Source organism: Phalacrocorax carbo, chromosome Z, assembly GCF_963921805.1.
Source record: "Phalacrocorax carbo chromosome Z, bPhaCar2.1, whole genome shotgun sequence".
NCBI lineage: Eukaryota > Metazoa > Chordata > Aves > Suliformes > Phalacrocoracidae > Phalacrocorax > Phalacrocorax carbo.
The window spans coordinates 904,951-974,051 of record NC_087548.1 but is presented as its reverse complement, the minus strand read 5'-3'; the positions used below and the strand labels follow the sequence as shown (position 1 = coordinate 974,051).

General features: G+C 57.4%; 1 protein-coding gene across 1 annotated transcript; it reads left to right on the top strand.

Moving 5' to 3' along the window:
• The first annotated feature begins 51,953 nt into the window (after positions 1–51,953).
• On the top strand, positions 51,954–64,983 carry ST8SIA3 (ST8 alpha-N-acetyl-neuraminide alpha-2,8-sialyltransferase 3). The gene is made up of 4 exons (XM_064438452.1): positions 51,954–52,257; positions 54,631–54,753; positions 57,024–57,581; positions 58,320–64,983. Exons 1-4 carry the CDS (start codon positions 52,079–52,081, stop codon positions 58,600–58,602), a joined length of 1,143 nt encoding a protein of 380 aa, XP_064294522.1. The 5' UTR covers positions 51,954–52,078; the 3' UTR covers positions 58,603–64,983.
• Positions 64,984–69,101: the final 4,118 nt, after the last annotated feature.

The window sequence follows — 69,101 nt, the reverse complement described above, 5'->3', positions numbered from 1 at the left end:
AGAACCCCCTCCCAAAGGTTGCTCAGCAGCCCCACGGGAGCAAGGAACTGCCCGAAGGGTCTTACACCCCAAAACCATCATCCTTAACTCCTCCCGGCATGTGCTGACGTTCATTAGTGCACGTGCCCGAGGCCCCCCCCGGCTCTCCCCGGGCGAAGGCAGAGGTGGGACGCTCACCCCGAGCAGCAGCGCGCTCTGCCCCTCCGGCCTCGTGGCAGCAGGTGCCCCGAGAAATGCCGGTTAAACACACGCCAGGGTCCCGGCCAAGCCCAGCCAGCCGGGCTGGGATGGGAAAACCTGCTCCTGGGATGCAGATGATCCGGAAGGAGGTAGGAGCTGGGGGGCAGAGCTGAAGGAGCATCACCAGAGGAGCAGCATCGTCTGCCTTGCCAGAGTGCAGTGCAAACGCCCGCTTGTTTAATTTCAGGGACCCGGAAAACAAGGCTGGACGTGGGGCAGCAACTGGAGAGGGTGCACAAGCGCGTGAGAGTCCTCTGGGCTGGTGCTGGAATGGGGCCTGGGGGCGGAGGGTGAGGGGTGCACAGTGGAGGGGACGGGGGCAGAGGGGGCAACGTCGGGGTCAGCAGGGTGGGAAGGCGGCGAGGCTGTGCCCGGGGTGGGGTTACACCTCCCCGCATGTTGCAGAGCAGTAGCTATCAGCGTCTCTGCTACCTTTTCCAGCCAAACAGCCATCCTTCCTCCGTGGCCGTTTTCTCCCCATCCTTCCTCGGGAGGCGCGGCGGCCGCGGCGTGGCCGCAACGTGCATCACGACGTGTCAGCAGCGGGCAGGGAGGGTCGGGGCAGGAGCCATCTGCCCGCGCACGGTCACACGCGTGCCCGTGAGCGTGCGCGACGCTGGAACAGCATCCTTTAATCACAGTTATTTTAAAGAATGAAGCAGACCAGAGCAGAGATTAAAAGCTAACCTGACACGAAACCAATCAAAGTTATCAGCAAACCATTAAATTGCTTCCAGAAATAAAACTCCACTCATCTCAGCAGGAAGAGAGGCGAGATGGAGGTGCCTCCCCGCTCCCACCCTTCCCACCCCCATCCCTGCCGCCGTGGTGGGGGATGCTTCCCACCTCCTGCCACTGCCTGCTGGACCACCCTTGGCCGGGCACCGGGCGCTGCCAGCCGCTGCGGGCCCCCTCCCGCATTTCCACCAGTGCAGGAGCCCCAGCTCCAGGCTGAGGTGGAGGCTGTGCTTTGAGCTGGGTCCCCGCGTGGGTCTCCTCCTCGCGGGCAGCATCCCCGGCTCCCTGGGCGACCGGAGGAACCGCTGGGCAGCCACTTGGAAAGCGATTTTCCCCAGGTGGTGCTTGAGCCTCTGGCCCCGGTGCTACGTGGCAGCGCCTGATGCTCAGCCTCCGCACGCACCACACGGCTCTTTAGGGTTTTTAATGCCGCAAGCTCTGCCGAGCCCAGGGCGCGGCTCGGGCCCAGCGTCCCAGGCCAGGCTTTGCTCCCAGGCTTTGTGCGCCGAGCTCACCTGTGTGCCGCTGCTCCTGGGAGAACGCTCGAGCGGAGCTGACGGAGGGGCACGTCTGCAGAGCTGCTGCCTCCGCTTGTCCTCTCTGGCGCGGCCGGGCCGGCCTCTCTCTCACACCGGTGCCTGATGGAGCAAAGACCGGACTGGGGAGAGGAGGCAGCCGCAGCGCCAGGACCTCGGTCTGCCGTGGCCGCTGCAGCACACGGCTTTCCTGAGGGACCCTCCGTGAGCCCCATTGATCATTCACGGGATGTCAGGTGGCGTGCAGATGGGAACACAGGCCTATTGATTTTTACTAGCTTACTAAAAACTGAAAAGGGGGAGCAAAACCCCCTAAAAAGCTGGCGTTAAAGCATAGTCTCCTGAGTGGTGGTACCCCAACACGGGTTTGTCGTAAAGGAAACACAATATATGTATCCGTGTCTTCCACGAGAGCAAGGGTAGCACCAAATGGCATTTGCTTCACAGGCAAGGCGGTCGGCAAGGGACGGAGACAAACTAATAAAGCCCTGAGCCCAAACCCAAACCTAATCTTCAAAAAGCTGCGTAAGTGAAATGGATTCAGCCACGTCTAAATTGGCAGCCGTCCCACCCCTGGAGATCCACGGGGTATGTAATCAGGGGGAGAGCAGCAAGATGAGTTCCCATCAAGTGCATTGGCTTGGAAAATGGGGAAAGTTTAGGGTCAGGCGCACGCGTTCTCGGGGGAACGCTTACCATGGGAAATGGGAAGCAGAGTGGGCTTCGGCCGACGCCACTGTGATTACTTTTTTCAGTGTCAATTTTCTGTATTTTTCAGTTTCCTGAAGACATCCACCTGCTCACGAGGTGTTGCAGAGCTCTGGCTGCGGGAGGGAGATTCTTCCCTTCCATGAGCCCGACGTTAATTAGCAAAGCCTGCACGGCGCTCGCCATGGTTAGCGTCCGTGTCCCACCCCGCGGTTACTGGGAGCGCATCGCGCCGTCTGCAGATAAATTGAATGAAAACACCTCTCGGCGTTCTCATTTTCCTCCCTTGTATCCCAGTGTTGTTTTTCCCAGAGAAGAGATGCTTTGACTATGTACAGCAATTCATCTTCGCGTATAAGCCTGCAGGTGAGGCTAATATCAACTCCCTAATGGTCTGCTGTCTTACAGATGATATAGGTTATTTGGAAGGAGCGTAAATGGGACTCATGAACTTGGAACCATGGGCTGCCTATCAGGGACAGCTTATTTATTCCATCTGCGATGACTGGTAATTATTGTGTTTGGGAGGGAGCGATCGCCCCAGCTCTGCACCTGTCCGTCACACGTCTTGCAGACCTTCGGTACCCCAACCCGGACCATCCCCACGTGGGTCAGGCTCAGGCGAGGCTTTCCAGAGGCTTTGGAAGAAATCCCCTTTCCCGTGACTTCAGGTGGATGCTCTGGTATCAAGAGGATGCAGGAAAAAATGTATGGGAGAAAAAACAAATCACACCGTTCTTTGCTATTTTAAAAGAGATTAGCCTAATATTTGAGTGGTTTTTCCAGATTTTTTTTTGGGGGGGGGGGCGAGATTCCAGAGCCTTCAGTCATTCATCAAAGCCTGGTTTTGCACAACAAATAATAAGGCCCTGCCCGAGCTCTTCAGCTACACGAGCAGAAGGCAAAGGGCTGTGCTAGGAGTTGCACGGCAGCCCCCGCTCAGGCGTATCAGGTTTATTTTGCACAAGGTAACGTCAGCTTTGAATTACGTAGGTGAGGGACGATACAAGCCATTAGAATTAACGTCAATCATTCAGCTGCTAATACGCCACAAGCGAGGCGTTCGCAGCACCGAACGATCAGCGTCCGGGTTCTGCCGTCGCTCGGTCGGGGTTGGGTGGCCAACAAGAACAGCAGCGAACCCCCAGCCTGGAGCTCCGGGACGTGGCAGGACCCACGGCGCTGCAAGTCACTTGCTGCCATGTCGTATTTTTAAGACGCCCACGTTGTGAGGCAGCTGACAGCAGCGCTTTCCTGGGCAGCGCTTCCTGGGCTTCAGGGAAGGACTGTCTGCAAAACAACGGCCCTACGCTGGGTTCTGTCCCAAGGGAGGCAGCGTGGGATGCCGGAGGTCACGGTTTTCAGGTCAGAGGTCCGAGGCACAAGGGATTAAAAGAGATTAAATATCTTCTTCTCCAAAACTGGAGGTTTGGGTAATTAATTGCTCCCTAAACATGAAAGCTTTAAATGATTGCCCTCCATATATGCCAGATTCATTCCCCTGCCCTCATTATTTGTCTCTGCAGGGGAAAACACGTGCGGGTGTTAAAAATATTTCTTTTTTTGTTACACATGGTCAGCACTATTCAGACCAGGGGCTGACTCTAAAACGGTAAAATTTTGCTACTTATGCCGACTTGATTTTCCAGGTAAAGCTATACTGTGCTTAAAATTAAGAATTCCTATAAATTCTGTCCCAACTGCTTAGAATGGCCGCTGCAGAACGGAGCCCTGTGGAGGGCAAAGGCCAGCAGCCCGCTGCCCAGGAGGGGCCGGCAGCCCTTTTCTGCCTTAAATACCCGAACCCGCCACCTTCCCAGCACCTCCACCTAACAGACCCCCTCCCACTGGGGAAAAAGAAAAAAATCCCTGCAAAGGAGCGTTGGTGCTGCGGGCTGAGCTCTCGGCGACGACGGCATCCTCAGGGGTTAGCCACGGCGGCCACGCGCCGGGCGCGAGCTCTCGGCGACGCCGTAGCCGCTGGCGGGCTGTGCCGTGGCCGCGCCGCGGCGCTGAGCGCTCCGTCCCGCGGGGGATGCGGCCCCGCCGGGACCGTGAGCTGCAAAACAAAAGGCGTCTACCAAAAAAAAATCCAAAGAGAAACGCCGTGCAGCATGGCTCAAATTCACTGGGCCTCCTCCCTAGACCTCTCAAAGAAAGCCAATATTTTGACAAGAGAGGGTTTTTACCTCCCCACCCCATTTATGGGCTTCCCCCTTCAGGTTTCCCTCCGGAGCCGGCAGGGCGGCCGCCGGTTCAGCCCCTGGGAGCACCCCCAGCTTCGCCTCCGAGCATCTTGTCCAACTCCGCTAAGGATTTAAACACACATTGAAATTAATCTACTGGATAAAACCTTTTCTTCGTAGTCTTTCATTAATCACTCGTCCTTCCCATATTTCCTTGTAGGAAAATAGATTTTTAAACCTGTCAGATGTGGTTTTGTGGGATTCATTTTGTGCCTTTTCTGTCTGTTCTTCTAAGCTGCCAGGGAGGAGGGAGACAATTAACTGATGTTTTAAAAATGCAGAGCACTCATTACTGTACTTAGCTAATAGATGTGAATTATGTAACTATTGGATGCGCTTAGAGTATTAAATATAGATTTTTATTTTGGGATATTAGGTTTCCCAGCAAAGCAGGGGACAGACACAGCTGAAAATTCAGTTCCCAGTCGTATATAAAATAGGTAGCTGTAAAATCTGGGTCCAAATTCGGGGGGGGGGGGGGGGGGGGCGGGGGGGGGGGGGGAAAGAACAACCAGGAGTAAAACTGGTGTTAGAAAGCCTTATTTGCTCATTTTCAGACACAGCCGCCTGTGCTGGGCAGATGTTCTGGGCTTTTGCAGCGTGAGGCAGGGGCGATGCTGCTGCAGGGAGCGGGGGTGATGCTCCACGCCCAGCCCGGGGACCCTGCCTGGGTTCTCCCCCTGGCTGCCCACGCTGCGGGGACCCCCCGGGCCCCCGCCTGGGGCTCCTGCTGGGGGCTGGGGCAGGCGCTTTGCTGGGAGAGCTTCGCGAAGGAACACGGCTCTGAAAAGGCCAGGCCGTGGCTCCCACCAGCGGTGCCCGGCTCCCGCGCGCGTCCTCCCGGCGTGCGGCAACCCCGGCGGGGGGTCGCTGCCTCTGGAAGCCCGAGTCCCCTCCGAGGGCGGCCGGGCCGCGGCCGCCTGCGTTTCCGAGGCGGCGCCGATCGAAGCCCAGCGCTCCAACAGCCACGGCTCCTCGTGCGTGTCCCCCCACCCCGGGCTGCCGTGGGGCGCCAACTGAGAGGGGCTGGTCCGCCAAATGCGGAGGCTTTTGCCTTCAGACAAGTGCCACGGTTAGTTTTCAGACCAAAGTTTGTAATTTGCAGCTAAATGGCCCGATTTAGTGCTCTCAGTTTGACCACCCCTCTTTCCGGGTTAATCTAAATCCTGGTGGGCTTAAACTCCCCTGACCAAATGCCGTCTGCTCCGCTCGGTGGGGCCCGGGGCTCCGGCAGGCACGGCAGCGCTGGCAGCGTGCGGTGGGTGGGGACCTGTCCCCAGGCCACCTCCCAGGGTGACAGTGGGGGTGATGCCAGCCGCAGCCCCGTGCCCGAACACGCGTCTGAGAGGGGGCAAGGACCGAGCGAGGAGGGGCTGCGGGGACGGGGCTCCCCGGCAGGGACGACGGGCAGCCACCCCAGCGCGGGGCTGGAGGGACAGAGTGTCGTGGCGAGCAGCCCCAGCCGGCCGCGCGTCCCGGCCCTTTTCAAGCCTGTTTTAAGCTGTAGCAGCATCTCCTGGAAGCAAGACCCAAGGTTTCATTAGGCACAGGGTGAAAAACATGTTTCTTTTGGTTTGCTTACAGCCTGCTATCGGCTAATCTCCCCGAGCCCTCCCAGAGCGAGGAACGGCCGCTGGCGCTCCCCGTGCCGATGCTTGGGCCAGCAGCAGTGTCCCCTCTGCCTGTGCCTTCCCCAGGGCCGGCTGGGCCAGCGCCGGCGCTGCGCTGGGACACCGTGCCCTGTGCCATAGCCCTTCTCCCCCCCGCGCCGGCTCTGCATCCCGGGGTTGGGCTTGGACTCGCCACGGGTTGTCTGCCCAGAGCACGTGGACCACGGATGCAGCCAGCATCCCTCGGGCCGTTGGAGGCTCTGCTGACCTCTGCCACCCCGTGCCCGCGGCTCCCTGGCTGGCGGCTCCACTTGCACGTCTCACGGTGGAGCAGTGCCAGTCCCAAACCTCACCGCGTGTATCGGGCTGCGGACAGCGAGCACGCCGGAGGAAGGCTGCCATACAAACACCCGCAGGTACGTGTTACCCAAGTATGTGAAACAAACTCGGCGGGAAGTTTATGTGGGTGGTTTCTGGCACCAGGCAGGACGCGGTCCGGCACCCGGGCTCACCAAAACACATGCACACCAACGCCCAGCTCAGCTTCCACTCCGGCGGGGCACCCCCGGGCCACAAATCGCACGCTGGTATCAATTACGGGTTGACGTGAAAACACAGGGGTTGGGGAGGAAAAACTTCCAGGAAAGGCATCACTGGAGCCCCTGGGGAGGGGTGCGACGTGAGGGGAGGAAGGCTGTCGCTCCCTAACGAACCGGGAGCAATTAGCAGCTGTTGCTGACGGGAAGGGCGTCTGCTCTGCCAAGCCGGCACCGTATCACGCAGCTTTAACTCGTCAGGAGTGTGAAGCCATCCCCTGAGTAAGCGGCTCAGGGACCTGCTGCAGGGGATTGAGTGGACCCAGAGGGTGCGGAGGGACCGAGTGGATCCCAGAGGGTGCGGAGGGACCGAGTGGATCCCAGAGAACAGGGAGAGGGATCAAACAGCAGCTCGCAGAGGCAGCGCTGGGGGCTGCCCACTTTGCTGCCAGCCCCCTGGACTGGGTCTCACCACCTTGCTCCAGGCCAGGTTCTGCTTTAGATACCAGGCATTTTAACTTAGTTGTACTCCTGCCAAGTAGAGCTGAATTTGCATTTTAGAGAGAAAAAAAGCCCAACTTTTTTGGACAAAAGAAGCTTTGGGGCTATTGATAAGCTTCGCTGCTTTTCTGCATCCCTTGCAGCGGACCGTCGCCAGATGCGCGCCCCCGGGGAGCAGAGGCAGCTGCGCTGTCGGCTTGGGAGATGTCTCACGCCTGCGACAGAGATGGGCCTGAGCTAAAACACGCGATCCCAGCCATGTGAAAACATCCCCCTTCTAAAATACGCAAGTTGGTTGAAGAGGCCAAGGCGGAAAATAATGCCGGTGAGCCCAGGCGAGGCTACGTACCCTTAGGCACTCGCCCTCCGGCTGGTGGGTGCTTGCGGGGGGCGACGGGGCTCAAGCAGGGGCCGGGTCCGCTGCCGTGCTGTGGTTCCCGGCACGGCCTCCCGGCCGGCGGAGGCACGGCCTCCAGCCCTCCTCCTCTGCGCCGCTCTGCTTTCTGTTATGGCTCCCCTCGTTAACGTTTTTGAACCTGTCCATGGAAAAATCTGTAATTTGTGGTGGGCTGGCCGCAGATCTGAGCTGCGCGTTGTTTAAATGCATTGCTCTGCGTACGGGAGGCCAGGAGAACTGGTTGTCCCTCAGCGTCTCTGCTTAGGGCCGCGGCACGCCGGCGGGCAGCAGGATGGGAACCGCAGTCCGGAGACACCCCGCGTGTCGTTAACCGCCGAGGGGATGCCAGAGCAGCGTGAGAGGGAGTGTCTGGGCCGCATGGGAGGCACAGCTGTGCTGCCGAGGGCGAGAGGCAAAAGAAGTAGAGAGCTAAGGACAACTGGAAGTACAACTGGAGGGACGGAGCGGGCAGGGGGTAGCAGAGCCTTCTACGGGCCCCGGGTCCGCAGTGATTAGTGGGACCAGGAGTTAAAACAAAACCAAACCTGGCTGGGAGAAAGATGCAACTAAAGAGCCAACAGAGCTGAAAAGCATACAAGGCTTGGGATCAGAGCTGAGAAAGAAAAACGCAGACATTGGCACACACCATGACAACCTGGGTGAGTCAGGAGAGCGTGCCACAGGAGGAGAGGCGCAGGGAGCACTTTGTAAAGCTCCATGAGCATCTTACGATAGGAAAAATGATGTTACAGCAGCTACAGCACTGTCAGCCAGGAGGATTTGCTGCTGTACCCAGCTGCAGCGGCAAGCTGGAGCGTCCCTCTGGAAGGGAAGGGATCGTGCATTCATTTTAACTGGGATGCAGGCACGCAGGCCGTGCGTCGGTAGGAGCAGCAGCATTGTCAGGAGAGGAAAAGCTGTAGGTACTCGAGACGTCTCTCACCTCATGGTGGTGAGTCCAGATAAAGGAGAATTCAAACTAGATCAGAGAGGAAAATAAGAAACTTCCTGGTTTGGAATAAAAATCAGCATGAGAACCAAGGGAAAAGCACCTGTTGCAAAGAAAGCCAAACCCTCAGCCAGAGGCACTCTCTTTGGGGGAGAACAGCCACGGAGGAGCACGGGACGGTGGGGAAGCCCTCGGCAAGGCACGGAGCTGCGCCGAGGTCCTGACGGCCCCACGCTGCTGCCTGTGGGAAACTCCTGCCCTGAGCCAAAGGCTGCAGGAGGGCTGGTACCCGGAGCGTCAGGACGAACACAGCGGGGCGTGCTGGGGCGTGCTGGGGCGTGCTGGGGCGTGCTGGTCTGCCGGTACACACCACCACTGCCCAGAGAACGGGCAGACCCTTCCCTCAGCTGCATCCCAAGGACAGTGCAGTGTCAGGAGATGTTCCCCAAGGCTTACAGGCAGAGTCAAATATTGGCTATGCTGGTGCTTCAGAGTCATATCATAAACTGCTGGTGCCACCACTGTGACCCAGGACGGCTGTAAGATCGTCATCCACGCCTCTGTTGTCCTCAGGGGGAGATGGGATCCACCCCCAGGCTGGGCAGCTTTCATTCGTTTTAAAATCCAGAGCATGAGGTAGAACCAAGATTCATTTATTTTTACCCCCCTGGAAGAAGGGTAGGTGGTGTGGAGCGTCCCCCAGGCTTGGCTATCACATAGTGAAGGCATTTAAAAAAAAAATACTTCTAACATAATTACCATACTTCTGGCACAGCTCTGTTAACTACCATGTGTTACTGCCAGCTTACTGTTTTAGGTGGGAAAGGGAGGCCGAACCCTGGGCAGGAGCAGACAAAATTTGCCAGATAATCAGTGATTAGGAATGATTCGGCTTTGCTAAGCTCGCTGGTGCAGCCTAGGATGACGCTCCACGCCGAGGTTCAGGGACGAGAACCAGAAGGGCAAAGCAGACAGGAACCCTTTTCGGATCTGACCTTGCCTAACTAAGGAAAATTCAGGAGTTTCTAAAACAATCTGAGATTTAAAAATAAATAAAGCAAATTAAAAAATATTGATCTTGAATTGTAAATTAGCAAAATGGAGCATGCATGGATTTCGATGCATCTGCCCTGCAGCTGTATTCAGGGTGCTGGATGTAGGGCAGCTAACTGTGCACGTCGCTTGTCCATGCGTTCCCTAGCAGGAGGAACCCCCGGCTTTGCAGGCACTGGGGACGCGCACGTGCACAGCGCGTGGGGGTCTGGCCCCGTGGGAGCGTCGGGAGAGGGCAGCTGGGAGAAGGCTGGAGCCCACGTGCTGGTCCTGCCCAGGGACCACCTCCGCCATCGCCCAGGGCAAGGGGGGCGAGCGTCAGGGCGAGGGGGCTGACAGCTTTCGGCCAGCAGGCAGCAAGGTCACCCCTGGGTGGCCAGGGGCATTGCCAGATCTAAGCCGGCCCTGCTCTGAGCCAGCAGTTGGGCCGGAGACCTCCAGAAATCCCTGCCAACCTTAATTATTTATGAATCTACGATTCCAGCCTTGCAGCAAGACTGTGCCGCTCAGCAGTTTTGTCTTGGCCATGGCACAGGGCTGGGGGCCAGCTCCTCTGCTCAGCAGTTTCTCCAGGCGGGCACCTCCTGCTCCCTGGGGTAGGGGACCGTCCCGGCATGGATGCACGGATGCAGGTGGAGCTGCAGCCTGCACCCAGAGCGTAGGGTGCAGCTACAGCAGGGTTTAGTGTGCCACGTGGGTGTAAGCGTGAGCTCTCGGGTGCAAAACGTCCTTGCACCCACAGCCGGCGTCCCCTGCCATGCAATCCTTGTGCGTGGGGTGTTTTCCTCCCGGTGTTTGCACGCCAGGGTGGCACCCGAGACATGCACAGTGCCCCGAGAGAACGGCTGGAGGCACGGACCCCGCTCCAGACAGGCCGCTTGTGCCAAACGTTTATAAAAGAGAGTTTAGCTGCTCACAGGGGTGTTAGATTAAATTTTACATCTTCTGAGGCGCTCCTGTAGGCTGTAGAAAGAGGCCTGCCGGCGCGGGCCGTGGCTAGCAGAAGGCACCAGCAATACGCCTGCGCCGGAGAGCAAATGGAGTGCCTGCAACGGTGCGATGCTGCTCTGCGAGCGGGGAGAGAGGGGGTATAAAACAATCCCACTGGCACTGCTGGTGCTGAAGGATAAACTGCTCTGCGTGGTGACACCCGTGTTGCAATGTCAATTGGCGGAGGGGTTTGGCGGTGAATTGTATGATGAAGAAAGTGTCATGATTCAAAAGCTGTCACCAAGAGGAACCTCTGCTCTGTATAAATAGCGCACAAGTCATCCGCTTTAATAGGATGCAAACAACGTTGTCATGTACCAGATGAGACAGGTCGCAAGTCAACCTGTCATATTCTAGGACAATTGAATTGATTTGTGTTTGCTATCTTGTTTTGTTTCTAAATGGTTTGCATGGAAAAATATGAGGACACCGAAGCTCCCGCACGTTGCCTCTCACAGCCAGCAGCCGCAGCGGGGCTCGTTGCTCCCGCTGAAACTGGGGCAGGGGCGTTGGGCCTCTTCATTGCATTTAAATTCAGCATTTGGGCAATGTTAAAACATGATGGGGGGGGCAGAAATGGTGCACAAAATTAATCCAGAGAAACCCTGCTCTTCATCCTCTGATGACTACATCTAACTCACGGCTTTGTTTCACAGCTTGGAACATCTGGGAAGAGGAGAAGACGTGCTGCAGGTGAAGGCGGGCGCTCAGCGAGCACCGAAGAGACCCTCAGTGCGAGTAAAAGCATGGGTTAGGGGCTCCTGGGGACGGTTCACTGGCACGTTTCATTTGTTTCCCACATTTTTGAGATGAACCCCTGAAGTCCTCAGCCTGAGCGCCCCGCGTGTGAATACGGGGGGGATGGCTGAGCGCCAGAAGTGGTTTCCAAAGGCAGCTGTGGCGTTTCACGCAGCAGCAACCACCACCACGGCCCACAGCGATCGGCTGCGGTTTGTGCAGTTCCTTGGTCACTGGGCAGCGTGGGGCAGGATGGGAGATGGTGGGAGCCGACGAAGGCTCCTGGGGCAGGCGTGCAGGGAGGGGGCGGGTGAAGGACGCAGGGAGGAGTTGGGGGTGAATAAGGAGCCCAAGGGGGTGCGGTATTTTGACCTGAGCTGGTTTTATGTCTGCTTTTCCCACCTTTGCGTGGTGCTTCTGAGCGGGGGCAACCCGCAGCGCCGCGCTTCTCGGCACTGGCTGTAGGGAGCGGGGAGGCAGCCTCGGGCGCGTGCCCGCGCCTGGTGCTCGAGGAGGTGCAGCCTCGCCGGGGCGCCGGTGCCGCTGGGGCGCAGCGGGTCTTCGCCCTGCGCCTGCCCTGGGGAGCAGCGCTGCCAGCTGCACGCCCCTCAGCTGCCCACCTTTCAACACATCTGTTGGACTATATCAGGACTCTCAGCCCCAGAGCACAGCCCGTGCCCTGGCAGAGCGCTGCCGCACGGCTGAGCTGAGCCGAGCCCCGCGCAAGGACATAGGCGCTGCAGCCTGGCCCCCAGGTCCCTTCTGTAAGCTTGTACTGCCAAGTCCAGGATTTCACCTCACCTCTGAATTTCCTGGCTTTGAAATGTTAGAGAAACTACTTTCTGTCTGATAAATGTGTAAGTGTCCGTGGGCGATGCTACGGCTTTGCAATTTAGCCTTGTTTTAACTACGCTATAACTATGCACCAAACCATGCAGATATCTGCAGCCTTACCTCACACTGTGTTTTCTATTTTTAATCTATTTTCTGCCCTAGGTAAATATGTTCTGCATAAATGTGACAGCAGGTAAGCCCAGGCGAGCCCCCTCTCCTTCTGTGGGACACATGGCGGCCGGGTCGGCATCGCGGTGTCTGTCCGTGTCCGTCTCCGGGGCTCTGGAGGCTCCCGGCCAGGGGCTGCGGGGTCCTGGCTCCTCTCGCGCCTCGCTCGGGAGGACAAGCCTGGGAAGGGCTTCGGGGCTGCTCCGGGAGAGAAGGAGCTGATCGCTGTGCTCATTTTCAATAGAGAGAAATCTATACATGCGCGGTGACATTTTTAGGGCACGCTATTTTTGCCTTATGAGTGGGTTGGAAAAATCAGAGTGGCTTTCAAGAAATGAAAGTACCTTATTTATTCTGAGAAAATAGCTCTTACTGATTAACCTCAAGCTTTTCCACAATGTCTCTCATGACATAAGAGTTAATCCCGCGAGACCCAAGGTTAAAAGGATGGGTTTAGGGGAGAAGGTGGAAGATGGTGTGGTGGAGGGCCAGAATGGGTTTTACAACAGGAAAACCTCTGCTGAATGTGGCAATGTACTGTAATGCTATAAAATGGTTACCCTGAGGAATAACCACCCCAAAGCTGGAGATCAGTGGCTGTTCATCAGCAAAGAGCAACGTGACAAAATAGCACGAGAAGTTATAAAAATATATTCTCCAATGGAAACTAATTGGGGATTTAGCTGGACAACTGAAAATGGACAAAGGGGCAAAAGACAGAAAATAAATTACCCCAAACTTCTTCTTATACTTCATTTGCTCCGGAGTTTGCAAAATTTCTCATGTGCATTGATTTTTTTTTTTATGCATGAAATTCCATGAAATTTATGACAATTCTGGGAAGTGAAAAATGGCACGGATCGCCCATCTCTGGGGGCATATATACGGCAAGGGGAATTTAGCTCTTCCAGCCTTCTTGCAATGCAGACTTATAAACTGCGGCGTGGAGAGGCTCCCAGACTTTCTTTTCCTTTTTTCTTTTCTTTTTTTTTTTTTTTTTTTCAGTGGGGATAATAATAACAGTGTCAAGGACACCATTCAAGTTGATGCCTGGAGAGCTATTCAGTATAGACCTATTTACGGCCATTATAAAATGCCTGTGGATAGTTCAACGACCGATTTTCAAGAGTCTTTTTCTACCTTTTGAAGGATCAGGAAAATCTATCAAACCGGAGAAATTAAGCTGTTTTTCTTCAGGGGAAGAGAAACAGAGTAGGGAGCTTCTCACATTAAAATGCTGCCGTAGATTCCCAATGAATGAAAAATTGGTCTGCATAATAATGAGCCAGGAGATGGATTTTTAAACGGCTTAAACACACTCTTCACAGCTGCTGTGGCTGCATGGGGGATTTGGGGCGACCTGCCTGGGTTTTGCTTCATGAAGTTGAAAGATGGCCATCCTTTGGGCGGCTGGGCTGGCAGCGGCTTCCGCGGCTCCCGCCGTCGGTCCGAGCAGGCAGGGAGCAGGCAGCGCTCGGGGGAGGCAGGCAGGCGCGCTGGGCTGCAGACAAGCCTCAAGCCTCGAGTGCAGTGCGACCGGGGCCGTCCTCCGCCTCGTGCCCGTGACGGGCAGCTTCTGCCGGGAGGAGTCCTCTGGGCGTTGGCGATGGATGAGCCTTTGCGGCCAGCTACCGGCGGGCTCCGTGGGCGTGCACCCCCGCTCCCGGGGAGGAGGAGATCGCCCCTCGCATGCCTGGGCATGCACGGACCTGTGTCTTAAGAGGGGCAAGTGCCCTAAAGCACCCTAAAGCCACCAGCAAGGCGTCCCGGTGGAGCACCACCTTGGCGTGTCCTTGCCGCCGCCCTGCCTGCCTTGCAGCTCTTCTCCTCACCGCTACTATTTCCCTCCTGCTCGTTGCTTGTGCTGCCGGCCCCTAACAAGCATCGCTTGAAAATATCATACGAAGTAGTTTGCTTTAGAAAAATGCGGAGTTTGAGTAATGCGTGTTAATTACTTGCACGATAAAAGTCGATCGATATGCTAAACAAACAACTCTCTCTCTGCTCAAATGGGCTCCCGGCACGATTTTGTTATCAAATGCTTGCCCTCCTGCCATCCCAAAGCCATAAATGGAAGCCCATTTTCTTTTCCAATGCCTTAAGTTACATTTAATTGAGTGGGAAAGACATTTATTTTTTCCCCTTAAAAGACTCCAACTCCCTCCTGCACGTAACCACAAAGAGCATCATCTCCCCGTCCTCGAGGCAGGGCGGGAGCCTCCGCTCGCCCCGGCCGGTGCAGTGCTGGCCGAGCCACGGAGCCCGCTGCCTCCCTCCGGGGCTGGGGCGTCCGCCCGGGAGGAGAGAGCGGCATGGGGCGGCACTTATGCGATGCAAGGACATGTCCTGGGCCGCGAGTACAGCACGTGCTCCCGCTGCTCTGTGTGTGGTGCTTTCAGCCGGGAGGCAAGGGTGGTCACAGTGCCCGAAGCATTAGTTTCTTGCATCTTTATTAGATGCAGCCACCTTGTTCGTGCTCAGTGATTCTCCATCACTGATTTTGCTGCTTGTGCCCTCCTGAGCCGAGCGATGCTGGAGGGGACAGTGGGGCATCCCAGAATGATGGCATGTCCCTGCGTCTGAGGGCTCCTGGGGAGGCTGCATGGGGGGTGCTTTCACCCCGCTGCCGTGGCACCTACTGCTGCTGTATCACTGCGGTCCCCCAGCCCTGGTGATGCTACAGTGCGCTGTGTCCTCCTGCCCCGAGCGGCTGGGTGTGCTGCTCCGTGCTCCCCCAGCCTGGGTGATGCTACAGTGCGCTGTGTCCTCCTGCCCCGAGCGGCTGGGTGTGCTGCTCCGTGCTCCCCCAGCCCTGGTGATGCTACGGTGTGCGCTGTTCCTCCTGCCCCACACAGCTGGGGGGGGCTGCGTTGTGGGGCTGCCCCTGCAGCCCCGGGCAGGGCCCATCCCTGCTCCCCGCTCCAGGGCACTGACTGCGCTGCACTAAGGGGATAAGCTCACAGGGAAGGTGCTATTGCAAGACAGATTTGACTGCTGGCTTAGAACAATACCCATTCTTATTCTTTTTAATTTTTACAACACAATAGTCATTGTTTACGTCTCTCCTTTTGCAGAAAATCTGAAATTCCACTTCCAGTTCGCAGGACCTGGTCTGCAAGGGCCCACTGCCATTTCTCCTTCACTTCCCAGCCTAACCCTGCATAGCAGGTTTCCTTTTTTTGTGCTTTATGAGCGGGAGCAATCGATTGTGTCTCTCACAAATCAACAGTATGTACAATGTGAATATTAATAAATAATGACATTTGGATGAAGGGGATTTGGATCTGCCACATGCTCTTTGGGTAAAATTCTTTACTTTAAACATTAGCCTTTGCATGTGCCACTTCTGCATTTTATTTTCTGCTGCGGAGGATATTGCTTCCCGTTAGACTGTGTCTAGGAAACATTTTCAAGGCATTCCTGTGGGACGATAACTTGGATGGTGAATTTCCACAACTGACATTATGCTGTAAGTGCTCCAGGACCTGCAGCCTGATCCTCCTTTGCTTGCTGTGCTGCAGCGACGGCTCCAGCGGGCCGCGGGCGAACGCCGAGCCCAGGGCCCGAGGCCGGCAAGGAGCTCGGCAAGTCGTCCCCAGCGTGAAGGCAGAGCGGAGCAGCTGCGCCTGGGGCTGCGCTGTGGGGTGATGCTTCACCACGGGCGCTTGGTTTTGCATCGCGGCAAGCACGCACTGCAGCAGCGTGGGTAGCGGGACGGCAGAGTCGCTCTGCCAGGCGTATCTGGTGGGGGTAACCGTCACCCGCTGGGGTGGGTGCCCAGGGCAGTGCCGCCTGTACAGCCCGCGAGAAGAGGTGCCTGCGGGATGGTCCTGCCCCTGTCCTGCCCAGGCCGGGTGCCGGAGGGACCAGGAGCATCTCATAGGGGGGCAGGACCGCGGGCTTCGCCAGGCTTGTCCAGGGCTGTGCCTATGAAAGGTGGATGGGGAAGGGTTGAACTGGGCTGGGTGTCCCAGTGTGCCACAGAACCAGGGTGGGGACAGGCGTGCTCCTGGGCCCACCAGACCGCTTTGCTGCATCCCTCACAACAGGGTCCTCCTGCAGCACAGGGCTCCCAGGGACCGCTCTCCCAGCCTGAGCGCTCTCGCCAAGGTCACAGAGAGGCTTTTAGCTCCTGGCAAGGCGAGGTTATCTTTTCGTTACTGTAATTCCTGTCACTGCCTGCATAGCCTCCGGATGCGTTTACTCCAGGAGAAACTTGATGTGAAGTGACCCGGAAAGTTGGACTGGGCTCCCTCGGGAAGGACGAGGCATTGCAGGTGAGCAGCTGGCGGCACTGGCTGGCGCCAGGCTGGTACCGAGGCAAAGCCAAGGTCCCAGGCCGGGTCAGGAGCCACGCTTGTGGCTGGAAACAGTTCCCCAGGAGGCACAGGACCGCGGGAGGTGAGGCAGAAGGGTGAGACAGCGTCTGCTGGGGAAGGTCTCGGGTGGGACTGGGCATCTGGGCTCCGCTTGCCCTTGCAGGGCTTTGCAGTGCAGGGCACAGGCAGGGCTCAGTAAAGCTGGCCCTGTCCCACCAGGGCTGGGGGCAGCGAGAGCTGCCTCCTGCCCCACGGGTGCAGCAGTCCCTGTGTCTCAGACCGCCCAGCCCCTCGGGACGGGGGCGTACCTGGGGCACTAGGGCGTACCACGCTGCTCTGCGGTTTCCTCCAGTTTTTCACCCTCCCCCAGCTTGTGAGGAGCCTGCCCAGGATCTCCAGCAGCAACACAGACACTTCTATCTCTTCCTGACCTCTAAAGAAAGGGAAAACCCTTTGCTCCTTGGAGTCAGGCAACAAAATGTCATCGTTACCACACGTCTGCTGCTTGCAGTGCAGCAGCCAGGAAAGATCTCCCTCCTCACATGCAGCCACAGATACACCCGGCTCCCAACCAGCCCATCTCAGCAGCAGGTTTCGAAGCCCTTGATGGAGTTATCTCTGTCCAACAGCTGGAGAAACCGAGGCTCGGGGCAGGGCCCTGGCTTTCCTGGGGGCAAGGGGGGAAAAAATCCCCTGTGCCCTGCACCCAGCCCCTCTGCAGCGAGCGCTGCCCTGCAGAGCCACGGCTGCCCCGTGGTTCCCAGCTCTGGGGGGCGACGGCTGCTGCAGGGCAGGGGCTGCACCGGGGGGGACGGTTTGGGGGCCCCCCCAAGGCAGCACCGCTCCAAGGAGCCTTCGCCGCCCCCAGCCCGGGGAGGGTCCCCGCGGGGCAGCAGCTGGCTGCTCCCGTGGGAAAGGCGTGCTGGCGTGCGGCCGCCCTCGGCTGCTGTCCCCTTTTCTGCCTCCCTCCCGTTGCATGACTTTGTTCTTTGTTAAAAGACACACAGTTGAGGAGATGCAGCCGCTCTTTGTGCCAGCAATTTGAATTTGACCCTTTCCAACACCAAAAATCAATACTCCCGTGGAGAACCAGTGGGTGCTATTTTTCTAAACCCTGTTTACAGCAGTACAGTCCTTTAAGGCAGATGTTATCTGCTCCAGAGTCCGCTGCATACTTTACCAAATTTTACAAAGCATTTTCTGAGCACATAATGACAGTATTATCTTTGTCCACCTGCTGAGAATAGCAGTGGGCTTACAATAAATATCTGCTTCCAAGACGTACAAGTAAGAGTCCATCTTATCTGTCCAGATGGGGGAAAAAAGCCCCTAATTTACATCCCAGAAAGCACTGGGGTGTGACAAAGGTCATCGGCTGACACTGTACCCTCAACTGGGATGAAAAATATATGAGCCAGGACTGCATTGTTTAAAGGGGAGATAACCAAGGCCAGCTGCTGCTGCCATCTCTCCCACCTGGCGATGCCACCCCTGTGCCCTTATGCTGCCCGGCCCAGCCTCCCCGGCATCCCCTGGCCAGCGAGGGGTAGGGACACATCCCCACGGGAGCATCGGCCTCGCTCAGGACGTGTCCCCAGGGCTGCCCTGGCCGGGGGTGACCTTGTGGCTGGGACCAAGAGCAGTCCCGTGTGGTGCTGCCCGCGTCCCTCCTGCACCACAGGTGTTGCACAGCCAGGAGCATCCCTAGCCTTCGTTTTGAAAGCCGCTTGGTGCTCTAGCAGCATTGTTTCACTGAAATCCCAGGTGGCTTGGGTTTCCGGGTGGCAATGCCAACAGGAGGGAGGGAGCTCTGACCAGGAGGAGTGCCACCCCTTGCACTTGATTTAGCAGAAAATCACAAGTGCCAAGGGCTCGCATGTAACCAAGCCAGTGTTCCTCCAGTGCACAGCTTTCTTTCCACTTGCTTTCTTACCACATGCCATGTTGGCACAGGTCCTTTCCCATGAGGCTCCCGGGATACCTCTCCATCACCACCAGCGGAGCAGAGAGCAGGCCCGCGGTTCTGCCCGCGCCGGGCGAACCCCGCTTAGCTGGCTGAAGGGTGGACCACCCCACGGACCCAGCCCTCCCCACGGCCGCGCTGCCAAGGTACATTTCGGCCTGTGCATTTCCCTTTTGCAGGGGATAAGACCTCTTCAGGTCTCCCCAGCACACGTGCCACCTCCCGCGGGGCACGCGGCACTTTGCCTCTCCTAGCTGGGCTGCCCCCTCCATTTCCAGGAAATTTTCTGGGCTTTACCAAATACCCTGCGATTAGCCAGTTAATGAGCTAATGAGGCAACTCTGGCCAGCTTCCCCCGCGGCTGAAAGCCCGGCAGCATCCTCCCTCCTCTGGAGGCAGACCCCACCGCTCTGCCTCTCAGCGCCAGACCGAGCAAAGCCGGCGAGTCCCCGGAGGCAGCAGCCCATTACGGCGCAGCCAGGTTCCTGGAATTAGTCGTTAGATTAAGAAGTGCAGCCCCGGAATTAGCAAAGGCACGTGCGATGCTGAGGTGGGGGCACACGGCAGCGCGACAGCTCCCGCGGGGCCCCGAGGAGCTGAGCGAGCCGCCACGGGCCGTCCGGCAGAGCCGGGGCCACCGAGGTGGGTGCTCTGCCCCGAGGGGTGTCGCTGCGGGAACGCGGCCGGCCACCCCATTAAAAACACAAAAAGGACAAAGAAAAATGAGTAGGGAGTCAGGGGGGAATATAAAATCATTAACAAAACTCCTAATACAGTGGGAGAAATGTCAATATGAACGCTGAACTAATGGGCCGGTCTCCTCAAAAATTTTATTATCTCTGAAGTTTTAAATAATGCATTGCATTCAGATCGCTGATGTCCCTCCTGACATTAATCTTTGATCTTCCAATTCAGCACAAGGAAAGTGGTAAATCAGAGACACTGACCCTTGTCTACACATCTTGCAGGTAGTAATTGATCAAAGATTTATTTATTAGCCAAGCCATGATTGATTTATAGGAGTTTTGCTTGATCGAGTTAATTACAAACAATAAGTTACTGTCCTGGCTGCCTGGGAAGACCAGCAGCCAGGTCCTGCTGCCGCCGCTCGGGGAGCGATAACGCTGGCAAAGCGATAAGATACAGGCTTGTGTCCGGTTCACCGTGTGGTTTGGGAGCAGTTACCTGCAGCAGATAAAATAGTTATCACCATCAATAATCAACTCGAGGTGGAGCCTGAGGATTTAGCAAAGTCAGAGTTAAAGCATTACTTCCTCGGGACAGGTGAGGCCAGGACATTCCTTTTCAGGCAACAGAAGGAGGTGGTTAAATGGTGACTTATTCTGGATGTTACAAAAGGAAAAAAAAAAAAAAAGACCTCAGTGAGGTTATTCTACTCTACAACAAAAATCAGTCCACGGAAGCCCTTGACGTTTGTTTTCGACACGGGAAGCTGGTTGAGAGGCTTTGCTGAGCGGCAGCTGCGGGGCGGCTCCTTGCAGTGCCGGCGCGAAGGGCAGCCCAGGACGGGACGGCTGCTCACGTCCAGCCCTGGGGGAGGGAGAGGCAGCTCTGTTCACCCCGCGGAACACGGCCAGAAAGGGTCGGTAAAAGGCAAAGCGGGACTGGCAGGGATCCCTGGGCTGCTGGAGCCAATTCTGCTGCAGCAGCGGCTTAGCCCGTCCCATAATCGCCCTCCACGACCCTCCAAGGCTGTTGCCAGCAAGGGCAGGGTCCTGCCCCTGAGCAGCCTTAGGTCTCCTCTCCCATCTCAGGCCCATCCAGGCTTCCCAGAGGACGTTTCGGGTCTCCCCGCGCCGAGGCCAGGCACGCACAGCCCCTGTCCCCCCCCCAGGCACAGCCGCAGCACATCACATCGCCAAACCACGGGTGCAAGTGCTGGCTCACGAGCCGTGGTGCAGCGGCCAGGAGGGCACACCCGGGCAGGCGGGTGTGCCCCCAACACACTGGGGACATGGGGAAGCACCCCCATATCCATCCGTCTCCCAGGGTTTCTTCCCAGTTCGTGTCTCTTTCCAAAAACAAGGCAAATAATAGCTTTTACATCACCTTCTTGCTCTTGCCCAAGCTTGCCAGCACAATAACTTTCCAGCCAAGTCACCGCTTCAGCGAAGCGCCCAGCCCTGCCTCTAGCATTTCATCCCGTAGCACGGCTGACATCCCTTACAGCAGAGGCTACAAGTCCACTAAATCAGGAAAAATCCGTGTTTGGCTTTCTGCAGCGCCTCGCCGCAGGGCCAGTGGCCCCTCGGGGACCCCGGCTGGCGGGGGGGGACGGGGGAGCCCCGCCGGGACCGGGGTGCTACGCCGAGACCCACCAGCAGCAGCAAGGAGGATGCGCCCATGGCAGAAGCCCCGGGCAGGCTCCCTTCCCCGGGAAAGGGTGGCAGAAGGAGAAAGCAAAGGAACCACCTTGTTTCTGAGCCAATGCACATCTGAAAAATTAATTTGGGGCTGGGATTTTCATGATCTTGCAGGAGCTAGGCACTTAACCCAAGTGAAACGCTGGCGGCTTTGACATCTAAAAGCTCTTTTAAAGATCCTAGTCTTAATTGTTCGGATTTATTTTTTCCTACCTCCCAGCTGTAGTTCAGGCTTCCAGCCTTTCCCAAACAAGTTTATCCACCCTTAATTACCGCTAAGAAAGTGACCCCGCGTGAGCCCCGCCGCCACGCTCCTCTTGGCTGACAGACAACTGCCAGCCAGGCGAGTGCAACTAATTAGTAATTGATAAATATAAGTGTGCTGTCTTCCCCGAGCAGAGTCCTGCTTGATGACAGTAATTAATTGTTCATTGATCCCCCCAGGTTGACGGCAGGTCCGCCGAGGTGCTTCTCGGCCGCTGCGGCTCGAGGCGAGGGGAGCCCGGGAGGAGGTGGGGGGGAGACCCCCGGCCCAGGGGCCAGCACTGCATACCCCTGCACAACAGTGATGCGGCTCCCGCAGCTCAGCTACGCAAAAGCCGGGTGTCATGTTAAAGCTTAAACCAAGCACTTATTTTAATTCTTCACCTGCCTTCTAGTCCTTCATCGTTGCAGGTATTAAAACAAGGAAAAATGTACACCACGCAAAAAATGAATAGAGATATTAGAAAGGATGAAAAAGGCCGTGGGCTTGCAGGCGTTTATGCACAGACTTTGCTTTCTCTGTGTGAGCAGTCCCAGCATATCCTTTCGCATTCACAGGCTCGAGACCTGCAGTGGGTTAGGTGAGCGGGGGGAGGGAAGCGCGTTTTCGAAGAGGAGCTATTCTTGTGCTTGCTGCAGTCAAGGAGCATCTGCTTTCAGCAAGAACAAGAATGAGGCCTAAAATGCTGGCCTGAAAATAGATGTGCGTTTTGTCATGACCCAAACACCATTTTTCCAAGAGGAAAAACAATCAAACCACTTTAAAAAAAAAAAAAAATCAAACCACTAGCTTAACTAGGTCTTTAAATTACATCTCCCAAGGCAAATACTTGAAAGTCAAGTGTCAATCCCAAGGTTTTTCTGATGTTCATTATCACCCTATAAACTCCCTGCAAGAGGGGTTATTTGCTGCCCCGGCGGCCGGGTTTGCTGTGGAAAAGCTGACCCAGCCGAGCGGGAGCAGGGCGGGCAGGCCGTGCAAACTCCCGTTGGGAAACCACCCCAGCTTCTTCTGGGGACGTTGCCGTGCTTGGTGACAGCTCAGCTGCCTGACAGCACCGGCGGGGGCACAGGCCTTTCCAGGAGGGCTTTCGCCTTCCACCCCAGCTCCAGACCCCCCTCACCCCAGCTGCAGCACCAAGGTGCCTCGTCTCAGCTTGGGACCACCCGAAACGCACCCCGGGCCGCCCTCGAGAGCGGCACGTGCGCGGCCACCGTGCCTGGGTCCGTCCCCTCCTGCGGCTCTCGGGGGATGTCACTCTCTCAGTTTTTAATTAATTGTCTTTCTATTTTTTTTGCCGTTTAGGTCAGGCTCCCAAGCGCCGATCTGTTTGATGGCACCCCGGGGAGCCTTTTGTTCTGAATAGGTGAAAAATTGTACCCACAAAAAGAGTTCCCCCTCCGATCAATTCCCTCTAACAACTTTATTGATTAGTTGCAGTAACATTTTTCATTTATTAATTATGAAGAAGATGTTCCAGCGATTTCTTAAAGTTAACTGTTGTGATTTTCCCCCTCCCCTCAGCCCTCCCAGCCCAGCCGGGGCGGCTGCGGAGCTGCAGGAAGGCTCTGCCCGCGCGGACCCCAGCACTGCAGGGACGGACACCTCTCCCGCACGCAAACCTGCTTGGTAGGACCCCAGCTTGCTCATCCCCTAAGAGCAACAGCGGCTTCGGGTGCTTTCCTCAGCCTGGCGTGAGTTATCCAGCTCCTCCTCTTTCCAAAAGCAGCCGGCAGTAGCCGTGAGCCCTGAGCGGGGCACTTCCCTCCGCGGGGCTGCTGCTTGCCCCGGGATGGCGCCGGGCAGCCTGTGCTGTGGCCGCCCAGGCACATATGCCCCTTGCCTGACCGCAGATGGAGTCAGGAGGTGATGGAGAGAGAAAAGCAGGGGGAAAAAAAACCCAACCGCAATAGTCCAGATATGCAAAATCAGCCGGGGCGTGGGGGTGAGGGGCGAGAGGCACGCGGGCTCGGGCAGCTCTGGCCATCTCTGCGATGGTGGAAGCGCAGCAGAGCGAGTCGCCCTGCCCTGCGCCTCACAGCATCAGCAGCAAACCCCTCGGGCTCTTGTGCAGCTCAGCCCGTGCCGCTCCGGCAGAGCTGGCCAGCCCAGCTCCCGGCCCCTCCAGCACCAGCCCCCCAGCTCCCCACGCCGCTGAGCAGCAGCGTCGCTGCTACCCCCTCCTTGGGTTTTTACTGGTTTGGAAATCCTAGGCTAGGTCAGAGCGTGACAAAAACTAGCATCGGAAGAGGAGCTCCACCCTGGAGCAGGTACCGCTGCTTGGACGCAGCAGAGAGAAAGGCTGGCACCATTTTACAGATAAATTAGGACTACAGAAAGACGACACGCTTTGGCCAGTGTCACGCAGGAGGTCTGAGGCAGAGCTACAGATTAAAGCTGCTGCCCCACGTCTGCCAGCCTAATGATTTAATTACTGCACTATCGCTGGTCAACCCTGGAAAACCAATTTTGCCTCCATGCTTTGAGGGTTTCCACTGGATGAACACAGAGGGAAAGAAACTCATCTTGATAAAAGCCAAGCAACCCAGTGGGCACCGGTGGGAGAGGCGACACCTGAGCCACCTGCAGCCGGCACGGACCTCCCCACGCTCGCTGCAACCGCCGAGGCCGAAGCAGCTCACCCTGAAGCAGGCGGGACGAGCCTGCGGGCTGTTGCGCACCCCTGATTTTCAAAACCTGCCTGCTCTTTCCCAAACAATCCCTATTTCCCCCCAGGACGCACATCACCGTCACAGCAGGACACTCAAACCGCTCAGCGCAGCCCGTCAGAAAAGGGCCATAATGTTGCTTCCCCTCCCTGTTATCGCCGTCCTTGATCCAGGACCCCAGAGCCGACGTGCAGAGCCCGGCCGTGGGCTCGGCAGCATCCCTGCAGCGCTGAGACCGGGTGGTCGCTCTGGCCCAGGTCCCCTGCACACCCGGCAAGTGGGACGTCTCTGTCGCTTCTGTTGTTGGGAATTACTGACATCAGAGGTGACAAATCCCGACACCAAGGCCAGAAGTCATTTACATGCCGGGAAGGGATGTGGCAGTGGTTTAAACACCCCGAGGGAGTTGTTCTCCATGCCCTTCGCTGCAGGTCTTTGCCAAGCAATGTGCCTGGCTCCAGCCCGGCAAGGGGCTGCTCCCACTCCAGCCTGGGGAACACGCCGCCCCCCCAAAGCCCCAGCGGCACCAGGGCTCGAGGGCATCCATAAACCATGTCCGCACTGTAAATCGAGAGAAGGAGTCAGTGGAGGGCAAGGAAGCCCAAGAGCAAGCTGGAAGGAGGAGTAAGAAAGGAAAAGGAAGGTCAGAAAGAGGGTAATTAAAGAAATGCAGCAAAGAGAAATTATACAAGAGAGGCTTAGAAATGTACAATTGGTGTCGGTACCTGGGAACATAAATCACACGGAGCTGGAAGGAGATCGCACAGTGCTGAAGGAAACCTAAAGGTGATAGTGGACTGATTATGAGTTTGAAATATGGTATGTTGGCAAAAAATCTGCGATGATTTATCTTCTGTCACAGGCTATCCTGGGAAGGTGGCAGGCCTTTCCCATATAGCTCTTCCGAGACTGAAACTCCAGCGCTGAATTGATTTCTGATGCTACCAGTCTGTGCTCGGCTGAAGATGGTAACAAATAACACAGAGAAGGAAAAATTAGGAAATCAAAAAGGAGCTTACAGTCACGGGAAAACAAATGCATCAAGCACACCCTCAGGACGAGATGGTGGACAAACAGAGATTTGGGTACCGGTTTGCCATTCACACCCCTGTAAACAAACATAACCCAGGTGCTTACCCAAAATTATCCCTTAACACGGTGTCATGGGTGTAGAAAGGTTTAATAACTCCGTTTTGCAGTCCTACCCAAACCCAGTAGTGGTTGCCAGTCTATGTGAAGGTCCTTTTGCAAATACCTATCTCTAAAAGTAAAAAGGGAATACAAATCTAAGTAATAGCAATACAGAGGAGTTAGAAGAAGAATTAGGTATCTGGATTAAAACATGACCATATGCCATGCAGTAATCACAAATGCGAGGCCCCAGCAGCACAAACGCGCTCTGCTAGCGGCTCATCGGCGCGCTCCGGGGTCCGAACCTGAGCGGCCAGAGCCAGGGCTGCACGGGGAGCCAGCGCGGAGGGCGGGAAAGGGCTGTTCGGTGCTGCAGTGATGGTGAGAGGCAAATCAGGAGCCTGAGAAAAGCTTCAGAAGGAGCTGCTGGCAAGAAGCATAAACCAAAAATAAGCAGTGGCAGGAAGAAAGCCGAGAGTGGGGAAAAAGGAGATGATGATCGATACCTGAAGACCAGAAACAAAAAGAGAACTGCAATTTTTATTCCAGACCTATGCAGTCAGGGACCTGAGCTGAAGACTGGTTTTCTCTTAGAGAAAGGGTAGGCAGAGCCAAAAAAAATGAAGCAGACTTAAATGAGGGCATGGACTGCAACGTCTCTCCAGTGCATTTAGCCCTGCTGAGCCCCCACACTGCCAGCGTGGATGGAGGTCCCGGCACAGCAGGACTGGCCCCCCAGCCCAGAACAGTGGCGGGCTGCTGGCGGCTGCTGCTGCCCTGGAAGCGGCGAAGGCAGCACGACCTCCCTGGGCGCACTGGGGTCCTGCGGCCAGCCGCGTTCCTGCCTCGGCACCACGGCGCGTCGGGGAATACAGCGCTGAACCGATCGCATCGCGTGGACGCAAAGGCAACAACATATTTATTGTCATAAAACTATCCATCGCTCAAGTGCCTAGATGCCGTGGTCGTGGCTTGTGTGTGGTCCATCACCATTAGCCTGTGGGTCTGTGAGGTCCTGAGCATCACCAAAGATGGTGGCGGGGAACCGCTCTTTTCTATCTCACGCACAGTGAGAACTGGGGGCCTCAAACAAAGCCAGGAAGGGAGAGCTCAGACCAGGAGTAGATGCCTCATCACACAGCATGTAATTACAGTGCAGGACTTATTTCCAGGGGCTGGCGCCCTCGATCAGACCCCACGCTGGTGGCAGGCTCCAGACCTCCAGCTATGGGATCCCACAGCCTCTCCAGCAGACCTGCACTGCTGCGAAGCCACCCTTACAATTATGAAAATTCCCCACATTTCCCAGAAAATTAACCTAACTCTTCCCCGCCCTTCACTAGCAGCAATGCAGCACCTCAGTTTTCATGCTGTCCTACTTCCACACTGGCTCCATCTGGGTGACAAGGAGGTGAAGGGATCAGCTCGTTCAGCATCACCAAGTGCCCCGTTGGCACGGTCAGGATTAGAGCCAAGGGGTCCCAGGGTTCACGGTCCTTTGCCTGAACCAGCCTAAGCAAAGACTCCTGCTGTAAAACAGATGGTAAAGAAAAATGATTGGAGGAGATTAATAATAACACTGATAGAAAACTAGATCGAAGGGATCAAGACGTAACAGAGGGGCTGAACAATAATTTGATGCCGCCACGGTAAATGAAGGGGACAGATGCTTGCTTAAATTTGGGGATTAGATTTCGCAGACTAAAGAAGATAATAGATGAAATGATTACAGCATTAGCATGCTGGTCCCCCAGTGGACAAGCAGTTTAGAAAGACCCTTGTCATTAAGAGCTGGGGATGAGGGGACAGGTCCTTGGGAAAGGCAGGGTTGAGTTTTAGGGCATTTTTAGGGCACTGCTGGCCAAGAGCAGCGGCCGTGGCCACATCCCCAGCCCAGCGGTGCCCCTCGCTCCCTCCGCACCACGCGCAGCACCTCGGCTCGTCTGGCAGGGGCCAGTGACAAAAACCAAACCCTGTTGCTGACAACGGTTCGTGCCCACCAGCAGCAGCTCGTGCTGCCCTGCTCCGTGCCGCTCAGCCCCTGGCAGCCTGGAAGCGCAGGGGGACAGCAGAAGCCTCCCGCGCTCTCGGCTCTGCTCCCCGCTGCCTGCACCGGGCCCGTGGGCAGCACCCGGACACCCTCCCGCCACCCCCTTGCCCAGGGCTTCGTACCGGGATTTCCCAGAAAAGCCCCCTGAGCTGTGGCTGCGCCGGAGCCATCCCTGGCCCCTCTCTTCTGCCTCTTCCTGCATCCCGAAGTCCAATCCGAAATCGGGGAATCTGGGCCCAAGGCGGAGCACCTCTGCAGATGGAGGATGCCGTGCCCTGGGCTGCTGTCAGGCGAGGAAGCAGCCATTAAACGCTGCCACCTTCGTGGCTGTGAAGCAAGTCAGGTTGTGGGAATGCCTGAGCTGAACGTGTAAAACTCTGAGACTCGGGCTGGATTCGTCAGCTGTTTATTTAGCGACTTATTTGAATGCTCATGCAAATAGGAAAATAATACATAAGAGATGTGAGAGAGGTGCTTTAGCCCAGTGAAAACTCATTCTCAAGGGTTCCCTGGGGCATGGGGCGGGGGGGCGGGAATCCTTTCACCACAATTTTTGAGGAAGTTTAGCACGACATGTCTTTTCTTCTCTTTACCCAGCTCTTGCACTATTTGGGCTTTGGTCTTTGGTAAAAGCCATGTCATTTTAGTGGGATAGCCTAGCTATATGATTGCAAGGCAGTTACAGGAGCACCCTACCGGAGTAACTGGAAGGGGGATGTCGCACGGAGACCCCCAGCCCAGGCTGCACAGGCCGGAGCGGGCGATGGCGCCGGAGCCAGCGCAGCCCCACCACGGGTGCAGCCCAGCCTCGGGCAGGCTGTGGGGCTGCCCCTGCTGCGACCCAGCCCCTTGCTCCCCGCAAAGCGAGACAGGGCACGGTCGGCTCGGCTGGCTGTCCCCCAGCCGTTACACCCGGAGAGGCACCCAAAAAAAATACGTGCTTTTGGGGTCTTTGTTTTTCCTTGCTTTTGTCACAAGCTTTGGGCACAGAAATGGCCTGAGTGGCACCACTTACCACCAGAGCCACTCAAGGCGGGAGCCCAGCCCCAGACCTCTGCAGCTCACTTTCAGGGGTGCCTGGGTGGCGGTGGAGGTCTGGGGAGGCTCCCGCGGGCTCGGTAACGCAGCCCTGCCGTGCCTGGGAGGGTTGGCGCTGGCCCCCGAGATCCGGAGGGATGACTGTTTAATCCCTCTCTTGCTCTCCTTTTTGGCTCTCTGCTCATTGTTAGTCTAATTGGTACGTCGAGGTTTATGATAAAGATCAAGCCCACCGGGTAATGCCAAGTACTGTAGCTGCCTGGGGTTCATTTGCTGCAGTTCCTGTGTTTATTATTGCCAGAATTAAATAGTTTCCCATGGAGAAATGGCTAATGATGTCACTAAAATATGAGGAGGGAGGAGGCAATTACAGCTGCTCCTGACCTAACTGTTCTTGCTCAGGCAAACAAAACAGCCTCGTTTGCTGTGCGCGATAGAAAAGGCTGCGGCGGCGGGTTGCGCCTGGTGAGCCTGAGGAGGCAGGAGGAGGAGAGGGACGTGCTTTACGAGGGGAGAGTCTCCTCTTCGCGCACAAATATCTAAAAACTATTAATTTCGGGCAGTAGCTAGGAAGAAATACATGAAAGGAAAATTGATTTCTATTTAAATGGTATGTTTTCATCACCTTTTTTCAGAGCATGAACATTCATCTTTGAGTACCTGTGCTAATTGATTTCAAATGCAATTCAACACAATCACTGTAGAATAATAAATCTAGGGACAAAGAAGTAAAAGGAGGGATGGCAGCGTGGCGCAGCACGGCTGGAGGACACGGCTGGGAGAAGGGCAATCTGCAGCACAGGGGGCAGCCCGCAGCCCCCGCGGCCCGTGCAGAGCCGGGTCCCCACGCTGACAGCCCCACGGGCGCAGGCAGCAGGTACGCCAGCCTGTCTTAAAGACAAAAGGTACGCAGCCAGCCTGCAAAAGGTGGGTTCAATCCCATTAGAGGAGTCATTCGGGGATCAAGGAGGTTTACAGCTAATACGGAGGGACCTGCTAATCCACGTAAGCTCTCAGAGAGCAAAGAGATTATGGGGGAGGTGGGGCATAGGGCTAAAATCGGGAAACGGAGCCTGAGCTGGCCCGGCGGTGCCGGGGCTGGGGAGAGCCGAGCACCCCTGGGTACCGCAGCCGCCCAGCCGAACCTGACCATGAGGCCAAGGCCACGGGGCGCGGGAAAGAAGGGACTGCCGGGGATGGAAGAGGGCTTGGCTTTAGGGGAGGCGGAGGGGACTGGCAGATGGCAGAAAGGGCTGAGCCGCTGCCAGCTCCTGGAAGTGGTCTTTCTCTTATTAAGGGTTTTGTGTGCTCCTGCAAGCTCCTCGGCCGCGTCGCGCTGCGTCACGCTGGGTTCCAGCACTCTGGGATGTAAAACACCATGATGCAAGGCGCTGCCAAATGGAGAAAGTTAAAAGAAGCCCTTTGAGCACTCTCAGCGTGAGCCACTCCTCTCAGGAGCGCTGTTAGTCCTTGCGAGCACCTGAATTAAATTTATTGCCGGGGATATTGGCTGCAGTGTCTCCCCACGCAGGAGAAAAAGTAAATAAAATTTCCTTCAGGCACATTGATCTTCACCGTCAGCCATCTGATGGTTAGCGAGGAGGTAAGAAATGAAATGAGGCAACCAGCCTGCGGTGAGACGGTGACCCTTTGGGCAGGGGCAGCGGCTCTGCCCGCCCCACGGCACCCAGACCACCCGGCCCGGCAAGAAGAAAAGCAGGGGGAGAGTGGAGAAGCTGGAAGGGAAACAGTAAGACCTGAAGACGAAAGTAAGTGTTACAGGCCATTAAACACTTTTATGATGTGCCCCAGCGAGGCTCCGGCAGGCGCGCGGGGTGCCATGCACAGCCCCGGGGACGAGCCGCCGCTGCCGTGTAAAAGCATGGATCTCCTGCTACAGCAGGGTCAGTGCTTTTCAGCGTCGCCTAGCGCAAAGGAGGTGAACAGGAGGGGACCACAGAGGAGGCTACTCTAGGGAGCGACGGCTCTGAAAAACATCTAGCTTTTAGGTGTTTATCCTCAAATAAATAATGGAACATGATACCCAAAAAGCTGCTGTGGAAAAAAATGGGCTAATGGAAGCCCTGGCTAAATGTGAACACGGTGGGTGAGAAGGAGGCGAGCTGCTCCTATCTCAGCATGTGGCACTTACAGACAGATATTGCAGTGCTATAGCCTGTTGTGGTACTTACAGCCCAAAAGGATGTTGAGAAACTGGGGAGGGAACAGAAAATAGCCATAAAAATTACTTGCAAGCCAAAAATACACTGCACAGAAACCAGCTAAAAGAGCCTGACAGGTTGAGCTTGTCCAGAAAAGATGCCCTGATGACAGACTATGGGAACTTCTGCAGGAAAAAGAGATGGAATAACAAGGTGCCTTTAACCTGGGGCCGGCGCCACGAGGAAAGGCAGACCCGAATTAACGCCATGGGGACAAACTACATGAGGGGGTGGTAGCTTTGGTGTCTTCTGCCAGGCTGGATGCCCTTCCCCACAGGCCTTCTACACAGGCAGAAACCAGTGGGCATGACATAGGAGTAACGAGTGAAATTTCAAAGGCTTTTCAGGAATGAACAGCCTATGCGCTTCAATATGGCACTGTAATATAAAAGCTCAACAGCAATGTTTATACTGAGTTATCTCCCAATTTACAGTGCATAAGATTGACTGGTTTGACTTGCATTTAATCTGAGTCATTTCATACATCCTTGGGAAGCAGACACAGGTAGAAACTGCCCCAAATTGAGATTATGTTGTAAATTATCTGTTCTTTTGCACTCTTCATCGCTGGGATGGAGCTGTGCGTTTTTGCCCACATGATAGCTTGCCCATTTTGAAGCAGGATTGTATGGGCATCATCTTTTCCAAACGTACTTGGCTCGTTCACTCCCATGCATCCTTGACAGCAGTGAGGAATCACGCTGAGGGAGCCCGGGGCTGTGCGGAGCCACCGTGGCAGGAGGAGGCTGGTGCTTCCAGAAACAGGAACTGCTGTGGGTCAGGACAAAGCTCGGGGAGCCCTTTTCCCCCTCTCTGCCCTCCACCGCCTCCTTCTCTCCAGATGAAGGACCTGTCACCTTGCCAGGGAAAGGGCTAGAGCTTAGAAAAAAAAGCGTCCTGATCACTGCTGCTACAGTTAAACCAGAAACAGTTGGAATGCTTATATTGATGCAGCTGAGACCCTAAGCAAAATAAAACCAGTAAAATAATGGCCATTGGACAGTCGGAGACCATGGAAAGCCTATTGATTGCAACAGGGTCTCTTTTCTGTACAGCAGAGTGATCTCGGAAGAGCAGAGCTTCAGGTAATTTCTAGCAAACAATATACCATACACTATTTGTGGATCCTGGAAATCGAACCGGAGCGTCTGGGTCTCGCCTAGTACACGCTTATTTAAGAGCAGACTCCGGTAACAAGGAGCTGGTTGCTGCCAGAGCACGTCAGCTTGCTCTTTTGGTGCTCTTTTGGTTTATTTGCCATGCAGATCAGGCTGGGGGAGGCCATGCAGAAGTAAGTAGAGACCCCCATCAGTGCTGCCACCATGCCGAGGGGCTCTGGGGCAGCGGGTCAGCACAGCAGGAGCAGGAGCAGCCCGAGAGGTTGCCTGTAGCGTAAAATAAAGCCCTTAACCTCAATTTTATGTGAGAACTGGGAATAACAAGGACTGAAGCTGCTGGGCACTGTCTCCAGACGGCACCCCAGTTCTGAGCACTGGAGGTGTACCTGAGCCTCCCCAGAGCCGGGCTCAGGGGCACGGGCCAGGAGGGCGAGTGCAGGAGCGCCAGGAGAGATTAAACACGCAGCAGGAGGAGGGAGCTGTGCCACATCCCCTTCTGCAGCATGGGTCGGTGCCGTGGGCTGGCAGACCCATATCTGCTTTCCCAGCTTCCTCAGGCTGGGACTTGCGTTCTTTCCTTGATGCAGTGTATTAGTTCATGACGGTTTCATTGATTGTTGTGAGATAAATGGCATCTTTCCTCTGCTAGCCCTGGCTCCTCGCTTCATCACTGCAAATAAAAGAGGGGAGACATGCCGGGGCCACCTGGGCGCTGCCCTCGCTGCCGCAGAGCTGACGGGCAGCGCTGGCCCCGGGCAGGGATCCACCCCGGCGGGACGGGTGCCGGGGTCCGGCGCCGTCCCCGTACAGGCACCGGGACAGCCCTCCCTGCACGCGTCCCCGGCAGCCCCGAGCACGTCCCCCTGCCCTCGAGGGTCTCGGGAAGGGCCACAGGCAAGGGCTTTGTCTGACACGTGTGGGCACTAAGGGTCTAGTGGTGCGTTTAGCTTAAAAGGGGGCTTGCCCTGATGTTTCTGCCTGAAAGAGGCATCCGCTGCCCACCGCCGCGGCATTCATTGCCAGAGCACTTTGTTTAAAACGTGTTTATGGCTTCACGCCGCAAGTCAGCACGGAGGAGGCCAGCACAAATTTACGGCAGCAAAAGGGCTTAAAACACAGGGTGAAAACGCAGGTGTAACAGCGTCAACAAAAAGAAAAAGCCCAGATCAGGATTTCACAGCGTTACACATTCCCTGTGCCGATAGAGGGAAAAGTGTCCGAAGTTTTACAGTTGATTTGCACACTTTACCGTGGATGCTGTGGAAAGTGTAAATAACCAAACAAACCTCGTATTAAGTGCATAAAATGCTTATAAATTGCCAAGCAAATGGGCACCATCAACCAGGGTCTGTGTTTTCTGCAAAAGTGGTGATCAAATCTAGCCATTAGCCCCATATTTTTAGGACTTTGTGAGAGGGAGACCTAAGCTCCCGCCACGCGTGCAGGCTGCAGCGGGGCCGGCGGCGCCGTGCCCGGGCGGGGGGCTCCCGGCGGGACGGCTCGCAGGGTCCGGCGAGCGCGACGAGGGCCGACGCTGGCGGTGCGGCCGGCGGCCCTTGCCCCGCACATGCTGTGCTGGGGAGAAGATTGCCCTGCGGGTGCACCGTGCGCATGCAGAGGGGTGGTACATCGGCGAGTTGTCTTTGGGACCGGTATATATGAGCCGTCGTCTAACGGGTCTCTGTAGTTACAGCCGGTAGCCAGTGCCTTGAGAAAAGGAGTAAAAGCAACAAATCAACCTCGAAACAGAACTAAAACCCGCGTGCTTCATGGCCCAGCGAGGGCCGGAGTTCGCCTGCGCTCGCCTGCGGTGGCGGGGATGGGACGTCAGGGTCCTGCCCCCGGTCCCGGGGACAGCAGCACCCTCCCCTAGGCCTGTCCGCCAAGCTGTGCCCCATAAAACCCTCCTCAAATCGTAAGTGAAATAAGGTTGTTCAGCCACAGAGGTGCGAGGAAGGGCTGCTGGGAAGGGGCAGGCTGGGCAAGGGATGTGCCGTGGGACGGTCAGGGGCAGCGTCCTAATTACAACCTTCCTGGGATCCGTACACCGGCTTGATGAACATAGTTGTGTTATTTATATCAGTTACTCAAGCTGCCCGCGCTTGCTGCCAAAGGATTTTGTAGGCAGAATACGCCTGTCCGTATGGGAAAGGCTGTCAGGAGCACCGCTAACGCCGGTCCCGAGCGCAAGCCCCAGCAGCCCACGGGCACCGCGGCCAGCCGGGCGGCCCGCCAGCGCTGCGAGGCAGGCTTCACACCAGCCACCTTCTGCCTCACGGGTAACAAAGAGATTTCACTGCGAGTTCAGAGGTTGTGAATTTGATAAACTGTCTCATATTTTTAAATGAAAAAATGATACTTCATCTTTCTAATGACAGAAAACTTGGAGATGGTTTACAGTAATATATGCCTTTTTTAATACATGGCTTGCAATCTCAGGCCAGCAGCTGTATGAAGAATGGAGTAGCAGGCAAAAGGTTAATAGAGCATTGGTCCTTTTTTAATTGAAAAAATGACTGAGGGACCATGTAGCAGACCGAGCAGTAATATTATTACAGGCTGTAAGTACTGTTCCAGAGACTTACTGTTCATCTGGGAGCAGAGTAATGAGCACCGGGCTGCGTCTCCTGCCTCGGCAGGAATGCGGGCTCGCTTGCAAACAGGTTCATAACCAGCTCGCCTTGGAAAATGGAGATGATTTCATAAATGTTTGTCTTCCTTTGCAAACTTTGTGTGTGGCACGGTCCTACAGAAAGAAGTACGCTGAACTGATTCCTCCACATCACACCTCGGTAGCGTCGCACCTGACCGGCATCGAGAAGGGGCTCGGGGCTGGGCTGGGCTTCGTGTTTATGGGGTAAGAGGACGCTACACGGTGCCTCCTGATTTAGCGTATTTGGCAACACTCTCCTGGGCGTAAATCAGCATTGCTGTATTGATCCCAGGTGAGCTCACAGCAATTTACACCTCCTGTGGATTGGGCCCCCGTGCCCCTCCCCGGCACTGCCCATCGTCGCTGGCGCAGGCCCACCACCGTGCCGCGGCACTGGCAGCATCCCTGCGCCGCGGCTCTGCTGCTGCTGCCCGCCCTCCCCAGCCCTGCCTGGGGGTCTCGGCACACGCAGACCCTCCTGCAGCTCTGCCAGGGCTCCCCCAGCGGCTCTTGACCGCTCCTAAAGGTAACCCGATGATTTTACAGGCAAATTCACCTGCTGGGTAAATAAATGCGCGCAGTATTGAGCGCTGCGTGGGGAGAGCCCACTGGAGCCCCTGCAGCCCTGCACCTCGTGGGGTTCGGCTCCGCTCCTCCGTGGCCCTGGCCGAGGGAAGGGCCTTGCTTTGCACAGACAAAGTGGAATCACTTCGCTTTTCTGCTATAAAACAATTACGAAGCTTTTATACACAGCTCTTATCGGGCTTGATGTGTCTCGTAGAGCAGGGAAAAAATCACAGCAATTTGGGTGGTAAAGCAGCCAGTGCACCGCAGGCCCCCGCCCCGAGCCCGGCCCCGCAGCAGCGTCGGCACAGGGCAGGAGAGGTTGGTCGTGGTCCTTCCCTGCAGCTCCTGGCCCCATCACCGTGCCCCACACGCAAGGCTGGGTGTGCACCTACAGCTGATGGGCGCATGCAGGCCACGCTGCACGGGCTGTACCTGCGCTGAACGAGGCCACCCTGGTGCTTAAGCCGGAGGTTCCTCCTCCAGCACTTGGGTTTGAAACCCCAGGGAAAACCTGTGTGCACAAATAGAGGAACCAAAGATAATAAATGAAGCCAATAACATGTGGAAAGAGCTCCGAAAGCCTGGGAGAATGGGCCTTAGGACTAAAACTGCCCTGAAATCCTCTGGGGGAAAGATGTTCAAACAATAAATAAAAGATCAAACTTGTATAAGTTATGGCAGTAAATTATAATGTGAAGAAATACTGAGGTTAACGTCCTGCTTAGGCTACAAAGGGGGCGAGCCGGGCTGATGTCGTTAGTCGCCGAGTCCCCCAAAGCCAGGGGTGTTGCTGCAGGCATTAAAAAGAGAGGAACTGGTGGGGATGGAGGAGTCAGGAGGGGACAGGGATTACTTTCAAAATACACGGGTGCAGCAGGAAGCCAGAGGGCGAGGGTCTGCGGGGGCGGCCGGGCCGGGCAGGGACCCGGGGCGGGGTGTCCCCATCCCCACAGCCCCACGGCGAGGGCGCGTGGTGGGGGCAGAGGCCGGAGAAACTAAACAGCAGTGCTGGAGGGGGTTGGTGCGGTGCAGGAGGTCGCCCACTGGGGTAGGCGACCCTCAGGGCTGATTGCGGTGGGGAGGCCTCGGCGGCCCCTGCGCGGTGCCGGTGGCGGGGCGTGCGGCCGGCTGCTCGGCCCGACGTCCCGGGGAGCGCCGTGAGCCCGCGGCGCCGCCTTCGCCGGCCGTCAGCAACGGGGACGAAAGGCAGCGCGACGGCCTGCGCGGGAGCAGAGGAACGGCCGGAGCAGGGAAAGCCACACTTCAGCCTGCAGGGCCGAGGGGAACCCGGCCCCTCGGCGGCGGCTGGCACAGGGCTGGCCGGAGGAAGGCGTGGGTAACCCTTGGCGGGAGGTTTATTTGGGGGCTGGGGTTAGCACCCGGCTCAAACCAGGGCGACCCCCGAAGCAGAGGCTGCGGCGGGGAGGCCCCGCGGTGCAGACAGGGCTAATTGATGAGGAATTGCCGTCAAAGCGCTGTGTCATCCAGAGGAGTTGAACTCTGGGCTGGCTGGGAAGCAAGGCTGCTAAACAGGTTGTGGCGGTACTTTGGGCTGGTGAGGATTTATGCTCCGGAGGAGCAGCTCTATCCGTCATCTGTGAAAAGCCTCATTTACAGAGAGACACCATGAGGAAAGGCAATCAGCTTGAAACCTGCTAAGCTGGGAATTTATAACTGCTCTGCAAGGGAGCGCTCATCCCTCCGTTCAGCAGGAGCCACAGAAGCGGCCATGGGAGGCAGCCCCGGGAGCCGGGGGCACCTTGCATCCCCCGAGGAACACCCCGTTGGGGGGGGCACGGCTCCCCGTCCCCCAGCAGCCCCCCTCGAAGAAGCTTTAAGTCCAGAGATCAAAAAAAAGGTGATGGACTTCCTAAGCAGCCCCTGGGGGCGGCCGTCCGGGGGAGCAGCTCTGTAGGAATATGCGTCCAGTCTGCAGTGGGCGAGCGGGAATTCTCATGGGAAAAAGAGGGGAAAAGCGCATGTGGGAGGCGCTGCATGACCGGTGATGCCACCCGGGCTGTTGCCTCTCCTGCTGGAGAAGGACTTGCAGGGTGGGTGTTTGTGGGTGGAGAAGCCCTGCTGCAGTCCGGTGTGGATGCCTCCCCCTTCCCACGGGAACAAGGACCCCCTGGCACCCCCCGAGAAGGGCACAGCGCCTGCAAGGCCCCGCCGCGCTACCGGGAGCACCGAAGCCAGGCTACTGCCCTGCCGGGGTGGCCACCCACGGTCTGCACCCACTGCCCGCCTCAGGGGGGACGTCTGCACCGCCCATGGAAACCCACCCGTGGAAACCCCCCGGCTCCTGCGGCACTGCCAGGCCTGCGTGGAGCGGGGTGTCCCACCGTGTCCCCCACGCCCCCCGGGGAAACCTGCGTGCAGCAGCCGCGTCTCCCTCCCAGCTCCGCCGGCCACCTCTCCGGGAAGGGAAAACGGCTGCTGGGCTGTATTTATTGGAACCACTCGTGGCAAAGCGGTAAGGCTGGCAGGGCGCGTGGCGGGGGTGGCGAGTGCCCTCCCCTCGCGTCCTGCGGCCCTTTTCGTTCCCCTCCCCAGCCTGCGGGTGAACGGGAGAGAGCGATTTGCCGTGGGGTCGCAACGCTCCCCTGGTCTGCTCTGCGTCCCCCTGGAGCAAGTCCTTACAAAACCCCGGCCCTGTCCCCTCGCTGCTGGGGCGACACACTGGCCACAGGCACCGACGCTTCGGGGCAGAGCCAGGGGACCGGGAACAGTCGGCCCACTTCCCCAGGCAGCCCCGTGGGGAGTCTAAATTTTTTACCATTTGTGAATATTCGCTGGCAATGGATTATTAAGGTTGCGCAGGCGCCGGCATTAGCAGAGCCCACACTCATCCCACGCTCAGGGCCTTCGGTGATGGACCTCCATATAAAACCCCTGACTGAAGGATGGATAGCGAACATCATCATTTGTGCTGCATTTTTCTCCCCTGTGGAGGATGAGCTCCAGTTACTCCCATCCATCTCATTCTTTCAAGTCATCTTCATTCTGCAATTTCCCCTCACCCCGAAAAGAGTAAAAAATCGATTCATTTCTTTCCAATTTCAGACCAGGAGAGGCAAGGAGCCCGGTGAGAGGCAGCAGATGCCTTTCCCACTCTTAGCACATGCCTCTCCGTGCTCCTCCCCACGCGCTCCCCGTTCGGAGCGAGCGAGGGCGGCTGGTCAGCAGTATTGATCCCTCCTCGGAAAGCGCAGCGGGCTGTGCTCGCACCCTGACCTCGGGCTCACCCTGCCAGAGCCAAAAACACACAGCGCCAAGCCTCTGCAAGACAACAAAAAAATGCAGTTTCTCCCCTCGAGAAGGCGACGGCTGTCCCAGCCGGGAGAGCCGCCTGCGAGCCACCAGGTTGCCACCAGCGCCAGCAGCCCAGGCGACGGCCAGCGCCGCTCGCCTTTTCCGTCTTTCCACTAGCTCTGCATTTCGCTGTCGTTCCTGCACCTTATTTACAGGCACCCACGGGCAAATGACTGACGCTGTGAAAACCGCCTTTTCCTTTAAGAAATAAGGACAGAAAGAAATAAAATTGAAGAAGAGGCGCATTTCTCAAGCAGGCGCTCCTGCCTGCACCCGGGGGACCAACCCTGACGGGCACCAGCCCTTAAAGCGCTTCACCCCGCCGTGCAGCACTGGAGCGGCCTGGCCAGAGGGAAGGGGCCCGGCGGCAGCAGGGAGCAGCGAGGCTTCCCGCTGCGGGCCGGGGAGCAGAGCCATCCCACGGGAGCACAGGGAAAGGGGACAGCGGGAGGCAGAGCCGAGCCCCCGGGGCCGCCCCCAGCCCCTCTGGTGGGCAGCAGCCACCCCGACCCGGCCGGTGTGCAGCGCCATAGAAAGGATTTGGCAAATGCGTTAAATCCCGTGAGGGAGAAGGATGGGCCCCTGTCCCCATCCTCAGCGCCTTGTGCCTGATTTCAGCCGGTCGGTCCCGTCCCACTGCAAGGCGGGACCTCTGGCAGCGCCGGCGGTGTGCGCTCTGCCATGCGCGCGACATGCGCACACTTTTTAGAGGGTTAACGACATAAAAGTCAACTATACGCCAGCATAACATTCCAGAGGCAGATGTCTTTGCCGTAGCGTGGTTATTCTTACGCAAAATTTATGCTGTAATATATCACTATTGTACCCCGTGCCACGTCTGACAACAAATATGATTTTAGGTGTCATGCAGCAGGCGTTTAATTATTGGAGACATGGGCTTAATGGTATTTGTGTCACAGGAGTGAACGGTATAGATGTATCTTGGCTCAAGGAGACTGAAACGCTTGCTTCAAAACTACCTCTCCTGATAATAGGTAATTTTACAGAAATGGTTAAATGAATCAGATTCAAACAAGGTCTGTTTTTTTCATCTGATCAATAGGTCCAAAAGAAACAATGCCAAATATCATGAGTTATTGTGCAGCACTGATGACTCTCAGGACAATGGGAAGAGCAAAGACAAATACACACCTTTTCCTCGGTTATTACTTTAAGCCTTTTATTATCATTATTATGGGTGATTAAAAATCCCATTAATCAGATGCTAAACAGATTAAACCCTATGAATTAATTTTCTGGAAATAACTAAGACAAACATTCTGTGCAGAGCTCATTTAATGAAATAGAAGCTGTTTATCTGCAAAATGAGGGCTTGCGCATATCTGAGCCTCAGCTGGAAAAATCCACTACCGTGTGGGCACGGCGGGCGCAGGCTGGAGACGCCACCTATTTTTTACCCATTCTAAGTAAAAGAAAGATCTTGCTCTAAGTAATTTATGATTCATTATACAAAGAGCTCATTAGCTAGGACGAGAAAATAAAATTACAGTCATTTAAGAAATAATTCCTTGATTTAGTGTTTAAGAAAAGGAGGCTGCAGGACAGAGGAAGCGTGTGCCACCCGCCGGGGACCGGGGAGCTCTGCCCGGGGAGGGGGCGCGCCGGGAGGGGGCTCGGCGCAAGGCCTGGGGGCTCGGCACAGCCATGCCTCTTCCAACCTGCCAAGGGCTTGTGCGGCCCTGACACAGCTCACGGAGGGGAAAACCGAGCCGCCCCCTCCCTCGTCCAGCTCTGCCCTGCGGCCGCCGCGTCCCCCTCCAGCGTGCAGCGGGGCAGCAGCGGCTCCCCTCGCCAGCACCCCCGGGACCATCGGCTCCGCTCGCCGACTCCCGAGCCGTGCGCTGGGTGTCCCCCAGGGGCGGCGTCCCCCAGGGGCGGCGTCCCCCAGGTACGTGCGAACCCGTCCGTGTTTGGGACTTACAGAAGCCAGCGCCGGCCATTGCCTCGGGGCTAACGGCAGCTGGGACAGCGCCGGCCTCAGCTCCAAAGTCCTCCTAACCGTGGATGTGACTCACCAACACTAAAACCCTGTGTGTCTACTTTATTTCACCTTTGCACTTACCTGTGCTATAAAACTGCCATAAATAATTTGTTAAAAGTTGTGGATAATAATAGGTAATGTTTTAATTGTAGAGACACCTCTCTCTGGTTGAAGTTTGGCCTGTTATTCATGAAGGTAAACGAAAAGGCGGGGAACCATCACAGCAGCCGCCCGGGAGCCCACGGAAATGCCCGTTGCCTCATCAAAGACCAGCGCAGCACCTTTGGTGCAGGCAAGTTCAAAATCCCCTCGCTCTACACCGCCCTGACGGCCCCAGCGCCTTCGCTGCGTGGGGCACCACGGCTTCCTCAAAGCTGCTGCCCGACAGGACCGCCAGCAGCAGGAGGGCTTGGCAGAGGACATCGCTAAGACAGCTTACGTTTTCTTGGAAGCAATTCCGTAATCATGTTGTTTCGTTATCATGATTAATTGCTGACACCTTTTAACGCGACCGTATATCACACAGGTCCTTCCCACGCACCTGTGGCTGGGTCCAAACAACCTTGTGCCTGGTACTGCAGTGGGGACGAAGAATGATGGCCTTGAAGGAGCACCCCAAAATGAGGTGCCTTCTGGTGTGCCAGCAAGACACAGACCTGGGGAGCTCCAGGCTGGGGCCAGCTTCAGAGGTTGAGATGGATATAAAAGGCAACATGTTTTTCTTTAGGCCGAAGGGCGTAAAGGAGCACGGAGCTTCATCAGATTGGATCGCTCAACGGTCTTGATTCAGCCCCTGAAGCCCACCGACTTAACAGCGGTGAGATTTTAAGTCAATCTCAGGCTATTCTTGCTGTATCTACATCTGCGCTGCTGTGCTAGTCACATCCTCAGCCCTTCCTCTGTAAGCAGGAGGTAGATGGGAGCCGAGATTCCCGTCTAACCGCAGAAAGCAAGACAAAGCTTCAAATATCACAAGGCTTTTCACAGAAGTATGGGAGTTTATGTGTGCTACAGACTCGCAGCCGGGTCAGCTGGATGGAGACACACCAGGCAGCACTTCAGTTAGGGTTTGCTTCGCCGACTGACAGCCTGATGGCTCAGCCCCGGCTCCCTCTGCGCACCGAGCCCTTCCCCGCGTGCCAGGTCTGGCCCAATTCAGTCGTGAGGACGCCCGGGACGCCTGGGCCACGACACGTCCCCCACCCACCGCGCGCTGCGGGGGCAGGCACGGCTCTGCTTCCCTTTGCAATAGCTATCCCTCCTCAGCGCATCATTTTTACTTATTGACACTTAAACAAGAAGATGGTTCTTAACCAGTTTCGCCATTAATGACAATGGTACAGGAAATTAGCATTAACTGGTTTTTCACCAATATCTTTTCCTCCCACGGTTGTGGAGCTGCCTTTGAGTGTAAGATATTGGAGCCAATGTGCTAAACAAGCTTCACCTATGGTGAACGAACGCCCAGGCCAAGCGATTAGGCAGCATGGCAGTGAGATAGTTTGCCGTTATAGCTTAGGTACGCCCACGGCGCACGAAGCCTCTGTGCGATCCCACGTGAATAGATTGGCAGAGCAAGAGCCAGGGTTCCGTCGTTCCTGTGCTGCCCCATAACCCCCATACTGCCCCATAGCCCCCGTGCTGCCCCATAGCCCCCATGCTGCCCCATAGTACCCGTGGTGCCCCATAGCCCCTGTGCTGCCCCATAGCCCCCGTGCCCCCGTGCTGCCCTATAGCCTCCATGATGCCCCATAGCCCCCATGCTGCCCCATAGCCCCCGTGGTGCCCCATAGCCCCCGTGCTGCCCCATAGCCCCCGTGGTGCCCCATAGCCCCCGTGCTGCCCCATAGTCCCTGTGGTGCCCCATAGCCCCCATGCTGCCCCATAGTCCTCATGGTGCCCCATAGCCCCTGTGCTGCCCCATAACCCCCATACTGCCCCATAGCCCCCGTGCTGCTCCATAGCCCCCATGCTGCCCCATAGCCTCCGTGCTGCCCCATAGCCCCTGTGCTCCCCATAGTCCCCGTGGTGCCCCATAGCCCCTGTACTGCCCCATAACCCCCATACTGCCCCATAGCCCCCGTGCTGCTCCATAGCCCCCATGCTGCCCCATAGCCCCCATGGTGTCCCATAGCCTCCGTGCTGCCCCATAGCCCCTGTGCTGCCCCATAGCCTCCGTGCTGCCCCATAGCCCCCGTGCTGCTGCAGCGCCCTTCTCTGCGGGTACAAGCGTTCACTGCTGGAGCTGGCAGGATGCGGGCGCTGCACCCGCAGCCACAGGAGAGGGGACAGGAGCCCTCCCTGCCCCACTGCTGCAGCCCTGCCTTTGCTGCAGCCCCACAGAGCACCCAGACCCCTCCAGCGCTCATTTGCCACGGGTCTATGCAACGGACAAGGGTGCTCACACTGGTCCTGCCCGCCGTGCAACCGTGGTAATGTCCTCCTCCTTATTACCCAGCTTCTCACTGCTGTTATCCCCATCCTGGTGTGACGAACAATCCCAATCTCTAAGGCATTTCTCTGGTTCCTAAGTAATGCTTTTGTGTTAAAAAGAAAGCACTGAAGGAGCTTTTAAATCCAGTATCCAACCCTTAAAGCATCATCAGAGACAAGTGGACCTTCTGTTTGCATTCATTTATAGCCTTCTCTAGAAATTGCCTATTGAATTACTATTTCTTGCGCCTGTTTAAATAAATAGGCGCATTTGTTATTGCTGTTGAAAGTTCCATGTTTGGCCTTTTTAAGTCATTTGATTAGGAAGTAGAGAGAATATTTTAGCAGCAAAGAAGGCACTGACAATCAGCACTAGTAGAAATAATCCAATTTTCTTCGCAAAGAAGGGCAAGGGTCCTCCTAGGAGGTCAAAGCTCGCTTAGCACAATTAGAACTTTAATTAATGAAATTGGTTGAGCCTCCGCCAGTGGAGGCAGTGCATCGCCCCTGCGCGGCAGAGCTCTAGGAGGAGCGACACCCGCTCCCCGTGCCGCGGGGCGGTGGGCTCTCCTGGCCAGCACAGCTGTGGGCAGAGCCGTGCTGACCCCCAGCTCCCCCCCCCATGAAGCTGGACCCCCCGCCCTGCTGTGGAGGCCATTTAGCTGGAGATGCATCTTTTGGGCTCTTTGTTTAACATCAAGAGCAAAATTGGCCGCCTTCAGCAGCTTTGTGACGAGCAGCACAACTCTCGGTATGTCGTGCTGTTCAGACATGCTGTCTGCAATTAATATTGCATAACAGCCTCCTGATTCCTAAATTATGTATTTCTCCTTCTCAGCATCGTGTGGTTTTTACAGGGTTAATTATTTTCCATCATTCTGCCTTTAGCAACAGTCGTCTTAATTAAGGGGGCTGAGCCCCACTCCCATTTCTGCCTGGCGGATCCTAATGAAATCAATGGAGCCACACGGTGTAAATGCGAGCGGAATAGTGGCCATTTACGTAAAAATAAAATGCTCCCTCTCTTGTTGATTAATGCGTAAAATTAAACCCAGGCAGAGTCTCCAACTTCTGACTAAATGTCACGGAGTAAATTACTGCAAAACCCCCGCTCGGCGTGGCTTCTCCGTCTGCAGCTCAAGCGCTGCTCGTCCCCCTCCAGGCGCCCTGTGCCACCGAGGCCGGGACCGAACGGGACCGAGACGCTCCGACGAAACCAGCCTCTGTGGAAGCCAGCAGCGGCTCTGCCACCGCGCCGGCAGGTGCCAGGTCTCGTGGCTTTGCTTTTGGGGAGTGAAAATGGTTGCAGAAGTTCGCAGTGAGACGCCGAGGTCACTGCCACCTCTCCTTCCTCCTTCCTTTTTCCTGCTCCCCCCCCGCTCCCTGCCCCGCGGAGATGCTGGACGCTCAGCCCCTGGAGCTGGGCACCCTCGGGCTCCCCGCTGCCAGCGCTGGCAGCCTCCGTCCCGCCTCGCCCACGGCTCTGGGCAGGAACATGCTGGGGGTCCCCGGCCCCCCGCTCCCGCTCCGCCAGCGGGGAGCCCTCCCAATCCCCTCTGTGGCTTGCTTTAAGGCGAGGAATCGAACAGTGCGGGGGAAAAAGGTTTCAAAACAGCCAAGGGCACCCGTGTCTGCCGGTGTCCCCCCCAGGTCCCAGCACCACGGGGAACCCGCCGGTCTCTCCTTCCCCTCCCCTGCTGCTTGCCCCCCCTTAACAGCCCTCCGCTGCTGGCAGCAAAAGGGCTTATCTCGAGCTATTCCTCCCTTGCTTGCATTTCCTGACAGCCACCTATTAAAGCAGACCCAGGCATCCATGCAGCAGAGGCTCCAATAAGTGGATCCACATGCAATATTCATGGATCACTTCAGAATAGTTACAGATCCATCACGCTTGGCAGCAGGACGGGCGTGCGCTCCTAATGCTGGGCTTAAGCACCTTTTTGAACCGGAGCCCTGAGGATGACCACACGGCTCAGCCCGGAGGACGGCTGGGTGGGCGGCGATGCCGCGGGGGCCGCGTGGCGCTTGGGGGACGCGGGCAGCCCAGAGCCTCGCTGACGGTGCCGCCGAGGCCACAGCCCCTGCGGAGACGGTTCCTGTAAGAAAAGGCGACGGTCTGCGGGAGGGGACAAGGGCCACCGGTGCCACCAGCCCGTCCCGCCTGTGTCCCTGTCAATACCACATCCAGCACGAGAGCTCTGGGGTGCCCGCGCTGTCCCCGCTGGCGGCACGGCTCTTTCCCATCAGAGACCCCTGCCCGCTCTGCGATCCCCCACCCGCCTCCGTCGCTGCCGCCAGGGAAACCCCGGCAAGGCCTTCGGAGAGCTGGGGCTGTCGGGCACCCCCGGGCCACCCTGTGAAACCGCTGCTCCTGCGCCCGCTGAAGCGATCAGATAAACCCCCACAGCGCATCGAGGCCAAGGGAGCCCGACCGGAGCTTAATTCCCCTGCTCTGGGAAAGGTTTGTTTACCAGCTTCTTATATGTCTGGCCAGCACCACGCTGCAGCTCCAAAACCAATCTTATCCCCCAGGATTAATTTTTATACAATCATTCTGGAGTCTATGATAATCACTCCATAAAAAAATGAAGAGATTTGGGATTTTTTTTCAATGCAGAGGATTAGGTCTAAATAAAAGTAATCTGCAGGAAGCTCAGCTGTATGCACACCACTAATCACTCCTTTACTCTTCCCAGCTTTAGCCCTTTCATTAGTATTTTCCATAGTAGAGCCATTTGTCCTCGGTGAGGTCAGGCCGACGCAGTCAGACACGTCCCCGCGGGCCACGGCCATGTGCCAGCCCACGGGGGTTTGCCCCAGGAGGCAGAGGACAGCATCCACAGCAGCAGCCCAGGCGAGCGGCAGCACCGTGCACTGCTGCACTGCGCATCGCTGCGGTGCCGTGCATCGCTGCAGGGCTGTGCATCGCTGCAGGGCTGTGCATCGCTGCGGTGCCGTGCATCGCTGCAGGGCTGTGCATCGCTGCAGGGCTGTGCATCGCTGCAGGGCTGCGCATCGCTGCGGTGCCGTGCATCGCTGCGGTGCCGTGCATCGCTGCAGGGCTGTGCATCGCTGCGGTGCCGTGCATCGCTGCAGGGCTGTGCATCGCTGCAGGGCTGTGCATCGCTGCAGGGCTGCGCATCGCTGCGGTGCCGTGCATCGCTGCAGGGCTGTGCACCGCTGCAGCACCATGCATCGCTGCAGGGCTGTGCATCGCTGCAGGGCTGTGCATCGCTGCGGTGCCGTGCATCGCTGCAGGGCTGTGCACCGCTGCAGCACCATGCATCGCTGCAGGGCTGTGCATCGCTGCAGGGCTGTGCATCGCTGCAGGGCTGTGCATCGCTGCGGTGCCGTGCATCGCTGCAGGGCTGCGCATCGCTGCAGGGCTGTGCACTGCTGCAGGGCCGTGCATTGCTGCAGGGCTGTGCATCGCTGCAGGGCTGTGCATCGCTGCAGGGCTGTGCATCGCTGCAGGGCTGCGCATCGCTGCAGGGCTGTGCATCGCTGCAGGGCCGTGCACCGCTGCGGTGCCGCGCATTGCTGCAGGGCTGTGCATCGCTGCAGGGCTGTGCACCGCTGCAGCACCATGCATCGCTGCAGGGCTGTGCATCGCTGCAGGGCTGTGCATCGCTGCAGGGCTGTGCATTGCCACAGCACCACGTATTGCTGCGGGGCTGTGCATCACTGCGGGGCCGTGCACCGCTGCAGCACCATGCATCGCTGCAGGGCTGTGCATCGCTGCAGGGCTGTGCATCGCTGCAGGGCTGTGCATTGCCACAGCACCACGTATTGCTGCGGGGCTGTGCATCACTGCGGGGCCGTGCACCGCTGCAGCACCATGCATCGCTGCAGGGCTGTGCATCGCTGCAGGGCTGTGCATTGCCACAGCACCACGTATTGCTGCGGGGCTGTGCATCACTGCGGGGCCGTGCACCGCTGCAGCACCATGCATCGCTGCAGGGCTGTGCATCGCTGCAGGGCTGTGCATCGCTGCAGGGCCGTGCATTGCCACAGCACCACGTATTGCTGCGGGGCTGTGCATTGCTGCAGGGCCGTGCATTGCCACAGCACCACGTATTGCTGCGGGGCCGTGCATTGCTGCAGGGCCGTGCATTGCCACAGCACCACGTATTGCTGCGGGGCTGGGCATCACTGCGGGGCCGTGCACCGCTGCAGCACCATGCATCGCTGCAGGGCTGTGCATCGCTGCAGGGCTGTGCATCGCTGCAGCGCTGTGCATTACTGCGGTGCTGTGCATCCCTGCAGCAAGCAGCAGAGCGGGGCTGGGGGCACAGCTGGGCTCGCTGCCCCTTGCTCCACTCCAGAGAGCAGGCTCTGGCATGGGAACACTTGGGCTCCTCACCCTGGGATCTTTCTGGCGTGCTTTGGGAGGAGGTGCAGTAATTAGCATGGGAAGCTTCTAACGCAGTGCCACAAACCAGCTGGTTTAAAACACAGTAAACTATTAAAAGAGACAACTAGCTTAAATCCCAAAGCCTTTAGTAACTTCCTGGTGGCTTAACTAGGTGAAGCGTGAATAATAATCTGGAGCAGGTGACTTCCCCAGGGCGAGGGCAGTCGTCTCCCTGCTCCCCCGAGGGCCCGGGCAGGTCCCTCGGCTGTCAGAGGCACCCCTGGCACCCCGCCCGCCCGCCCCACCTCCCGTGGCGTGCCCCCTTTCAAGGCTGGGGGGCAGGGATGAAGAGATGGAGCCCACCACCCTGGTGCAAACGCCTGCAGCCTTTCTGATCCCACCCCCTGCATGTGCATAAACCTCCCCCCGCTGCAGGGCTGCCACTTCTGCCTAACTCTCACCTGCCAGGCTTGCAAAGCCCGGCTTAACTAACCCTTGCCTTGCATTTACGGCAGCAGTGAGTGAGGAGCGGGTAACTGCCTGCACACCGCTCCCTCCCCGCTGGCACACCAGGATTGTTCCCAGGTGCTGACGCTGTTTCCCGCTGAGGCTTGGGGCCGAACTCCTGCACGGTCCCGGCGGGATGCGAGCAACGCGGGGGCCAGCCCGTGCCTGGGGCTCGGGGGGACGGGCAGCAGGCTCCTGGGGCTGCCAGAAAAATGGGGGGTCGAAGGCTGGAAGAAAATATTGTACGTAGTAAAGTCAGAAAGAGACGCGTGCCCTTTACGTCCAGCAAGAGTTTTTGCAAATATAATTAAAATAAATACATATCTGGGACCGGTCTGACCGCAGCTATAAGGATGCCGTGCCAGATTTTTAAAACAAAATAACTTAAGCACTTAGAAAAGGACTCGAGCAGACTTTGGGTACTTATGTTCAAAATAATTGTCCCAGGAAACCCAATTCAGCAGCCACCCAGGCTGAAAGCACTTAGGCACACTCGGGCAGGCATTCAACAAAGCATTTAGCTACCCTGGCGCTGCATCAGCAGAAACCTCGGGGCCTTCCTTCAGGGGAGTGACTCAGGGAAACCGCAGGGGCTTGGTGCTGGGACGGCCGGGGTCCCGCCGGGGTCCCGCCTGGGTCTGCTCTGGGTCCGGCCTGGGTCCAGTTCTCATGCTTATTTGGCCCCTAAACAGCGATTTTTGCAGGCGTCCCTTGCTGCTGTCGCGGCCCGTGGTTGGTGCGATGTCCCTGCCAGGCACAGGTGGCGAAGCCGTTTCAGGTAGCCCTGCTGAGCCCTCCTGCCGCGACAGCCCCGGGCCAGGCTGCGGGTGTCCGCGCCGGAGCGGGGGGCCAGGCCCCCCGACCCACCGCGGTGCCGTCCCCTTGCCGCGCTGTTTGCAGCTGGCTCCTGCCGCTGCTGGCTGCTGCCACTGCTCCAAGGCTCGGGGAGAGGGTGGTTCGTTAGCACGGCAGCGTGACAGGAGCCGCAGGTGGCTCGCTCCTCGCCGCCTTCCCCAGGGAACGCATTTTCAGTGCAAGTGGAGATGCTGCAAACCAGCGGTCTCGGCTGCTAAACGCGGCTGTGGAGGGAGAAGGCTTCTGGTAATAAATTCATAGATCTTCACCCGCCAGCAGGCTGACAAGCACCTGGGTTTAAAGAGACTTTAAAATTATTTTGGGTGCAGTCCATCAGACCGAGACCCCTCATGCCTGGACACCTTAAACACCAGCTTCAAAGGAGGGAAGGAAACTGCAAGCAGAAAAGGTTGATTTCAGTGGGGGCAAATCTTCAAAATGCAACTTTTCTGTAGAGTTAAAAAGGCCGTGTCCCATTTCCATCAATAACTCAAAAAGTGGGAACCTTTCCTAAGCGCCCACCGGCCCAATGGGCGCTTCCTCGGTTGGCCTTGAAAGCGAATCGAAGCTGCTCGTTTCTTTTACGCGCTGTAGCTGCGCTTCTCCCCCGCTGAAACGCCGCCTCGCCTCTGCTCCGGCAGGCTGAATCCTTGTCCCCGTTTCAAACACATTTCTTTTCTAGCATCAATAAAAAATCCCATCAGATGCATCTGCTGGGGGTTCTTTTCTTACTGGCAACCGGGCTGGTGAGGACCTCTGGGCTGGTCCTCCTGCCCTGCCCAGCACCCACTGCTCCCTGGCAGCTGCGCCGGACGCGATGCTAACGCCGCTCGCCCTCACAGCCAGACCCTCTCCCTCCCCCCACCCCTGCCTTCTGCACCCTCCGCAGGCTCCATTTCTCGTTGCAAGAGCAGCCCCGGCAGCCCGGGCTGCCGGCCGTCGGGGCAGGGTGTCCATCGAGCAGGGACCACCGCCGGCGCCGGGGCGCCGCAGCTGCCGGCTGAGGGGTTTCCTATGGAAGGCACATTCCTCCTTGGAGAGCCTCAAATCTCGTCGAAACAGTAATTCCTACAAATTTCCTACTGTGTGCCACTGCTGCGTTTCTAGCAAACACGCTCACTTAAGGACGGGTATTTATCACCAGCCAAGGACTCGGTGTAACCTGCACGCCAGGGCTTTCACCGCTACTGCAGGGGCGGCGGGAAGCTGCTGGTGGCGTGAAGGCATGGGAAACTGCCGTCTCTGCCCCTTGTCTTCAAGGCAGCTTGCAAAACACCCTGTGAAGAGTGAAAATGCTGGCTTGCCAACCTACCGCCTCTTTCACAGCTTTGCACAAAAAATAAGCCACCTAACTGAGGAGAAATGTTCTCGGGCTCCGGGGCAGGGAGCTCTGCACCTGGGCCTCCCCACTCCTCTCGCCCGCAGCCTCCGGCGAGCCGAGCTTCTGTGTCAATTACAGGAAAATCAATGAAGATACTGTTCAGGACTCCTTTTCACCATTCAGCGCGGATGATATCCTTCACTTTCTAGCACTGATTCATTTACTTTCAGCCTCTCCAGGGGCTCCTGACATATTGCTATCTCTGAAGAATCTGAAGCAAGAACTGCCTTTGTTTCCACTGCAACTTGTTGGCGTGCACAGGCACCGGGGATGGCACTGCGGGGCCGGGGCTCACAACGGGGTCAAGAGGAGAGCGGCTGCAGCATGTGGCAGGGTTTTTCAACATTTCTTGCCAAAGCACCTTTCCAGTGTCCTCTCGGACCTCATTTGCACAGAGAGATTGGGCAGGATGGGGGAGCAAAGTGGGTCCAAACCCGGGGCTGGTGCGACATCGACCTCCTTCCCCCGGCTCCGCGCGGTTCCGGCTGAGCTGTCCCCAACAGCACAGGAGCGCTGCTGCTCCTCCCGCTGTGCTGCCGCCGCCAGCACGTCCCTCTCCGAGCGCCAAAGCTCTGCCTGGGCACTGTCGGGGCTTCGCCTGGGCCACCGGGCAGCGCGTGGCCTTCGGCCTTCCCATGCTGCTCACCCACTCGTGATAAAAAGCCTCTGATCCACTCAGAGCTCGTGCCTGACCGCCGGGTGACACGTCCAGTGGGCTCCAGGACCGCCGCAGGGCCAGCTGCAGAAAGGGGAAAGCCCCGCTTGTCCAGCAGCCTGTTGGCAGTAAATACCCTGCCCTCGCTCGCTAACCTTCGCGGAGGCCGTTGGGAGCCTTGTACCAAACCCAGCTGCTGGGAGCCCCACTCCTGCCCGAGCAGGGTGGAAAGTCGTGTGGTGGAAAGCGGAAAGGTGTACGACACGAGGGCTGTGCAGACTGGGGTTTATACCCGGCCCCAGGAGGCAGGGTCAGGAACTGCGCAAGACAATGTTAAGTGTCACAGAATTGGTTTCCAAAGTATCTAAAGGCAAAACGTTGCGGGTGGTACCTCCGCGGGCGCCTGGGTGGGCTCGCTGAAGCTGGGGACAGCATGCGCTGGGCGGACGGCAACAGAAACCGTGTAAAGAGTCATGTAAAAAACCTCTCTCCTGTATCAAAACAGTCTTATCTCCTACTTTTCCATCCTTTCCTCCCTCCACCAAAGCCACAAGTATCCCCAGGAATGGGATATAGACCTCCGGGCCATACTCAGGTCAAACTCCCACCAAAGGCTGAAAAACCACGCTGTGACGTAAAGCCCAACCCTGCAAGCTCCTCATGTTCCTCCTCTTCAAAGAGCGCTTCATGCGTGGAGAGCTTGTAGGATATAGCCCAGAGCAACGATGGTGCTACAAAGGCAGTATTTATTATTTATAAGGCACTTCTATGAACTCAGGGCTCAGAGGCAGAGCTGTCTATGGGGGCAAGCTTTATAAGGGAAAAAACCGTATCTTGAAGAAACACTGAAGGTATCGCAGCGTGCAGAAGTCGTGTTTGGAAGAGACGTTCCTCAAATTACAGAAGTCAGGCTTTCTTGGTGTTCACGTGAAATTGACTGTGTGATTTATGGGGCAGTTTAATTACCAATAGGGTTCTTTTAGGTGGTAGCGTGCCCTAAACACCAGGCTTTTAAAGATCGAGGCGCCTCCTGAGCCATCTTTGGGCCTTGCATTGCCCAGGCGTAGCCTCCCGCAGCGCTGTACGTGCCACACGGTGACCCACAGCACCGCAGGGAAACGCCGCCGCCCCGCAGCCCTGTGCTGGGGGCAGGGGGAGGTTGTGCACCCACCTGGACGCTGGTCCCCCAGCAAAGGCACAGGGTCCCAAGCAGCGCCCACTCCCCCGGCTCAGGCAGTGGCACGGCCCCCACATGCACTCACGGGGCTCAGGGGTGACTACGGCACTGGGGCTGTTGGGGGGCCACTGCGGCTGCCAGGCAAAGCCACCCCCGGACTTTTGGGGGGTCACTGCAGGGCACCCCAAGGCAGCGGGAAGGCCACTCTGGGCACCCCAGGGTTGCCAGGGGCACCCCGGGGATGTCAGGGTGGGCACACCTGGGATGCCAGGTCGCGTACCCAGTGCTGCTGGGGAGGAGACCCCGGAGGTGTTGGGGGGCACCCCAGGGCTGTTGGTGGGGCACCCATGAGCTGTCGATGGGGCACCCCGAGGCTACTGGGGGGCACCCCGGCGTTGTTGGTGGGGCACCCCGGCGCTGTCGGGGGCACCACGGGGCTGTCGATGGGGCACTCCGGGGCTACTGGGGAGCACCCCGGGGCTGTCGGTGCGGCACCCCGGGGCTGCTGGGGTGGCACCGCGGCGCTCCGCGGCGCACCGGGGCTGCCGGTGCGTGGGCCGGGGCCGGCGGGGGGGGGCACGGCGGCGCTGCCGGGGCCGGGGCGGCGGGGCGGCCGCTCCCGGCTGCCATTTCATCGCGCCGCCGCTCCGTCCCTCCATTTTCTCTGCGGCTGCCGGCGGTGGCGGCCCCGGCCCCGGCGCCGTCCCGGTCCCGCCGCCCCCCATGCAGCCCCGCGGCAGCCCCCCCGCACACGCCCAGCCGCGGGGCCGCCTCCCGGCATGAGGAGCTGCAAGATGGTGCGGGTGGCCAGCGTGCTGGGGCTGGTGATGCTCAGCATCGCGCTGCTCATCCTCTCCCTCATCAGCTACGTCTCGCTCAAGAAGGACAACATCTTCGGGGCGCCCCGCGCCGCCGGCCCGGGGGGGCCCCGCATGTACATGTTCCACGCGGGATTCAGGTGAGGGCGCGGCCGGGCTCCGGGACGGGGGTTCGCCCTTCCCACCCTCCCCCTCCCCCGCCCCGCTGCCCCCCGTGGTGCTCCCGGGGGAGTCCCCCGGGTCCGGCGAGGCCCCGCGGACCCCGCAGCGCTCGGCTCAGCCCCGCCGCCGGGATGCGGCTCCCTCCCCCCGCGCCTCGCACCGGCCGGGCCCCGCACCACGCTGAGGCGCCCGGGTCCTGCGGGGAGCGGGGGAGACCCCCGGGGGCCGGGGAGGGGAACCGCAATGCTCCGGGGGTGCTGAAAAGTGGGGAGCAGCCCGACACCACCCTGCCCGGCATGGCCCGGCGCAGCCCGGCCCGGTGCAGCCCAGCACAGCCCGGTACTGGCTGGTGCAGCCCAGTACAGGCCGGCCCGGTGCAGCCCGGTGCAGGCCGGCCCGGTGAATGCCGGTGCAGCCTGTGCAGCCCGGTGCCTCACGGTGCCTCACGGTGCAGCCCGGCCCGGTGCGGCCCGGTGCAGCCCGGTGCAGCCCGGCCCGGTGCGGCCCGGTGCAGGCCGGCCCGGTGAATGCCGGTGCAGCCTGTGCAGCCCGGTGCCTCACGGTGCAGCCCAGTACAGGCCGGCCCGGTGCAGCGCGGTGCAGCCCGGCCCGGTGAATGCCGGTGCAGCCCGTGCAGCCCGGTGCCTCACGGTGCCTCACGGTGCATCCCGGCCCGGTGCGGCCCGGTGCAGCCCGGTGCATTCCGATGCATCCCGGGCCGGTGCATCCCGGTGCCCCCCGGTGCCCCCCGGTGCCTCCCGGTGACCCCGGGCCGGCGGGGAGCGGCGGGCGCTGTCCGCGGTGCTGATGCCGCCGACACGCGGGGCGGGACGGGCACGGCCAGTAACGGGCTGCGGGTCTGTGCGTGTGCGTGTGCGTGCGTGTGTCTGTGTGCGTGTGTGTGTGCGTGTGTGTGTGCGTGTGTGTGTGCCTGCGTGGGTCTGTGTGTGCGTGTGTGTGTGCGTGTGTGTGTGCCTGCGTGGGTCTGTGCGTGTGCGTGTGCCTGCGTGGGTCTGTGTGTGTGCGTGCGTGTGTGCGTGTGTGTGTGCCTGCGTGGGTCTGTGCGTGTGTGTGTGTGTGTGCGTGTGTGTGTGCCTGCGTGGGTCTGTGTGTGTGTGTGTGTGTGTGCGTGTGTGTGTGCCTGCGTGGGTCTGTGTGTGTGTGTGTGTGTGTGCGTGTGTGTGTGCCTGCGTGGGTCTGTGCGTGTGTGTGTGTGCCTGCGTGGGTCTGTGTGTGTGCGTGCGTGTGTGCGTGTGTGTGTGCCTGCGTGGGTCTGTGCGTGTGTGTGTGTGCCTGCGTGGGTCTGTGTGTGTGTGTGTGTGTGTGCGTGTGTGTGTGCGTGTGTGTGTGTGCGTGTGTGTGTGTGCGTGTGTCTGTGTGCGTGTGTGTGTGCGTGTGTGTGTGCCTGCGTGGGTCTGTGCGTGTGTGTGTGTGCCTGCGTGGGTCTGTGTGTGCGTGTGTGTGTGCGTGTGTGTGTGCCTGCGTGGGTCTGTGCGTGTGTGTGTGTGCCTGCGTGGGTCTGTGCGTGTGTCTGTGTGCGTGTGTGTGTGCGTGTGTGTGTGCCTGCGTGGGTCTGTGCGTGTGTGTGTGCCTGCGTGGGTCTGTGCGTGTGTCTGTGTGCGTGTGTGTGTGCGTGTGTGTGTGCCTGCGTGGGTCTGTGTGTGTGTGCGTGGGTCTGTGCGTGTGTGTGTGTGCCTACGTGGGTCTGTGTGTGCGTGTGTGTGTGCGTGTGTGTGTGCCTGCGTGGGTCTGTGCGTGTGTGTGTGTGCCTGCGTGGGTCTGTGCGTGTGTCTGTGTGCGTGTGTGTGTGCGTGTGTGTGTGCCTGCGTGGGTCTGTGCGTGTGTCTGTGTGCGTGTGTGTGTGCGTGTGTGTGTGCCTGCGTGGGTCTGTGTGTGTGTGCGTGGGTCTGTGCGTGTGTGTGTGTGCCTACGTGGGTCTGTGTGTGCCTGCGTGGGTCTGTGTGTGCCTGCGTGGGTCTGTGCGTGTGTGCGTGGGTCTGTGCATGTGTGTGTGTGCCTGCGTGGGTCTGTGCGTGTGTGTGTGTGCCTGCGTGGGTCTGTGCGTGTGTGCCTGCGTGGGTCTGTGCGTGTGTGTGCGTGCGTGTGTGTGTGTGTGCCTGCGTGGGTCTGTGCGTGTGTGTGTGCCTGCGTGGGTCTGTGCGTGTGTGTGTGTGCCTGCGTGGGTCTGTGCGTGTGTGCCTGCGTGGGTCTGTGCGTGTGTGTGTGCCTGCGTGGGTCTGTGCGTGTGTGCGTGTGTGCGTGGGTCTGTGCATGTGTGTGTGCCTGCGTGGGTCTGTGCGTGTGTGCGTGGGTCTGTGTGTGCCTGTGTGGGTCTGTGTGCTTGTTTCCAGGTCCCAGTTCGCACTGAAGTTCCTGGACCCCTCGTTCGTCCCCATTACGAACTCCCTGACCCACGAGCTGCAGGAGAAGCCCTCCAAGTGGGCCTTCAACCAGACCGCCTTCGCACACCAGAGGTGAGCCCACGCCCCCCTTCCCACCCTGCATGAGGCTGCCCCCTTCCCCCCAGGATTTAAGAAAATACAATCAGGGATTGCTAAATGCTCTGAGCTCCGAGTGATTTGCCTGCGGTGAGAGACAAAGGCTGAATCAGAACATTCCCCCAGATGGTTACAGCTATCTTGGAAGAATGGATTATTTCAGAGCAGGACACCAGGCTGCAACACGCGCTATTTTACCAAACAGAACGTAACCCAGTTTCCCAGCATGCAAGGGAAATTGTCATTACTTCAAGATGAATGTCTGGGGTTTTAAAACTTCAAACAAATCAGACTGAGGCAGCCATGAAATGCCACGTTCATGGAGGCCAACAAACACCCAGCTAAACTTCCCCGCTAACGGCAGTTCTGAGCAAGTGCAGCGCGGCTCTGCCTTCCAGCGCGCTCCGGCTGAGGGGGCGGGCAGAGCGAGGGGTTCGGATGCGGCCCCTCGAGCCTGAACCCACCGGAGACGCTCTCTTTGTGCGTCGCCTGCTGTTGGCGGGGTGCGCTGACTTCCCTGCTGTGTGGCAACGGAAGGGGTTTCTTGGTTCCTTCGGCTTCCTCAAAGCTGCTCTGTACTTAATGGGAAGTAAAACGTGCTTTCAGTTTTCTCACTGTGATGGTGAACTTGGTGGTGTCTGGCCGGCCCCTTTTATTTATCGGCTTTACTGATACAGGTATAGATATAGGTATAGGTATAGGGGTAGGTATAGATGATATAAAGATCTATAGATCTATAGATCTATAGATCTATAGATAAAGATGTAGATTATATGGATAGAGCTAGAGATAGAGATATAGAGATAGAGACAGAGATAGAGATAGATAGATTTGCCAGTAAATATATACATAAAATTATACATACAATATATCATACAATTATATATATTTTTACTGATATATATTTTTTAAATCTATGAAAGGAAATAAAAGCATTCAAGATAGCCATTACCATCTTGGACTGCAATTTTGTCCCAACAAGTGCCTGCTGTTTTAGCGACTCCGCTCCCACATCCCACCCAAGAAGCAGGAGCCCAGGCCCCTGGGGGCTGCAGAGTCAGGATGGGGCTGCTGCACCCCCCGGTCACAGGCCAGCGCTGCCACCGGCACAGCGGGGTGGGTTATGGCCCTCTCATGCCAACAGACGCTGCCCGCTGCCCCTAAGGAGCTGCGGGTGCCAAGGGGAGATGTCGCTTGGCCTGCCCCATCCTTTCCCGGGGACCTCCCAGCCTGGTGTGACAGTGGGCACCCCTTGGTGTTGCTTCATGCCAGGCACCACCAGCTCATCCCTTCTAAGTCCATCTCTGTACCACCCCTCTGGTGATTTTAGCTGATGCCTCGGGATCTGCCTTTGTGCTTGTCCGTTAGCCATAACCCATAATTAGGGCACCCAGTGGGACTCCATTAATGCTTAGACATTGGAGGACGCGAGCTGGAAGAAGGGTTGGTTGTTTTCCATAAACATGAGCAAATAAAGTGGTATTGGTTTTCTAATTTTATGCCCTGCGAGGGAAATTCCTGAGCAGGGTTGGTTTTGTTTGGGTTTTAAGTATCTCTAATAACCCTTGTAAAAATCCTGGCGTGCTTGCCCAAAGAAGACATTAAGGAATGATGTTTACATAAATGGAGACAGAGGCAGTCACTTGGTTTTGTGATTCAAAGCTTCTCAATGAGAACACAAAAAGTACATGTGTTTAAAAATCAGCTGCCATTAATTCAACTGAAAATCCTGGACTGCTTGGTTTCGCTTCACGTGCCTGATGGCAAACGCGGTACCCATCCCGGCCGAAGGTTCGCGGTCCAGTACCGGGAGCGAAATGCACGCAGGGAGCACCGGCATCACCTCCCCACCAGGCCCGAGCCGCGGCGCAGCAGAGCTGCGTGGCGCGGCACCCCGCGGCCGGGCGCCCGTGGGAGGGGGGCACTGGCGGCTGCGCGCCTCGGACTTACTCAGCGAGCCCAGTCTTTTCATCCTGACACTGTTCCGAGAGACACGGACAAATCCTTAGCTGGCGACAGTCATGACCGCCCAGTAAAGCCAAGCATAGAACTAGGTAAGGAGCCAGCTCCCTAATTCCTATCTATTTGTGTTAATTTAAAAGCCATTGTACCACAGCGCTCAGGAAACCACTGCATTTAAAAAAAGAAAAGAAAAGCGTGAGTCTAGCTGGGAAGAAAATCTCTCCACCGCAGAAAGAAGGGAAATATAACTCCATGTTTTCTTCTCTTTTTCTGTTTCATTTTAGGCAAGAAATCCTTCAGCACGTCGATGTAATAAAAAATTTTTCTTTGACCAAGAGTAGTGTTCGGATTGGACAGCTGATGCATTACGATTATTCCAGCCATAAGTACGTTTTCTCTATTAGCAATAACTTCAGATCGCTGCTTCCCGACGTGTCGCCGATCCTGAACAAGCATTACAACATCTGCGCCGTGGTGGGGAACAGTGGGATCCTGACCGGGAGTCAGTGCGGCCAAGAAATCGATAAATCTGATTTTGTTTTTCGCTGCAATTTTGCTCCAACCGAGGCTTTCCAAAAAGATGTTGGAAGGAAAACCAACCTCACAACCTTCAACCCCAGCATCCTGGAGAAGTATTACAACAATCTTTTGACCATTCAGGATCGCAACAACTTCTTTTTAAGTTTGAAAAAGCTTGATGGGGCCATTCTTTGGATCCCCGCTTTTTTCTTCCACACATCAGCAACAGTCACGAGAACACTGGTTGACTTCTTTGTCGAGCATAGAGGGCAGCTAAAGGTCCAGTTGGCGTGGCCAGGAAATATAATGCAGCACGTTAACAGGTGTGTATTTTTGCCTTGCCTTTATCTTGTCAAAACGCGTCTCTTTGTACAAATACAACTGTGTTTCTTTTGCTGTTCATGCCTGACCTGGCGGGCACTGTCGAGCAGGTCAGGACCCGATGCTGCTCGCTTTCAGAGCAAATGCAGGCTCGGTAGTGCTTCAGGCAGCACCGCAGCTGCCTCTTTACGGACGCTCGCCCGGCACAGCAGCGGGGTTGGCCCTTCGCTCCGGGGCACGGTCCTTCACTGGGCCCGGCTCCTGCCGCTGCTCCCGCAGACGGGAGGAGCACGGGGAGCTGCGGGAGATGCCGCATAAGCCAAGCGCTGCGTATGGAGGAGCTTGCTCCTCTCACCGAGCAGCTGGGGATGCTGACAGACAGCGGCGGGGCGGCCCAGGGAAACTGGAATAAATGAAAGGAGGATAATGTTGCCTCCCTTTAGCAAATGCACGTGCGAGCAGGAGCCAGTGGGTCATACTTTTCTGGATAAGGCACTACCTCTCCTGCTTAAAAACCAAAAACCTGGGGAAGGGGAGCACAGAGACTACCAGTCAGAGCGCTGCTCGGGCTGCTGGGCTCTCCCGGTCGTTACGGACTGACCTCCACAGCAACCCTTGCCTTATCCGGGCTGTCGGCTGCCAGCACTGATGGCCTCCAGGCAGTAACGTTGTTTTTTCCTTACAGCAAACCTGTGGCGGTACTTGCACCCCAAACTAACATGCCTTTGTTTTTTCCACAGATACTGGAAGAACAAACACTTGTCACCCAAGCGGCTGAGCACAGGTATTCTCATGTACACCCTTGCTTCTGCCATATGTGAAGAGATCCACTTGTACGGATTCTGGCCCTTTGGGTTCGACCCCAACACGAGGGAGGACCTCCCGTACCACTACTATGATAAGAAGGGAACAAAGTTCACGACCAAGTGGCAGGAGTCCCACCAGCTGCCTGCAGAGTTCCAGCTGCTCTACAGGATGCACGGTGAAGGACTGGCCAAACTCACCTTGTCGCATTGTGCCTAAGAACCTAAATCTTGAAGTGCCAAATGATTGTCTAAAAAGTGCCCAAAACCGAATTAAACATTCTTCAGATATAATTCTAAAAAAAAAACCAAACAAAAAAAAAACCACCCTAAAATATTTTCCATAATATAAAGATGCTTTTTAGTCACCCTTGTCACTGCTCATCGAAGGGTTTAAGCATAGTTAGCAGTGCAGAAGCATTTATCAAATTCTGTGGATGCTATTCATGCAGCAGCAAAGTTGAAATATTTTGCATTTAGAGATATGCTACTAAGTATGTTTTAAGATATTTTCATATTTTAGCATTCCACTAAATGCCCTGAATCTCTTAATTTTATTGTCCCTTCCCTATTAGAATTAGAAAAGCTAATTTTAAAAGGTTTCGCTTCTCTCGTATATGTTGCTATCAATAGCTCAGCATACATACATTGCCGTGGCCGATGGAGAAAGCCACTCAGAACTCCAGTTCATCGCCACTTGCAAGTTCTTCGGAGTGGATCCTGATTTCCACCGCTTGCATATTTTCATATTTACTGAATTTTACATTTTTTTAAGAATAACGTGAAGATGGTCACAACATGGCTTGTACCTTAGCTAGGCATTTATATCGCTCTCAGAATACTGCAGCGCTTTAATTCAGTTTGGGCCAAATCCTTGTCCAAATGAGCCAGGCTGAAGCACGGTCATTCCCATCCGTGTGATACCGTTTGGTCTTTTAATTTTGAAGCTAAACCACCAGGACAAACAGCGTTAGGTTCCTCTGGAGGGGCGTTGGGTGAGAGGAGCCCCGACCCCCGGCGCAGGCGCCCCTCCCTCTGCGCCTGCTCTCCGCACCCTCTGATGACAAGGGGTCCTTGGGGAGGATGATCCCCCCGGGCGGGGAGCGCGGCAGCTCCCACCCGTCCCTCCGCACCCACAGAGCTCGCCAGCGCTCCCCGATCCCGTCGCGCCGCGCGCACGGTCCCGCCGCGGGGCAGGGAGCTGGCGGGGCGCGGCGGGCGGCCCGGTGAGCTCTGCCGCGTGTCACCCGCCGCGGAGCGACCCGATGCTTGCCCTTGCGGAGCTGCAAGCGCCGGCGCTCCCTCTCTTTCCCTACGTCCCAAAGTGCCGTCTGTCCTGCGGAGGCGATGGGGTGTATTGCCCGGCGATGCAGGGTCTGTAGGGAGCGGTAACAGCCCTCATCAGCCCGATTGTCGGCGCTGGGGCAGGCGGGTGGGCCAGTGCCCCGGTCAGCGAGGCTCCGTCACCCCCCGGCCCCGCGACAGGGCTGGCTGGGCAGGGACCGAGCGGCCGGGCAGCAGCGGCGGCCGGGCACCGGGATTTTTAGAAACGGTCTTCAAAGGGAAGCGAGGCAGCAGGAGTGCAGGGAAGAGGAAATGCAGTTACCAGATTTCCCCGTTTAAATCCACAGTCAGACAAATAAATTAGTGGCCCCATTTTCTGGTCACCAACAGCCATCCAAGGCAGCCAAAGGAAGGCTCGGCTTCCTTGGTACCGCTGAAAACCAGGCTGTTTGTAGAGAGGACAAACCTTAGGGTTAGAAAACGTTGGCCATTTTGTCTCAGGATAAAGGAGCCTGTAAAATAACTGGTTTCTTATTACAAGAAAGTATACTTACAAGTATTTTAACATTTTTCTATTCCGTAGGACGCTGAGAGCTGACTATACACTGAAAGAAGATGCAAAATCCAATTTAAAATCATACTTTAAAATGGCACATTTTAATTTTTTTTAGCCTCTTTACCTCCAAGCAAATGCAGGAGGTGAGGAAGGAGATCTCAAGTACAACGCCAAACCTGAGCGGCCCAGAGCATCTCCCGGTGCCCGCAGCCGCCTCACCGCGGCACCGCAGCTCCGCCGGCTCCCGCAGCTGTGCGCCCCTTCTCCCCCGTGCCCCAGGTGGCGGAGGAGCTGGAGGCTTCCTTCCCCATTTTAATTATCCCACATTTCCTGGCTTTTGCTTTTTCAAAGGCTCTTTAGGGCTGGGGCACGCTGCGGAGGGGCCTGGGTCTCCCCCGTGCCGCAGCGTGCACAGACCCACTCCTGCAGGGAGCTGCGGCGGTTCCCGCGCCAGCTGCCAAGCCTGGCCCGGCGTTCCCGGGAGCTCCGGCTCTCCGTGCTGCCGTGTCGCTCCTGCGCTCGTCACCGTTCCTACAGCAGAGTACGACCTCTAGCAACTGTTGTTATGAAGACATAGTCGTGCAGTGATGGTGGTGTCTTATGCCATATGGTGCCATATGAGTTGTTCTTGATATTATCATGTATTATTTGTGTCGTAGTCGCGCGCGAGGGCCCGGGGCAGGGAGCGGCGTTCGGCTGTGCTGGGCACAGACCTCAGAGCACGAGGACGGGCCGTCCCCAGCGCTCCCGGCTGCCCGCGTCCCCGCGGGAAGGACCGAGCCCCCCCAGCCCCTGCCTGCGGGCCCCGTCGGTGAGATTTGCGGGATCACACCCTCTGGGCGCCTGGACCGCGTGCCCAAGCGAGCAGCGGGGAGCTGCTGGGGCTGGGAGCGGCTGGGCGGCACCAGTCCCACCCCTGCGGGAACCCTTCCCTGAGCGCTGGAGCGCACGGATTGGTTTTGCCCAAAAACAGAAAAAGAGAAATTGCACAGGGAAGGAAGCGTTTTGCGCTAGTTGCTAACGAAGTACAGTAATTAATCATTTCCGGCATCGTTTCCTGTTGAGCTGTACAGCAGATGCATGTTCGCTAAGGCAGGCGGATCGCTTTGCAGGTCGCTGAGGTGTGTGGTGAAGGTGCCAGGAGCCAGCTCGGCAAAGAGCCCACGGGGGAAGAAGGGTCACCCCAAGCCCCGGGTGACGCCTGTCGGCTTGTGCTTAATACCAGATATTTTAATCAAGAGGCATTTCTTCAATTTTGTGCAGGGAGCGATCATTTTTAATCAGCAAATTAAAGACGTGAACTATTATCATTATGTTGGCAAGAAAGCGGAGGCCAACGTGCTCTGTACAATTTTCAGCTGCTGGCTCCCACTGGGGAATTGCACTGGCAGATCCTGCTTGGCTGCCGCACGGCATCTACATGACATAACTACCTTAAATTAGATGTAGTCTCAAGTAAATATTCATTAGCCTAAGCAAACATATTTCCAGCCGTGCACCTCGTGTGTCTCCAGGAGGCCCTTTGCGCAGCGGGGAGGCTCAGCCTGGGGCGAGGTGCCTGGCTGCGCGCCTCCCCCGCGGCCGCACGCGGCAGGGCCGCTGCCGGCGGGGACAGATGAACCTGCCACGCAGCTGCGTAGCGAGACCGGGGTGGGGAGGGCTCCGCGGCCAAACTGGCCGCGGGTGCTCTGTGAGGTGCTGGCAAGCGGTGTGGGATGGGCCACCTGCCCTGTCCCCAGCGTCCCCAGGGAGGGCTGGTGGGAGACGTGGATTTCCCCGTGCTGAAGGCGCTGCGAGGGCTTGCGCGGCTGCTGCACCTGAGCAGCAGGGCTTGTGCGGCGCTGGTTCGGGCAGAGGCGCAGGTCCTGCCTCTCCCCGTGCGGGAGGAGAAGCCGTCAGCTCCGGCGTGCCCGAGGGCCGCGGTCGTTGTCCCTGAGCCGTGCGCCTCTTCCCTCCGCTCAAGGTTCTGCTTCAGAGCACGCGGGAGAGAAGATAAAACGCAAAGATTAGGAGTTGAAACCAAAACCCTAAATTGCTCCAGGGTAGTTTTCCCAGTTTTTCATAATATGTGGGTTTTTTTAATTTGATTTCCCTTCCTAATCACACTGAACTTGAGAAGATTGCCCACAGCTGGAGTTTCTGTTCCCCCACGACTCGCGCCCCCGGCCTGTTCCCCGCGGCTGTGCTCGGGGGGCTGCGACGCCCCGCTCACCCCCAGCCCGGAGAGCGCCAGGGGCGCAGCGCGGCACGTGCCCGCGGCTTGTCGAGAGGGTGGTGATGGAAAGATGCTTTAACACACGGGATCTTAATTCGATCTTGCTTGATTTAAGCAACCGGAGTGTCTCCCAGGTCCACCCCGTTGTGGCGAGGCCTCGTTATGACCGAAGGCAGCAGACCCCGCTGGGGGGTCTCTGGGGGGAGCCCCGCTGCTCTGCAGCCCTGTTGGGCCCCACTGAGGGACGGGACCCCCCCGTCCAGCCCAGGGGATGGCCCTCGCAGCACAGCTGGAACTTTCCAGAGGCACAAAGAGGCCCCGAGTGCAGAGAAGGAAGCATGAAAATGACTGCAAATATTCGGAAATGGGAATACAGAAAAATTATTGACAGAGCGCCATATTATATCATTGATTTTTAAGCAAAACTCCCCATCGATTTTTCAGAACCACATTGAACATTTCAGAATCATTGATTTTAACGGGGAGTTCTGCCCCAAAATCAATGGCGCAATACAGCCCAAAGTAAATTGCTTCTGAGTATCAATATTTTTTGTCTGAGCTGTTGCAATGTGGAAAACCATCTTAAAATGTGCATCTTTTGTTTTTGCCTGTTTTCTTAGATGCTCTTTGAATTCTGCTTTGTCGAGAGAGTGGGACGGAAGGGCAGCTTGCGCTGGCTGGATGGAGCAGCAGCGGCCCAGGGCGGGCTCTGCTCCCCCCGCCGGGGAAGGGCCCTCCGGGTGCCTCGTGCTCAGATTGGGCTCCTTCCCAAACCCCCCTTTTCAGGCTGGTTTTCTCATAGGACGTCGCGTTAGGGCACGGCGCATCCGAAGCGGGGTGACCCCCCCCTCCCCGCCCCAGGGTTTGCTCAGACAGGTCTGGGCTCGGAGTCCTTGTCTCGCTGTGCCGGGCTTATGGCGCTGCCTAATTCTGGTCTTGTAGCAAATCGGGTCTCCCTTTGAGCTGGAGGGGGTCAGTGCTGGGCGGCCTGGAGGAGCCCTGGAGGAGCCCTCGGCGCTGCCTGGCGTCCCTCAGCTCAGAGGTGCCCTCAGGGAAGGTCCAGGCTTGGCCGCTCGCCGTGGGCTGCTGCATGCGGGAGGACGGCGATAGCTTGTGGGGGGTCTGCTGGAGAGCTGAGGACCAGAGGGTGCGGAGGCGGCAGCGGCTGAGCGGGGAGGCTCTCTGCATCTGCCTCGCGCCGGCAGAAAATGCGTTTCCATTAGATACGCAATCTGCTCCGCTCTAGCAACCGGGGCTCCCCGGGGCCGCGGGGTGCCGGCTGCCGGCCCCTGCTCGGGCCAGAAAACGGCACCTGCGTTCGGCATCACCCTGGCTGGACTCTTCCTTCCCTTCTGTTTGGCCCAAAATCTTCCTGACTCTGTCTACCTACACGAATGCCTGATGGTCCAGAGAAAACAGCTAAATCAAAGTACGCGTAATGCAACGTTGTTGATGTTTAAGTACAAAAGGTTTTAGTTCACCAAATCAAAAGAAGTCCCTCTGACCAGCTCCACGGGAAGGGTCCGGCGGGACGCGGACCCCGCTCGGCCCTGGGCTGCCAGGACAGCGTCCCAGGCGCTGCGGGCGGCCGGCGGCACGCGGCGGCCGCATCCCGCTCCAGCCCCTCCGCCGACGGGGCGGGTGCCGAGCCCCGGCCCCCCAGCAGGGACCGTCGGCGGGAGCTCGGGGCGGGTGCCATGGGGGGCTGGGTGCTGCGGCCGGGCGGGGGCTCGAGGAGCGGGTGTACATAAGGGTGGAAATGCGTGCGTTACCTTCTCTTCTTTTATACATCTGGGGTTTGTATTTCCGTTGCTTGCATCTTTTCAGTGGATGGTAGCAAGATACATTAAAATAAAGTCATTTTGGCTACCGGTTTTAATCGTGGAGTATACCAAAAAGCAAGCGTTTGTGAAATATAACTGTGAATGGAAGTTGCGAAAACAAATTGTTTAGAAAAAAGCAGGTTTTCTGTAAATGAATGTGTCTTTATTCTAACGGCTATACAGTTCAATGCCTGATGGAGTTGTTTTCAATAAAAAAAAGATAAATATTTAAAAAAAAAAGAAAAAAAATGCCATAATTGTAATAAAGGTTTCCTTATTTAATGGCCATACTAAAAGCAGTATTTATTTTTAAATGGCTAATGTACATAAAGGGCCAGGGCACGGTCTCGGGCGGAGCGCAATGCCGCCCATGGTGTGAAGCGCGTCGCAAGCGAAGCCGGTGTCCAGCCGTGCTCCCGCAGGGCGCCTGCGTGCGTCGGGGGGGCCGGCAGCGGCCCGCGGGCTGCCGCGCTCCGTGCCAGCCGTGGCCCCGGCCCGAGGCCCCGGCGGTGAGCAAGGCCCGGGCTCTTCTCGTGGCGGAGCTCCGCATCCTCCTCGTGAGCATCGTTTGTGGGGAACAACGCGACGAGTCACGTGGGATCCCTCAGCAATGTGATTCTTTGGTGTGAATGTGCCTGCAACATTGACTCATGTGCCAAAACACGATATTGAATGCATTGTTTTTAAATAAAATGTTTTATTGTGCATTGAAAGTCCGTAAAACTCAGCTGTGTCCGCTTCTTCCTTATTACTTCCTGAGCTGCTTACAGTCAATAATAACGACGGGCCTGTGCGGGGAGGGTTTCTGTGCTGTAGGCACACTCTGCTGAGCACCAGACTGTCATTTTAATCAAAAAGCCTTCCATATTTTCAAGGATATGCAGCAGGGTTGGAAATCTACTCGAATTGTATGAAGGCATGCCACGAATACTCCACCCTAGCAAAGTCTGAGCATAGCTTCCTGCAGCCCAAGTTTTATTTTAGGAGCTGGACTAACAGGAGTCAGTATGAGAGAGGCAGGGTTTTGGTGCCAGGCCCCGCTGCTGGCTCCTCGCAGGACACCGGTGACAGATGCTCCGTGGTCGACTCAGCACGTGCTTTGCTCAACCCCGTGCCTGGCACGCGGATCTCCCCGGCGGGCCTCGGCGCTGCCCGGGGGGCACCCCAACGTCTGCCCGGGCTCACTCACCCACTCCCCGCGGTCTCAGCCCTGCACCCCTTGCCTCAGCGCCCCAGCCCTCGGCCTCAGCCCCCCCAGCCTTCAGTCTCAGCCCCGCATCCCTCAGCCTCAACCCTGCACACCTCGGTCTCAGCCCCCCATCCCTGCGCCTCATGCCCCCAGCCCTCAGCCCCAGCCCCCCATCCCTCGGCCTCAGCCCCGCACCTGCGCAGCCGCATCGGGGCAGGCAGACCGGCTGCCGCTATCCCGGGCAGCCCGGCCAACAGCCAGAGATCCCCCGCCTCCTTCAGCACCACGCTGATGAGCGCAAACCACCCTTCATGCTGACGAGCCAAACAGCTGATGCTCTTTCCCACTATAACTGATTTCTTTTCCTCCTGAGTGTGTAAATATAGAAACTGTTCACAGATCCAAATGCACTTACCAGCTCGACAATAATCCAGCTGAAATACCTACGTACAATACTGCGCATGTCAAAAGGGAGCAAAGTCCTGTTTTCAGAAAAGCTCCCAAATTCAAGGTCGCTGCGGGTGGGGTTTTCCACAGGGGATCCCTGCTGCAGGGAGACTACACGCACCCCAGATTGGAAGGAAACCCCGGCTCACGCGGTGCCATTAAAGCCCGCCGGCTGTTCGGGGTGCCGGGACAGCTGCCTGCAGCCGAGCCCCTCCCCGGGGGTCTGCCGGTGCAGTGGGAGGGCACCGGCACCCGGGGGCCCTTTGTGTGCCCCGCTCCCACCACCCGCTGTGGGATGAGCTGCCCAGGGAGAGCAGCCCCGTGCACCCCTGGCCGGGTGCTAGCAATGACGCAGAGTAAAGTCTGAGCTGCGCGTTTTTCACCTGGAGCTGCCATGTGGAGTTATTCCAGTTATTCTGTTTCCATGCAAGCTCCAGGTGTATTTTACGCCAGTGAAACCGATGTTAAGTAACACTAAAAATGCCCCATCAAAAATCCCCACACGGGAATAACTTACCCACAGAGATACCTGCACGGGTTAACGCTGGGTGAGCGGCAGTAATCGGCACGAAACAGGCACCGATGGTGTGACTGCGAAGGACCGTGGTCCAGAACAGCCCTTAATGAGGTCCCACACCGCAGACCCATCGGCTTCCTTCAAAAGGGTGGAAAGCACCATCCTGGCCAGGCAGCAGGCAAAACCTGCGGCGAGCCCAGGGCTGCGTGGGGGCGAGGAGGGGTCCCCGGGGCCGCTTTCAAGCTCTTCTTAGACAGAGGGAGCCCCGCGGGGTGAGGGGGTCTCTTGGGGCATCACCTGCGCGGCAGCGCCTGCCTGCTCCCGGCCGCCTCACCCGGCTGACCTGCCCTGGGCTGGCGGCCGGCCGCCCTCCCTTCTGCGGGCCAGGCGGCGATCCCCATCCCCGATGTTCATTATCCCCAGCCGCGCTCCTTCGGGCCCCTCCCGACCGCGTCGCAGGATCGGCCCCAACGCGTCCCGTCCTCAGCCGCCCCCCAGCTGGGTAAGCGCGCTCGCTGCCCCGCCGTGCCGGCCGCTAAGGAAAATATCGGAGAGTGGCCGGCGAAGACAGACCCCCCCCCGGAACCCTTCCCCATACCTCCTCCCATCTTGACGGCAAAGCACCAGTAACAGCCTCCGCTCCCCGCTGACAGCTTTCCCCCCCCCGTAGAGCAGCACAACAACTCTCCTCAGCCACCTTCTCGCCATTAACAGCTCACAGAAAGTATTACTGGTGCTTTCTAACGCCCGCCCCAGCCAGCTTTCATTCGTGCCTCGGGCTTTCTGATAGCACTGCTACGTTTTGCGGCGCTATTCTGTTATACTCGTCCTTAGCCCTCGACCACCCGCCGCCCGCAAGTGCTGAGGTTTTCTGCAGAGCTTGCGACTAAGCTGCACTCCCAGCACCTTCCTGTCCTCTCCCTGCACCCGGTCAGGGCGGGCTTGTCCCCTTGTCCCCCTGCCTGCAGGTGCCTGCCAGACGTGCTGAGCGACTTCTCCTCCTCCTCTGCTCTCCACGGGCGCCCAGCCGCCGGTCCCGGGTGAGCGTGGGCAGCGGGCGCCCCGGGCGGCGCGCAGCACACCGGCAGGCGTTCGCAGAGCTGATCCGTCGGCTCCGGGGCCTGCGCCCTGCACATCAGCATGTCAGCTTTCCTCTGCCTTAAACAAAAGGTTTTACTGGAAAACTCCATCAGAAGAGTTGCCAAAGGTCTTGTTGATTGCTCCCAATATTTCATTGTACGGCGCCATACGCTCAGTGTGTTGGATTAAAGCCTGCACTCCCATGAAATATGTGGCGTTACAAGGCATGTAAATCAGCGCGCAGCTTGGCTCAGGGTATTTGCTCATTAAAGTGAATTACATTCCCAAGAACACCTTATAACCCGCTTCCATTGCCTACAAAACACTAGTGAGGACAGATCGCCCCGCTTAGCCTGTGAGTTTTACCTGCTGTTCCAGCAGACGCTACAGCGCAGCAGCCCTTGACCCTGCGATATCCGAGCGCACTCACGCCTCTCTGAGCGCAGCCGGAGCCCTGACCCTCTCGGCCTCCTTGCAGGTGAGCCTGGAGCCCCGGGAGCTGCCACCCCGCTGCGCCAGAGCCGATCGATCCTCCCTGCTCCATTTCTGCCCCGTGGCCAGTTCCCAGGCCAAGAGAGGACTTGCTGCTTGCCCCAGCACCCTTGGTGTCCTCACCGGCCCCTGGAGGAACTTTGCCGTGGGTTCTCGGAAGCTCACACGAACTCCCAGCGACACGCTCGCGGGCGGGCGGGGGCCGTGGCAGACCCTTGGCCGAGGCGCGTTGCGCTGCCCCCGGCGTGCTGCGCAGGGCCACGCCCGTGCACTGCAGCCGAAAGGCACTGCTGACTGATTTAAGGACTTCAGGGTTTCAAACTGACTCGTTCAAAGACTTGTACTGCTGCAGAAACCACTGCCTTCATTTTAACTTCTCATAGTAGTTGTTTCCCCCCCATTAAAAATGTGCTTTGGATGTCTAGTCTTATTACGGGCAGCTTGTGGGTATGGGATCCTTTGATGCCTTTATGAAATTAAAAGGACGCTCAGTAACGGGAATGCTCTCCCTGTACCTACAAACTCCCCTTTACTGCCCACCTCAGCCCCTGTGAGAGCAGTGCCGGAGCGTCCTGGCTCCCTCCCGTCCCCCTTTACGACTTCCCAAAGCCCCGGCAGCGGTGGGGCCCTTTGGGAAACGCCAGCCGGGCTGGAGCTGCGCCGGTTTTCCCTCGAACCGCTACCAAAGCCTGAACAGTTGCCACATCCGTCCCCATTGTCAGTGTTTATTGCCCAGCAATAGTCGCTATGGGACATTTTGGGGATACCAAACCCCAGAATTATGTGAGAAGCGATGATTTAGGTGCTAACCAGAATATCTAAAAATTCCAAGCGGTTTCCAGCAACTCTTTGTAAGATTGTAAATATAAAAACAAGAAATGAGCTGTCGGATAACCTGGTCCCTCCCAGTTAATGCCGTGACAGTACTCTACAACGCATTTTATACCACTTTGTTCCATCTGATTTTAAACAGAACGGCTGACCGCCGAGGCAGGAGCAACGGCGGGGTAAAACGCGCATGGACGGGCTGACCCAGAGCTGCCCGCGCGGGCCAAAGCCCTGCTTCTCGGAGCCTTTCTGCTCTCTGAGTGCGGCTGGCATTCAAGCCCTCCTCAG

Excerpts from the sequence above, each read along its gene's own strand:
- ST8SIA3 (XM_064438452.1), top strand. The coding sequence starts at position 52,079 with ATGAGGAGCTGCAAGATGGTGCGGGTGGCCAGCGTGCTGGGGCTGGTG. Across the intron at positions 52,258-54,630 it reads ATGTTCCACGCGGGATTCAG|GTCCCAGTTCGCACTGAAGT; the intron begins GTGAGGGCGCGG and ends GCTTGTTTCCAG. Across the intron at positions 54,754-57,023 it reads ACCGCCTTCGCACACCAGAG|GCAAGAAATCCTTCAGCACG; the intron begins GTGAGCCCACGC and ends GTTTCATTTTAG.